A 72,089-nucleotide genomic window follows, 5' to 3' on the forward strand; every position below is an offset into this window, starting at 1 on the left:
CCGGTCTAACTATAGCTAGTAGTTTAGGTGCGGGATTGTCAATCCCGTATAGATCTATACACAAGTATCACGCTCTCCCTCCAAGAGATTATGGTATATAATACAGGACTTGAAATGCGTACAAAAATGTACGTTGAAGTTTAAATGTCTCACATTTACCTAGTATAAATAGATTTACAATGAAATGACTTTACTCCTTTTTGAAAGTGTTTCGTTTTTCAAATTGTATAAAAATGTAGGATTGACTTGCTAACTATATCCATTATAGTTCTTCAGATAGTATGTTCCATTTCGTAGACATAACTTAGTGATATAATTGCCCTTGTATACATAAGATGTTTGTATCGATATTCGAAGTTTAGAAATTGCATTTATGTTTAGAAAACGATACTTTTAACGTGTAATGTACTTGTATTTCCCCCCCTAAAACATGTAAAAGGATTTAAAAGTAGGGGTATGAACTCACTCGTTAAGTTTGAAGAGAGGGGCTAGAGTTGAGCAGAGTTTCGACCTCGGATAGTTGCGTCGTCGGGTTCTTCGGGAACTTCTGCTACGTAAATCTTCCGTCGGGGCTCAAGTGCGGAAACCGAGGTGAGAAAAGGGTCTCTGGAGCTGGGAGAATGTCTGAGAATTGGTGAAGGTGTGCCAAAACCCGAGCCTTATGCCCTCTATTTATAGGGCTGAAAACCCCCGTACGCGGCGCGTACTGCCGGAGTACGCGGGGCGTACTTCGGTTACGCGGGGCGTAATAAGGCGTCATGGCTTACGACTCCTGGCTAGCTAGGCGTAGTTTGGGCGGGCCGATGGGACTCGACCCTGGGTCTAGTACGCGGGGCGTACTCCCAGATTACGCGGGGCGTAATCCCTGCTTCCAACTTCTAAATTCCGTAACTTTCGCGTACGAGCTCCGTTTTTCGCGGTCTTTATATCCACGCGTAGGTGAGATTATGCTCTACAACTTTCATTTAGACTCCGTCGGCTAGTTTTGACTTTATTTTTAATGATATAATTTTAATAGGCCGGGCCTCCTAAAGTTCGTTACAATTTCATAGATTCTTTATTCGACGTCGGTTTTCGTTTGTCTTTTTATTGTTTTATTATCACCGAGGAGATCTTCAACTTCCGTTTAGGTGGCGATAGTTAAATAATACTCGATCTTCAATCCGAGTTTTTAGCCTTTTACTACTGTTGCGAAACTTTGAAAATTCGTAACTTCTTCATACGAGGTCCAAATTAGGCGATCTTTTTATGCACGCTCATCTTTCAACGAGATCTACGACTTTTGTTTAGATACTTTAAGGCTAAAATGTATTTTATTGAGATTTCACTTTTTACATCAAATTATGTTTTAACGTCGTGTCGTAATTATACGAGTGGTTATAATTTCTTCAATATAACTCGGTTTTGAGTGTTCTTTATGTTTTTGGAAACCCGGGCATGATATCTAATATTCGATGCATCCCAACTTAGATACCTGAACACTTTATTTTCGAGGTTAATTTCGTTGTTTTTAGCTTTCGAGTGTTTACAATGCTTTTGGGAAGAATAGGGTTGTCACATCATCCCCCTGTTAAGGGAATTTCGTCCCGAAATTTAATCTAAGATCAATATTACAAATTAGGAAAAAGATGCGGGTACTTTTGTTTCATTTGATCCTCTCGTTCCCAGGTATATTCAGGTCCTCGCTTGGCGTTCCAGCGGACCTTTACGATAGGTATGCGGCTTTGTTTAGTCCTTTTGACTTCCCGATCCATGATCTCTACTGGTTCCTCTACAAATTGGAGGTTTTCGTTTATCGCGATTTCGTCTAGAGGGACGACAAGGGTCTCGTCGGATAAGCATTTCTTCAGGTTCGATACATGAAAGGTAGGGTGTACATTGTGGAGTTCCTGAGGTAGTCTAACTTTGTAAGCCACTGGACCGATCCTCGCAAGGATCTCGAATGGTCCGATGTATCTGGGGTTCAGTTTCCCACGTTTTCCGAAGCGTATCAATCCTTTCCAGGGCGAGACTTTTAGTAGGACACGGTCCCCAACTTGGAATTCCAAGGGTTTTCGTCTCTTATCTGCATAACTCTTTTGTCTATCCCTTGATGCCTTTAGACGTTCTCGGATTTGAACAATCTTCTCCGTAGTTTCCCGTATGATTTCTGGCCCAGTAAGTGTGTTGTCAGTTGCTTGTCCTTTTGCTAGTTGGGTGTCTCCCACTTCGGCCCAGCATAAAGGTGACCTGCACTTGCGGCCATAGAGGGCTTCGAACGGGGCAGCTTTGATACTGGTGTGGTAGCTATTGTTGTACGAGAACTCGACCAAGGGTAGATGTGTGTCCCATGCTTTGCCGAAATCGATTACGCAGGCTCTCAGCATGTCTTCTAGGGTTTGTATGGTTCTCTCGCTCTGGCCGTCGGTTTGAGGGTGATAGGCGGTACTCATGTCTAGTCTTGTCCCCAAAGCTCTTTGGAGCGACTGCCAGAATCTCGAGGTAAATCTACTATCTCAGTCCGAGATAATGGATACGGGCACACCGTGCAGTCGTACAATTTCCCTGAGGTACATCCTTGTTAACTTCTCCAATTTATCCGTCTCTTTGATCGGTAGGAAATGCGCTGATTTAGTTAACCTGTCGACAATTACCCAAATGGTGTCGAGTCCGTTTGTCGTTTTGGGTAACTTGGTTATGAAATCCATAGTTATCCGCTCCCACTTCCATTCGGGTATTTCTGGTTGTTGTAATAAACCTGAAGGCTTTTGGTATTCTATTTTGACCTTAGCGCACGTCAGACATTTACTCACGTAGGTAGCAATTTCGGCTTTCATGTTCGGCCACCAGTACAACTTCTTGAGGTCGAGATACATCTTGTCGGAGCCGGGGTGTATGGAGTATCGTGTTTTATGGGCTTCGTCCATGACGATTTCTCTGAATCCACCAAACTTTGGTGTCCATATTCGATCCATGAAATAATGAACTTCGTCGTTCTTGGTTTCAAGATTCTTATCCATCCCCCTTAGGGTTTCTCCTGCCACATTTTCAGCTTTCAAGGCTTCCATTTGGGCTTCCTTGATTTGTGTGGACAGGTGGGAATGGATCGTCATAGTTAGGGACCTCACTCGGCGACCTGAGTATTCCTTCCTACTGAGTGCATCCGCCACTACATTAGCTTTTCCGGGGTGATATCGAATTTCGCATTCGTAATCACTTAGTAGCTCTACCCACCGTCTTTGTCTCATGTTGAGTTCTTTCTGGTTGAGAATATGTTGAAGGCTTTTATGGTCAGTGAAGATCGTGCATTTTGTGCCGTAGAGGTAGTGTCTCCATATTTTTAGAGCGAAAACGACTGCTCCTAGCTCAAGATCATGCGTTGTGTAGTTCACTTCATGCGTCTTTAGTTGTCTTGAGGCATAGGCGATGACCTTCCCTCGTTGCATCAGGACACAACCGAGTCCTTGGTTTGATGCATCACAATAGACCACGAAGTCCTCCGTCCCTTCTGGCAGGGTTAGGATGGGCGCACTACACAATGCTCGTTTTAGCGTTTGAAATGCGGCATCTTGTTTTTCTCCCCAGTCGAAGGTCACATTTTTCTGAGTTAGTGTGGTGAGTGGCTTGGCAATCTTGGAAAAATTTTGTATGAATCTTCGGTAATACCCGGCGAGTCCTAAAAATTGTCGGATCTCGGTAGGGGTTCTTGGGATCGTCCAATTCTCTATTGCCTTGATCTTCGAGGGATCCACGTGTATTCCTTCCTTGCTTACTACGTGTCCTAGAAAATCCACCTCTCGAATCCAAAATTCGCACTTGGAAAATTTTGCATAAAGTTTCTCTGCCCTTAATGTTTCCAGAACTTGGCGGAGATGTTGGCTGTGTTCTTCCTGGTTTCTAGAATAGATGAGTATATCATCTATGAACACGATCACGAATTTGTCCAGGAAGGGGCGACATACTCGGTTCATCAAATCCATGAACACTGCTGGAGCGTTTGTCAATCCGAAGGGCATCACTACAAACTCGTAGTGACCATATCGTGTTCGGAAAGCCGTTTTGGGGATGTCTCCTTCTAGTACTCGTAGCTGGTGATAACCGGATCTTAGGTCGATTTTCGAGAAGTAGCTCGCTCCTTGTAGTTGGTCAAAAAGATCGTCTATACGTGGAAGGGGATATCGGTTCTTGATTGTCAGTTTGTTCAGTTCTCGATAGTCGATGCACATGCGAAAAGATCCGTCCTTCTTTTTCACGAACAGGACTGGTGCACCCCATGGTGAGAAACTTGGCCTAATGAATCCCTTGCTCAACAGCTCGTTCAATTGACTGGACAGTTCCTGCATCTCGGCTGGAGCTAAACGGTACGGTGACTTTGCTACTTGGGTGGCTCCGGGAATCAAGTCGATTCTGAATTCGACTTGACGTTCTGGTGGGATTCCTGGGAGATCTTCTGGGAAAATGTCTGGGAAGTTGCAGACTTCTGGAATATCTTTAATGTTCTTTGGTTCTTTCTTCTGGTCTACTACGTGGGCTAGAAAGGCATAGTATTTCTTGCGAAGATATTTTCGTGCTGTAATACAGGAGATGATTTGTAATTTTTCACTAGGTTTGTCTCCATATATGATGAGATTTTCACCGTTGGGAAGATTGAGACGAACGGCCTTTTCATGGCAAAGAATGTCGGCATGGTGAAGACTCAGCCAGTCCATACCGATGATTATATCAAAACTTCTTATCGAAATGGGCATAAGGTCGATTGGAAATAAATGTTCGTTTAAATTTAATGTGCACTCGACGTACATATCACTTGTGCTTTCTGTTTTTCCATTAGCCATTTCTACCGTGAATATTTTATTAAGTGGTTGGGGTCTCTGGTTAAGTAGATGTTTGAATTTATGGCTCACAAAACTTCTCTCCGCACCGCAATCAAATAGTATGCATGCATAAATGTTGTTGAGGAGAAACGTACCCGTAACTACTGTTGGATCAGTTATTGCTTCATTTTGACCTATCGCCAGCACTCTCCCAATACCACCAACATTCCTTGTCTTGGGGCAGTCCCTCTTGAAATGTCCGGTTTCTCCACATCCATAACAGGCTTGACTTACCCCAGTACTAGGAACTTGAGTGAATGGCCGCGCTGGTGCCTTACAGAAACGGGCTGTGTGCCCTTTCCTGTCACAGTTCTTACAGTACATTTCGCGGCAATTTCCGTGGTGATGGTAGTTGCATTTGCTGCACTTTGGCAAGTTCCCTGCATATTGTCTTGTTGGCGTCGAAGTTGTAGGAGTTGTGCTGGGAGTAGTAGCAGCATGAACCGCCACCATTTGTCTCTTTGAAGGTTCTTGAGAGGTTAGTCCCTTCCTCTTGTTCCAGTATTTCTTCTTGCTGTTGTTATTGTTGTCATTGTTCCCTTTGGTTGGTTCAGTTGCGATAGTCGTGACTCCTTGGCAGACGCCATGATCCACAAGAGTTTGCGCCAGTTCTTTGGCACTGTCGAAGGTCATGGGCTTTGAAGCTAGCACACTTCCTCGCAGTTGGGGTGATAATCCCCAGATGTATCTCTCCACTTTTTGGCTTTCTAGAATTAACATCCCAGGACAAAGCGTTATCAAATCGCTGAACCTATTGGTGTAGCCTGCGATGTCCGATCCTTTCATCGAAAGGTTCCACAATTCTTGTTCCAGCTTCTGAATTTCGCCCCTTGGGCAGTATTCCCGTAGGAGCATTCGCTTCAAATTCTCCCAACCCATGGAGTTCGCCACCACCAGAGTTAGTGTCTTGACGTGGCCGTTCCACCATGTCAAGGCACGTTCAGAGAATGTACAGGCAGCAAATTTTACTTTGCTTTCTTCCGGGCATGCGCAAATTTCAAATACGGCTTCCGTCTTCTCTATCCATTGGGACAGAGCCAACACTCCTCCAGTTCCATAAAAGGGAATAGGTTTTCCATTAGTGAAGTCTTTGTAAGTGCAGACTCCAGTACGGCCTTGGCTTGGGCCGTTGGTAAAGCTATTTATTCCACCTCCCGACCCATTGTTGCTCATTTGAGCCATCGCCGCGGTTACAGCGGCCGTTACAGCAGTTTGGAACATAGCTGCATCCATAGTTGGAGGAGGTGGTGGAGGTGGTGCTGGAGTTGAGTTTCTGCGTGTTGTTCTCCGAGGAGGCATGTTCTGGTAGAGAAAATAAGAATGAATACTATAAGTTTCTAATGTCTTGACAATCGTGTAATTGAGGGTTAGTCGTATCTTGTAATTTGTTTTGACTTTAGTTTTTGGTTTCAAATTAGATATAACAATTTAATTAATTTCGAGAGGTATATAAAGAGGCACTGCATATATATATATATACATCACACCTAAGGTGGGTTTCTTTAGGCTTCTAGGAAAATTTGACCTATTTAAGAGGTCTCCGTTTTACAGATACAAAAGGAAATAAGAGAAAAACTTTTATCCGCGGTCCTAGTCTATATCAAAATTTGTTGGAGCTTGAACAAACTCTACTTGTGGCGTTTGGAGCTGGATTCGGCATCTGACCGTTTGACTCCCATCAGTCGCCTCTCAAATTCCGCTTGTTGTTCTTTCATCTCTCTTATATCATCTAGAGCTGTTATCATTTGCTTCTGTAGTGTCCCCGTGTAGATTTGGAGATTCTCATGTAGTCCGTCCAAACGGCTGATGTCAGAGGCGTTACCTTGGGTAGCAGCATTGATCTCTCGAATTCGGGTTGCTTGTTGGTCTGCCTGGTAGCTCTGGTTAGCTATAGCGTTCACGACAACGGGAAGTGCTCGATCAGCTGAGCCTCCTCCACTGACGTTGTAAAAATCCCGACACATTCCAAATGGAGGACGCACGCCTTGCTGACGGCTCCAGTAGTAGAGGTGGCTTCCCCATATGGGAATGGGTCCCGGTTGCTGTGGCCTGATCACTGGAGGATGTGGGATGGGAGGGTCAATTACTTCTGGTTCGGAATCTGTTCCGCTAGAAATTTCCACGATCTCCTCGTCGACTTCGTATTCCTCTCCGACCTCGATTTCGAATTCTTCTTCGACCTCTTCTTCGATTTCTTCTTCGATTTCCTCTGGGTCTTCCTCCGGGTCTTCTTCTATCCAGCCGCCGTTACATTGATTTAGGTAGTAGGGGTCTCCCGGTAAAGGAAATCCAGTCATTTGTCTGTACTGGGATAGAGGTATGAGATTTTTATAAGAAAAGAATTTCTAATTAACGAATCCCTAAGCCTATTTATATCTTTACTGAGCGCAATGTTTTATCGTTTAATAATAGACTTATATTATTTCAATTTAGCGAATTTAGATTTTATAAGTTTTTGGCGTGTTGACTACTACGACCATTCCTCGACGTATATTGGTCAAATCCAGGATAAATATAGTTGATCAGGCTATATTTATTCTTGATTTGATTACATACCCCAAGGCTCGGTCGTGGTATTGCAACTTGCCATACTACTTTTTAGAAAAACTCGCAATGTTACGAGGTTGATACGTGCGGGTAAAATGTATATATTTAAAAGAAAATATATTTCTATGATAATGCTTTTATCAGAGGGTTTTTGGTTCCCGTTGTATTTATAGTTTTTATATCTTATGTGGTTTGATATACTTAGTTCACTATAAACAATGCTCTGATACCAATCTGTCACACCCCCAAACCGGAATGGCGGAAACATTCGGGGGTGGATGACTTCACGTAGTATCACAACGATTGAATATTGTAAAGAAAGTAACACAACCATCATATATATATATAATAATGAAAACGTGTATTGTTGCGTTATACATGTTATCAAAAGAATATTACAATATGATGAATAAATGTTTAATGATAAAATCATCCTTTGTGTTCCTTCTTCCAAAAGCTGGTAGTTTACCTGTATCACTGATTCCCTGAGAAATACAAGTGGTTTTGAAAAATGTCAACATTTAAGTTGGTGAGTTCATGAGTGTTCCGAGTTGAAAAGTATATTCCTTTTTGGTGGTAATTTGGTAAGCGAAATCTTTAGAAAATCCAATATTTTCTTGTAACATGTAAAAGGTTCCAAAGTTGGAATGTGTTAGTAACTTTTATAAACAATTGATAACAATAATTTAGTATGAAAATATAATGTAGAAATACTGCGATGCACATATGAACCTTGTAAATCAATCTTGTTTTATACTTTTTATGTGAGTTTTATAACCATACTATCGACACTGACGGCCTGTAACAACATTCTTCAAGTGTTGCAGTGTTATGACATTTGTCACCCCAGACCTGCCGGTCTAACTATAGCTAGTAGTTTAGGTGCGGGATTGTCAATCCCGTATAGATCTATACACAAGTATCACGCTCTCCCTCCAAGAGATTATGGTATATAATACAGGACTTGAAATGCGTACAAAAATGTACGTTGAAGTTTAAATGTCTCACATTTACCTAGTATAAATAGATTTACAATGAAATGACTTTACTCCTTTTTGAAAGTGTTTCGTTTTTCAAATTGTATAAAAATGTAGGATTGACTTGCTAACTATATCCATTATAGTTCTTCAGATAGTATGTTCCATTTCGTAGACATAACTTAGTGATATAATTGCCCTTGTATACATAAGATGTTTGTATCGATATTCGAAGTTTAGAAATTGCATTTATGTTTAGAAAACGATACTTTTAACGTGTAATGTACTTGTATTTCCCCCCCTAAAACATGTAAAAGGATTTAAAAGTAGGGGTATGAACTCACTCGTTAAGTTTGAAGAGAGGGGCTAGAGTTGAGCAGAGTTTCGACCTCGGATAGTTGCGTCGTCGGGTTCTTCGGGAACTTCTGCTACGTAAATCTTCCGTCGGGGCTCAAGTGCGGAAACCGAGGTGAGAAAAGGGTCTCTGGAGCTGGGAGAATGTCTGAGAATTGGTGAAGGTGTGCCAAAACCCGAGCCTTATGCCCTCTATTTATAGGGCTGAAAACCCCCGTACGCGGCGCGTACTGCCGGAGTACGCGGGGCGTACTTCGGTTACGCGGGGCGTAATAAGGCGTCATGGCTTACGACTCCTGGCTAGCTAGGCGTAGTTTGGGCGGGCCGATGGGACTCGACCCTGGGTCTAGTACGCGGGGCGTACTCCCAGATTACGCGGGGCGTAATCCCTGCTTCCAACTTCTAAATTCCGTAACTTTCGCGTACGAGCTCCGTTTTTCGCGGTGTTTATATCCACGCGTAGGTGAGATTATGCTCTACAACTTTCATTTAGACTCCGTCGGCTAGTTTTGATTTTATTTTTAATGATATAATTTTAATAGGCCGGGCCTCCTAAAGTTCGTTACAATTTCATAGATTCTTTATTCGACGTCGGTTTTCGTTTGTCTTTTTATTGTTTTATTATCACCGAGGAGATCTTCAACTTCCGTTTAGGTGGCGATAGTTAAATAATACTCGATCTTCAATCCGAGTTTTTAGCCTTTTACTACTGTTGCGAAACTTTGAAAATTCGTAACTTCTTCATACGAGGTCCAAATTAGGCGATCTTTTTATGCACGCTCATCTTTCAACGAGATCTACGACTTTTGTTTAGATACTTTAAGGCTAAAATGTATTTTATTGAGATTTCACTTTTTACATCAAATTATGTTTTAACGTCGTGTCGTAATTATACGAGTGGTTATAATTTCTTCAATATAACTCGGTTTTGAGTGTTCTTTATGTTTTTGGAAACCCGGGCATGATATCTAATATTCGATGCATCCCAACTTAGATACCTGAACACTTTATTTTCGAGGTTAATTTCGTTGTTTTTAGCTTTCGAGTGTTTACAATGCTTTTGGGAAGAATAGGGTTGTCACACCTTTCCAAATGGCCTAAAAGTCCCCCATTTCTAATAGGCCAAAAGTCCATGTCCAAATATCATTAATGGTCCTTATGGCCCAATAAAGCCCAACCATAACAATCATGGCCCAAAACAGATAAATTGGCCCACTAACTCAAAACATGACCATGCCCAATGATAGATTAGGGCCTAAAGGGCTTAAAATCCCAAAACAAGTCTAAGCCCATCTGAATGCTTACGCCCTATGTACCACTCTTGTACGCTTAGCGTATTGAATCCCCGAGCTGTACGTTCTACACTACTCCCAACATATAAACAAATTAAGCACCTTTTCCATTAAGTTCTTAATACTTGATGTTCCCACATCCAATATTTAGATCTTAGTCCATTAAGACGTCCTAAGGCATAAAGTTGGCAACTTTATGCCTTTGCATGTCCCATATGCTCCCAACAACCCATAAAGACCTTTCCAAGAGCCTTAAGCCATGCATGTGGTCAAAACACCCATCACGACTCCATTTTTATGCTATGAATGGAACAAAGTACTTAAGATCTATCCTCCTTAAGCTCTGGAGTTGCTCAAACTCTCAAGAGGTAGTTCAAGAACACAAAAAAGGGACTAAAGAGAAAACCCTAGATCTAGGAATGAAAATGATGACCAAAGTGAAAGCTTTTTACCATCTCAAGCTCCCTAAACTGCTCAAAATGTGAGACCCAAAATCTCTTCCTCATTTAAGCTTGATTTCTCCTCTTGCTTGTAGCTAACACACCAAAAGGATGGTGTTTAAACACCCACAAGCTCAAGAACACACTCTCTAATTGTGAAGAGGAATGTCGTAATCATAATCGAAATTTTAAGATCACACTATGTACCTTTGACTAAATTTTATGAACATTCCACAACCTAAGCCTTTAGATTTGAAATGAAGCATAATATTCTCTCCCTTAATTATAGCAAAACAACTATTCCATCCTTACAACTTTGCAAAGAATGACTCTTGTTTTATATAATTAATATTGCCAACTTAAAAAACTTTCCATAATAATCATACAATCATAACTTTTATGCTCCCACTATCATGATGATTACTATAAAAACATAACACTTATGCTCCCACTAGCTTCGACATGTATTCAAAACATCTTAACTTCCAGAAAAACAATACCTATTGAATTTCTTAAGTCCATGTTTCTAATACTTAATGCTTTGATAATCTTTTATCAAGGCCTCTTAAACTTATACACCTTTTCCTTAGATAGCTCATATGTGTGTCTAAACAATTAAGACTAATTGTCAAACCTCACAATTCAAATCATGGAAAGGGATACCGTAACCATAATCGAATTCGAGAATGCAATTTTACAATCACTATCTTCTTAAAATCTTTCTTAGTGAAAGCATTTCCTCACAATCATTTTCATGAAGGAGGAAATCTTATGACACTTAGATTTGAATGGTGTATTTGTTCCTATCCATGTGAATTTGTTAAAACCAAAGTTTACGACAAATTCAAACTCATATGGACCGAACTTTCTTAATCTTGATTTCTTGCCTTATGGTAGCACAGCTGCCCACCACGTCTTCCAAGTAGTTAAGCGGCTCACATTTTCCTATCAATGTACCTTTCATTGATCAAGGTGCCTTGCCTTTTATGCATTCAAAATGAGAACTCATAGAACTCACATGCATAATTAACTCAATTGGAAACAGCACAGAAACAAAATAATGTCAACACGATAGGTTGTAAACCTCAACTCGTGTGCTAGTGATGATCGATAAGGTTTATTTGATTTGTTATTGAAACTTTTCAAGACCATTAAGACTCCCACTGACTCCTTGACATATAAGATTTTCTTGTCAATAACTATTTCTTGACAAAATAAATATTCAAGAGTTAGTGTAGCTATTATCAAAACACTTCATAAATTGGTCCTAGTTGGCCTTTTTCTTATCCAAGACATCACAACTTTCCACATTTGATGAATGTTATAAACCTTCTTAATACTTTTCACTCATTGTCACAATCTTAACTTTAAGACTTGTTATTGGAACGAAGTATGATTGACCTTTTGATTTAACCATTTCTTCAATTCTTGATTCCTCTTCTTAAACATACAATTGTGCTAATACTCACTTAGAGGATCAATTAAGACATGGTTCTTAATCATTAAGACCTATCATAAAGCATAAAAGCTACTCTCCCTTCTTCTTAGAATGGAGAAAGTTTTATCTTTCCGCCTACTTGATTCTTCTTATTCGTTTTGCTATTGATTTAAACCTTTTTAATCAATTCCGAATTACATTTAATCTTATAAGTATAATCATATTTACTAAACCTTTAGCAAATCATGACGAATATCTTTGTTACTTTTATGGTGACCTTGATCAACACATAACTTTGTGTGCTCGATCTCCTAGTCCTTTCACTTGACACTTTGTCAATAAATTAGTCTAATTTCCAAACATGAAATTTCTCATTCATCATGCAAAAAAGTTGCGTGATTCCAAATTTCTGTCCAATTGAAATTTGGGCGATGAGAAACTCTCCCTATTTGGTAAATTTTCGACATTTCCATAATTAACATAAATAAGAATCATATCCATTTGTTGTAGAAATATTCAAACACCAATTTTCATAACGATTTCATTGCAAGGAAGTAAACAAATAAATAAGTCAAACCAAAATTTATTTTATTTATAAAAGCAGCGGAAAACATTTCTCCTTACAATGCAAAATCCATTGAAAGCTATGTATTTCAAAAGGAAAACTTCTAACAACTCTATTATCTAAGCTCAAAATCTAATCTTCAAGTCCATGCGATCAAGATCCATTTCTTGTGATTAGATTCATCTTGCTCTTTCACCAAGCTTCCTTTCTTTTCATCGATTCTACAAAAACATTCAAATGCAATCTTATCACATCATGTATTTTGAATCAATGAATAAGAACTTAATGAAGTTAGATAGTGGATTTTACCTGAAGCGCAGTCATACTCTTTGAATCTCCCATCTTTGGAATTTTCAGGCTCTTGGGGTAGACTTCTATCTAACGCCCTTTCTCTTGGCAGCAAACGCGAGTCGCTTCTCTTAGAACGTCCTCGGAAGCATGGTCGGTTGACTCTCCCAACAAATTCGCTCCATTGCTTCGCCAAATCATTTCTGATTCAGCAGCAATGAGCATGTAAGTTAGGTCAATGAGGTTGTCGTCATGATCCATCTTATAATACCTTCTTTTGAACTCATTATATGATTCAGGAAGTGACTGCAAAACCCAATTTAAAACCAACTCATTCGGGAATGACACACCCAACATTATCAACCTATCGATGTGTGATTTCATTCCTAGAACGTGGGCACACACGGATTTACCATCTTCATGTTTCATTTCCAATAGGGCCTTAGTGATGTTGAACCTTTCAATTCTTCGATCTTGTTGGTTAGGGAGAACAATTGGAGGAAGTGAAGCATGATATCTTGTTCCTCGATCGAATCGTGGAATACCATCTTCATGTGGAATGCTTGTTCCACGGGTTTTGGGAAGACCATAGTTGTCGAACTTTGACATCTACAAAACGGGAGAAACAAATTCAAGTTAGTTGATCGATTGAGTCCTTAGTAAATCACCCAAATGAGATACTAAGGCTAGGACCCAACACAATACGCTACAACCTAGAAAAGGGATGCCGTAATCTAGTTGTAGAATATTTGAAGGTAAGTGAATGATGATTCACTAATTTCCACCATGAAAAACGAAAAAGAAATTTAAGTTTTAAAATCTATGAAAACTCCTAGACCCTTTGAGATTCATTAAACATTTCAATGGCATGTTTAAATCTCGATATGCCCCTCTTGTTTGTGACTGGGATGCCGAGGATCACAAAGCGGGTGTGAATAACCATGCAAACTTACATGGTGCCCTCACATGTTACAATCACCTATTTGATGTGCCGGTAAACCACACACGCTCCACCGAACTATGACAAACATTGAGTCACCCTTTGCTACCTTTGCTTAGAACCATTTAGTGTGCCGGTAAACCACACACGCTCCACTAACGTCTTCGCAAGGGCACAAAGTGTAATTTCATGGAATTGCATCAATTCACTTTTCCTAAGTAACTAAGATTGGGAATTTGAAAAACATTTAGTTACTTTGTATTTCATTATACTTATAATGGAAGGTTTCGTCCTATCTTACCCGTTCGGCTAACGACCCTCCACTAGTCAAAAGTGCGGTGGGTAAGAGTGGATACCCATTCAATCATCATATTATAGGCAATATCCTTAAACACCCTTATAGACCAGCTTCGTGAATGAGGCCTACTAACGGTAAGACTGACTTTTACTCATACATATATATAATGTTAGACTTTTAATGTTATATATAGTATAGGGTGTATTTTACACTTTTAAAATACTATGTGGTTAACTTTAACAATTACACTTTTAATTCAATTGAATAGTTAACCTAAACTTTTATGGATTTGTTAAATCTCTTTTAATTATACACCTTAATTAATTAATAAAACCATAAGGGGGTGATTTGAACTTTTCAAAACATTACTAGGGTTTTAGAATTTAACATTCCTAATTAAACTTTTAATCAACTTTTTTTAAATTCCAAAACATGAGGGCAAGTTTTGAAACATTTCAAAACATTAGGGTTTAGAATTTAAATATACATCAAAATTAAACTATTTAATTAAAATTTAAATTCCAAAACTTGACGGCAAGTTTTGAACCTTTTTCAAAACATTAGGGTTTCAACTATTTAAATTTCAAAACAACAAAACTTTTGGGTTCAAATTTAAACTATAAAACCTAAGGGGAAAAATATGAAACTTTTCATAACAACAAGGATCAAATAACAAATAATTCAAATTAACATGTAATCACATAATTATCCATATTTGATTTATTTAATGATTTCTTGCAAAACAATTTATCAATTTACTCAAAATAATTAATCAATTATCACATAAGGAAATAATTATCTTATTAATTGATAAATATCTTCAATTAGATCAAAATTATAGTCAAATATATCATATAATCGGATTAATATTGATCTAACATGATAAGGTAACTATCCATAAGCAAAAACAGCAAGAAAACCCGAGATACCCTCCATCTGACGAGTTGACTCGTCGAGTCAGCATGGACTCGGCGAGTCCAGCCTCCAGAAACCCAAAAAACGAATTTTCCAGTTATACAATGCATCAATACAATTGAAACCAAGCTAGGCTCTGATACCACTGATGGGTTTTGGTCCTAAGAACATCCTATGCGCTCATACAAACCCTAAAGCTTGGATCTAGGTTTCTCTATTGTACATGCAAGTTATCCAAGACTATAAACCCTAACTCTAGCATTCAAGTGATCATATTAACATAAGAATAGGTTTATAATGTTACCTTGATTGTTATGTAGCAATAACAATCCCAAATCTCCTTGTATTGACTTTGGAAGGCTTAGAGTCACAAGTGTCACTCCTCTAATGGTTCACAAACACCATAAGCAAGAGGATGAAGAGGAGAGAGGTTGGAGGCTGCCCAAAAACATGTGAAACCCTAGAAAGATCATTAGCCACTTTTTTGAGCCTTAAGGGGTCTTTATATAGTTGGGCTATTAGGGTTATCTAACAAGGAAACCCTAAATTGGATGCTTAAGCCCTAAGCAACCCATGAAGCCCTTTTCTCAAGGCCTTGGACGATTTCATATGGGCTTCCCCCATAGAATCCGTCCACCTTATAATATAAGGCGATCCATGGCCCAAATTATAATTATCTTATAATTACAATTCCAGTCCCTTAAGTTTAATTAATCTCTTTTAGTCACAAAACTAATTACAAATTAATTATTTACCAATATTAATTAAACAATATGATTTCTCCTTTAATATATTATTCTCACAATACATTAATAAATCATATTTAATCCTTTCTCTCCATAATTCATCCTATCAAGTTGCTTTGGTGAAGGCAACCCAAAAGGACCATGCACCATCGGGTCAAGTACATACCAAAATAGTTATGGACTTAGACACTAATCCAACAGTTTGAGGGTGAAGGAGGCTGGTTAGGGTGAAGCTCTAATGAGATAAGGATGCTTATATAGGTATTAAGTCTGGAGATTAGAGTTTAAACATTAATCACGTATGCCCAACGTATGTTTTGACCCTCCGTGATCATCCATGCATGGTACGCTAAGCGTACCCATGAAGTATGCACATCGTACTTAAGGGACTATTATGCAATATTTATAATTTCAAGGGATTCAAAGGTAATACCTGATTTGGAGTGTTACAACTCTCCCCCACTTAAGCTAGACTTCATCCTCGAAGTATGCAGACGCAAACAAACCGGGGTAATGCTCCCACATCTCATCCTTCGGCTCTTATGTCCATTCAGAGCCTCTTCGGTGCTGCCATTGCACCTTCACCTCCTTATTACGAAGAGCCGTAGTCTTCCTATCCAAAACCACAATGGGTATCTCAATGTAGTTCATGCTCTCATCAACCTGAATGTGTTGGGCTTATTGTGTTGCGTCTTAGGACTTTTTATATATATCCGGATTGGGCCTGTCCATCCGTGATTATCTCTTTAGGGTTAGTCTATATATATGCATGCATGTATGCATTATATTTACACATCTTATTATTTATGATTGAGCTTGTAACCCTAAAACACCTCTACAGTCGAAGTTCTTAATCGAGCTCTTCTGAGGTGTTGAAGCTTTAATCATACTTGAATAAAACGAAATCAGTTACTAGCTTCTTGGTAACCTTGTGAATTTTCCTGACCCAAGTGTGAGTCATGTGCTTCCGGTAGTATAGGCCTCTACTACCATTCACACCTACTCATACTCGTCCCAAGTATTGTCCCGCAGTTTTTCCAAGTCACCATACAAGAAAATCACATAACAACTTAACACATCAAATATCAAAATGAAGGTTTTTATTATTCCTTGAAACTATTACATAGGTGTTCAAGTTCACCCTAGACTATGCCTCTAATGGGCTACATCGTGAGGTACTATCTACACGATTACTCCATAACTCGATCCTTGGATGTCAAGCCTTCACTCCTGAATCCTCACATTGTCATTTGCTTCATCAAGGATCATTTGAAATGCTCTTTCCTTTGGCTTTGGCGGCACATTTGGATTTGTAGCCCCTTCTCTCTTTGGGCAGTCTTGCTTGAAGTGTCCTTCTTCACCACACTTAAAGCAGACTTCTCTCTTGGTTGTGCATTCGCTGGCGTAATGACCAGTCTTCCCACATTTAAAGCATGTCATATCTTTAGAGCATTTCCCGATGTGCTTCTTTCTGCACTTGTCACACCATTGCGTTCCTTCTTCAGACTTCGAGAATTTTCTCTTCTCGCTAGACCTTGAAGATCCTTCAAACTTTCTCTTCTCGACAACCTCCATCTTGCTGGCGGCTCTTCCCTTGATCATATCCTCAACAGACTTGGCAGCCCAGATAGCTACCTCCAGAGTAGGTGCTTGACACATTAGCACCGCGTACTCCCATGGAAGTCCTTTTGCGTACTTGTCGATTTTCGTCAGCTCATCCGGAACAAGACGCAAGGCGAAATCCATCTTCTCTATGAAGTTGTTGGTGTATTCATCAATAGACATGCTTCCTTTCTTCAAGGTAAGGAATTGGTTTTCTAGCTCAAGCAAATTTTGGGCTGAGCAGTACTTACGTTTGAACTGCACCAAAAACTTTGCCCATGTCAGTTGCAGGGGCTCATTGGGGCTTAGAGTCTTCCCCAGAGTGTTCCACCAATGAACCGCGCCTCCTCTGAACTGGCGTACTGCAAACGTTGTTTGTAGTTTGCCTCTGCAACCACACGTCATGAAAGCTAACTCCATCTCCGAGATCCAATCCATGACCCCGATCAGATCTTCCTTTCCAGTGAAAGTCGATGGCTTGCAGGTCTGAAAATCCTTGTACTTGCATCCATTCCTCTCGGCTTCGTCATCTTGATTGTTCCTTTTAATCACCGGTGGATCAGCTTGACCAACGGTCCTGCTATCGTTCCCTTCCACAGACTGCCCGTCATTCAGCTCGGGCTGCTCAATAGGCATCGTAAGTTCCTCTCGATCTTGTTGAAGTAAACGCCTTGTTTCCTCCATTTGACGATCCAACATCACCTGGATCATCGCTTGCACTCCGGCCATCGTTATTGGCTCAACAACGGCTACCACAACCGGTATCTGCTCAATCACTGTGGGTTGGTTTCTGTTCCCATTTGCGTTCACGTTTCCGCTACGGGTCCTTGCCATCTTGATCTATACACCGAATAAGGTGAATCTAGATTTTTATTTAGGATTGACGTTTAAATCATCCTTATCACTCCGAAACGTTTATATGCTAGTTCTAATATCGTAGTTAAATGCTTAGAATCCTAAACACATAAGGTTTCCAGATCCGGTCGGCAACAGACCATAGATCCGAACAAATAATAGCATGTCTGGCACAAAGCATTTAGCACATAAAAGCATTTTAGGCACAATCCCTAAAATAATCTAGTGCTCAAACCTCACAATCATCGCTTAGCATTCTAAGTTTAAGTCTAGAAATAAATCCATATTCCTAGTTCGCTTAAACTAATGCTCTGATACCAACTGTGACATCCCCATTTTCACGGCCAGAAAAGACCAATTTTGTTTATGCTTTATAAAAATCAGAGTTCTCATTTTTAATAAAAATGTTGCGGAATTTGTTCCCAGAAAAACACGATAAATACGTTATTAAAACATTTTCGAAGAAACGTATTTTATTCATTTCACAACGTTTGGGATGTCATCGTTCATACAGAAACATAAGCATAAACAGAACTTACATTTATTTACACTAGTGATCTACATCTCTTTAAATCTCTCAGTATAATGTGACTTCATATCAACACCTGTGATGTAAATAAACTGAGTGGGTCAGGTTGGGAAACCTGGTGAGTACATAAGGATTTCAATCCCACAATGTTATACCACATATATAGTTTAAAACTCACAAAATATACAATTTCACCATATATATAAACAACTCTTATCCCACCTTGTCGATCCTCACAACGAGGTTATCCATACTCTCGTACCTAAGATTAGTCGTTTGACCTACTCCATACCCCCGGATCAGAAATGAACGAATTTACCAAATCCATACTCTCGAACTAGGGACGAATGACTAATCCATACTCTCGGATTAATGATGAATGATTATGCCTAATCCATACTCTTGGACTAGGGACAATGACTAATCCATACTCTCGGATTAATGATGAATGATTATGCCTAATCCATACTCTCGGATTAGGAACAATGACTATGTCTAATCCATACTCCCGGATAAATGACATATACTAAATTCTATTCTCTGAGTATAACTCACTTGTACTCGTAAGAATATACTACCCAATATTCCTCATATTTAATTTAGGTTTACTCTTTATCCTAAATTATCAAATATAATAAGGTATGTTCTTTAACACGTATTTCAGGCAACATCAATTAACTCGTACATAAACATATAATTGATACTTCAATCAATACTTGTATTAAAATCATGTTCATGAAAGGGACTATGCACTCACTTGATAGGTGGTGACTCAGCACTCGGGCAACGCTTCGATACTCTCAAAACAACTTTCCTTCGATAAAACCTAGTACCAATACCACTAGGGTTTAGTCTAACGATAACCGTGACAAATTAATAGTCTGACTATTATTATTATTATTATTATTATTATTATTATTATATAAGCGTTAAATAACACTCAATATAACTCATAATAATAACCCAAATAATTATTTTAAGGACCTGGTAACATTCCTATAATTATTTGAAAGCTATATTAAAAACTGCGTAAGCGTAGCACACTTACAGTGAATTTTATCGAAAACGGAACTTAATTGGAGCAGCGTTTCGAAACCGAAAGGCTCTTTTTCTTGGGACTTCGGAAGCCTCGGGTCTTCCCTAGGGTGCTAGGGGTTTTATCTAGGGCTTAGGGTGGAGGGGGGGGGGGGGGGGTTGGGGTTGTAGAGAGAGAAAAAGAAATTAGAGAGAGAGTGAAGAAATGGTGTGAAAATGGAGGCAGCCCTTGGTTCCCTTTTATAGGCCGAGAGGCCTCGTTACTCTGGGCGTTCAGAAGCCCTACGCGGGGCGTAGGGTCGGATAAGGCTACAGGTGGCGCGACTTCGGTGGAGCTACGTGGAGGCTTGTAGACCGAGGAAAGCTTCTTCGTACGCGGCGCGTTCTAAGATCAGACATTGGGCGTAGCGAGGGGCGGCGTGTCGCAATCCGAAGCGAGGACCGTGGGCCGCAAGCGACGATCAGGATTAAGCGACGTCATCAGTCCATGCCTCAGCTTCGCAAATTCACTTTCCAACTTTAAAAATTCATAACTTTCACATACGAGCTCCATTTTCGACGTTCTTTATATCCACGCGAAGGTGGGAACGTACTCTACGACTTTTGTTTAGACTCCGTTGGCTAATTTTGACTCAATTTTAAATTTTATATTATTAACAGACCGAGACAGGATTGGTCCGTTAAATCCTCATAACTTCTTCATCCGACATCCGTTTTTGCCCATCTTTTTCTCGTTACGCTACTCTTAACGAGATCTAAGATTCTCGTTTAGGTCGTGTCAGCTAAAAACTACTCGATCTAATATTCGAATTTCGGGCTGCACACTGCTAATCCGAAACTTCGAAAAATCATAACTTCTTCATACGAAGTCAGATTTGGGCGTTCTTTTTATCGATGTTCTTAGTTTAACATATTCTACGACATTTGTTTTGATCGCTAAGGCTAAATTTCGCTCTATCGTAAATTCACTATTTACGTTTCCCAGTATCGTGTCGGTTCCGTCGCGAAACTTCAACGGGTCATAACTTCTTCGTTATAACTCGGATTTCGGCGTTCTTTATATGTATGGAAACCTTGATACATATTCTACAACTTGGTTAAGATTATTTATTCTAAATAATCTTTTGTCGAAAAGTCGTTTTCGACACTTATTGTCTCTAAATTAACTAGCCCGGATCTACGGGCATTACACCTACACTTCCTCCCGTAGAGCATCTCGAAGGGAGGTCGGTCTATACTGGCATGATAGCTGTTCTTATATGAAAATTCCACTAACGGAAGATACATATCCCAACTGCCACCAAAATTCAAAACACATGCACGAAGTATGTCCTCGAGAGTCTGAATCATCCTCTCACTCTGTCTGTCTGTCTGAGGGTGGAAAGCGGTGCTGAAGTGGAGATGAGTACCCATATCATCGTGGAACCACTTATAGAATCGAGAAGTGAAATGGACATCTCGATCTGACACCACCAAGACAGGCACTCCATGAAGTGTCACTACCTCTCGCACATAAATCTCGACCGATATGCTTTGTTGGATCGGGATAAAAATAACACTCTTGGTTAAATGATCCACGATGACGTGCCATTATCTCTCGCATATAAATCTTGCAACCTGTAAGTGTTTGTGAACGATGTGTTCACCGGTGTACTCCATTCTCCTCGTGGTTGCCTTATGAACATATATGGCTGAGGAATCCCCTTAGCAGTAAAGTCCATCTAGATGATGATCCTTAGGCTAGGTCCCTTGTATAGGTGTTTAGGGATGTAAAGTGGGGATAACAGGAATGGATAATCAGGGTTATTGTTGGTTGATGAAATTAATAAATTTATTACTTGTAGGTTGAAAACCCTATATGCTCACTAAGCTCCCAAGCCTGACCCACTCAGCTTTCTGTATTATAAGTAGTGGAACAAGAGCATAGTTGGACGATGATGAGAGATTTTGGATTATAGGCCAGTAGTTGTAAATAGCTGTCATAAGGTCTATATTGTACAGTTTATGTTTTTGGTCTGTATCGATGTGGACATCCCGAGTTTTGTAATGAAATTAAAATACATTTGTTTAAGAAATGCTTTGATAAATATTTTTATCATATTTTGTTTTGGGGACAAATTCCGCAATACTTTTTGAAAGATTACTCTGGTTTTATTTTAAAAGCATAAACGAAATCGGTCTTTTCTGGCGGTAAAAATGGGGATGTCACACATGGCACTTGGCAAGACCATGTGGAGAGCCCATGGCATGAGGATGTAAGACCATAGGGGTAGCCCATGACATTCCATTGAAGACCATGAAGGGAGTCCATGTAAAACTTTGTATGTATATGTATGAGCATGACATTACATGATTATATGGTTGTGACTGGGAAACTCGCTAAGCTTGTGCTTACAGTTTTATTGAATGTTTCAGGTACTTCTATTGATAAGGGAAAGGGTTGGGCTTGATGATGTGGCGTGCATTCTCAAGTGTTTTCACATTTAACTTTTGTACTCTGAATTCAAAAAGTAATATGGATATGTATTGGGATTTTTTTACCTCCTTGGTTAATGTTTATGAAATTGAAAGTTCAAAAATTTTCTGAAAAATTGGGCTGTTACAAATGTCATTTGTCATGGCAATAGAAGCAAGTGGCCTCTTTGGGATTAGAAGTAGGGGAGCGTCAGAACTGGCCTTTCCTTTAGGTCCATTGCTTGATGACCCATCTTGGGACGTTCCCTTTCAATTCTATTTTGGAGGACATTTCCTCTTTTTTCCATTTCCCTAACCAATGGCCAAGACTGGAGTAGCAGCAGGAGTAAAGGCAATGTTTTCTCCCTTCATTCCCGCTTTAGCCGTTCGCAGGAGGTTTTGGAGTTGAGCCTATGTGGTCTCTTGGTTGTTCAAATGATAAGTCAATTTCATAATCAATTGATAAAATTGGTAATCCATTTAATCTTTCTTCTGACATAGTAGACCATAAATAATTTTTTAACAATTTTAATTTAGAAAAACTTTTTTCGACAGAGACAACAGTTACATAAATAGTTAACATAATCCTATAAGCAACATATGCATTTGTGATTCTATAAAACCTTCTTGTTGTATTTTCCTTTTTCCTTTTTTAAAGCCCCTGATTCATATTTTCTCTTTGACATGATTATTAAGTATTTGATTAATAATAACAATGAACAATCACCAAGACAACTATTATATAAGATATGAATTAGGATTATACTTGCAACTTGCTGCTTTGACATTTGAGAATAGAACTATTGAAGATAAATAGATAACTGAGAGCTCCAATCTAGATTCTGGAAACCTGAAAAAATATTGTTTCGATAAATAAATAAACCTGAAAATAGAGAAAACGGATTTGAGAATAGAATTATTCTGTAATCTGTTGTATTTGTAATCAGTGAACAATGGACTCAAAAATTAGATAACTAAAAAATAAAAACTAAAAAGTATTAACCCTAAATCGGCTTTAAGTATTAAGCCTATTCAGATGACAAATAATGGATAGATAAAAAATTGCACATATTGTTTGAATAATGGAGTTATCAGTTATGGTCCTTATGGAATGTGGAGAAACCGAGAATAAAGAAGGAAGAAGAACAGAAGGTAGTGTATTTCAGTGGTTCAAAGTGTTCAAGAATTGAGAAAGAATCGTGCAGAAGAAACCTAAATCGTTAATCAGATCCCGGGAATGGAGAAGAAGAAGAATCGTCGGTTGTATTCTTGTAGAAGAACATATTTTTGAGGCTTACGTGCGTGCACCAATATGGATAACAAAATTAAAATTTTACATTATCTATTTGGGTTAAATGGGATCGTTAGAAGTGGGGGGCCCTAAGCTCTATATTTGTTCGATTACATATAAAGTTGGCCCTGCTTTAAAGAGAAAAAGTATGAGGTGGGTGTTCTTCAAAAGAAGTTCAGGTTTGTATGTACATGTGTGTTTTCTTGTGTGTGTATGTGTGTGTGGGAGAGAGAGAGAGAGAGTGTGTGTGTGTGTGAAAGAGAGAGAGAGAGAATATGTGGACCATTTCTTTATTTATTATGCTAAAATAGTTTAAAAAAGAAAGAAAAATGAATATATATATATATATATATATATATATATATATATATATATATATATATATATATATATTAAATGTATAATAGTCTTTTTAATTTGGAAATGGACAAAAAAGATATGCAAACTTGTTGAAAATGACAATCAATCCAAAAGTTGAATGGTTTAGACATTTTTTCTAAAAAACTACATACCATAAGACTTTTTTTGTGCATTTTTGTCTAGTACTTATGTTTCTTGTAGATTATCAGTTTTTGATTTCCTAAAAATTTGATTTAAATGCACATTATTAGAGAAATCTCACCCGATTTCATAAGCATTTTTACTATCTTGCTACCATACTTATAATAGTCTTTTTAATTTGGAAATGGACAAAAAAAGGCATGCAAACTTGATGAAAATGACAACCAATCCAAAAGTTGAATGGTTTAAGTTGAATGGTTTAGACATTTAAAAAAAAAATACATACCATAAGACTTTTTTGTGATTTTTGTCTAGTACTTATGTGTCTTGTAGATTATCGGTTATTGATTTCCTAAAAATTTGATTTAAATGCACATTATTAGAGAAATCTCACCCAATTTCATAAGCATTTTTACTATCTTACTACCATATTTATAATAGTCTTTTTAATTTGGAAATTAACAAAAAAGGCATGCAAACTTGATGAAAATGATAACCAATCCAAAAGTTGAATGGTTTAGACATTTTTTCTAAAAAAATACATACCATAGGACTTTTTTGTGCATTTTTGTCTAATACTTATGTTTCTTGTAGATTATCGGTTATTGATTTCCTAAAAATTTGATTTAAATGCACATTATTAGAGAAATCTCACCCGATTTCATAAGCATTTTTACTATCTTGCTATCATACTTATAAGGTATACATGTTGGTTAATTAAAACAAGACAAAGTCAGCAGAGTGTGTTTAAATGTTATCTAAAGCAATAATAATCAATTTTAAAATAAAAGTAATTAGAGTTTAAGAATCATGTAACGAATTATTGAAAAAAAAAAAGCTTTTTTACTAATAAAAAGTTAAATTAACTTTACATCTAGGCTTTAATATATTTTTCTGTTTTTGATCATCATTTCGAGAAACACAATAATTAATTTAAAACCCCATATCCAAATGCCCCAGAAGATATGATAAAATCAAGTTTGTTAGAGAATAATAACTCAAACTTATCAATTTTTTTTGCTTATAGCTGTAGTTAAAATAACAATTACTACAACCAAAGAGTCTAATAGTCATAATAGTCACACACAACAACCACTCTCAGGGCATCCTAAGCACAATGTCTACCCAGTGATTTTAGTGTCGCATTTTCATTTAGTGCAATAGGAATTAACATAATACAAAAGGGACTCAAACTATGACATAATGCAAATTAGATAGCACAAAATGGACATTTGTATATAATACGAGTTTGATCATGAACACGACTAAACCCTTATGCTTGTCCAACTGTGTGACAGAGACAACTCATTCTATCTGGCAACCCAAGTTGTACGTAGCAACCACACTGTCTAGCTTGCCTGATCAGTTTTGCTATACAACTAGAGGCACTGAAACCTTATTATTTTTTCAAAAACCAATCTTATGAGTATATATACTTATATTTTGCCTGTTTTAGTTCTCTCGTAAGAAAATTATACTTACTATCAAATAACGTTGTTTTTTTTTTTTTTTTTTTTCATGAAGTAGGCACCCACATTTCTTAACCTAAAGAGATACAAACTTGAATGACGAAATGGTGGTATTTTCAAATTAAGAGACCCAATTGTAAATTTTGTATTAAATGTCAAGGATCTCTCTAATGACCTCACGAGTAACAAACAACAAATCTGAACCGTTCAATTTGCTCACAACTACTCCGTAAGTAGGCCCCACCTACGTGTACGCTTTCTACTTTTTACAGCGCTCTTTCTGCACTAGCCACGCTGCTCCTTTCCCAAAGATTTTCCGCTCTCGTTCTCCTTGGATTTTCGTGCCCCCTCTCTCTCTCCGTGTATGTGTGTGTTTCATGCACAGAAGATATGAGAGCGAAAAAGTAGACAAGACACTCCAAACCTCGAGATTCACTGATCAGAATAAAGATAAAAATGTTGCACAAATTTCTTTGCAATTTTCTCTTTCCTCTCACCCAGTGATTATCGATTCCCGTTCTCCGTCATCCGTGCACTGATTCGCCGGATTCTGATGCTACTTCAGCATTCATAAGCGTAGGTTTCCGGTTCTAATTATACTACAATTTGAGTTTGAGCGGTTAATTATTAAGGTGATTTAGTAGCAATTGCTTTATTTTCGAGTAGGAATTTGTTTTTACAATACTAATTGTGGTATCTAACAGCTTCTCAATAGGAATCACCACTGATTCTTATATGTTTTGTTCGTTCGTCATCATCGTCGCATCTGCGTATCTTAAACGCCGGTTTTCAGGTTTGATCTGACTGGACTGTGTGTGTTTTAGTGGAAGACTGTGGAGTTGTTGAATGATAGCGTAGCAATTGCTTTTGTTTCCTGCAGGAACTAGTTTGTCAATACTACATGTGCCATCTGTTAGTTTTTCAATTGCAATAGCTATTGATTTCTATTCGCTGTCGTACATGCACTGCTTTTGTTAACGCTTCTTGTTAAGTTCAATTTGATTCATCTTTTGGTTCCTGGAAGATTGTTGGAGTTGTGGACGTGAATTAGTAGCAATCGCTTCCTTTCTTCCAGGAATTAGTTTTGTTATACGTCGTTTTCCAAAAGGAATTAACATCCGTTCTTATCCATCTTCGTTCATTCGATGCTTCACTAGACTGTGATGTTTGTCCAGCAGCATTGTTACACCTACCTATCTTAAACTGCCGATTTTCATGTTTAATTAAACCCAAACTTTGTGTTTTCTTGGAAATAGTTGGACTTATAGAAGAGACTTGGTAGCAATTGACTTGTCTTTCTTTTTGCACCAATTGTGTAGTCTGTAAGTTTTCTGATTATGCGTATCAGCGGTTTGATAACAGTCCAACTTAGCATGATCTGATTTTCTGATTTGTTTCTCTGTTCTTATTGATTAGGTGAAGTTTGTTTTTGGTGGTTTTGTTTTTGTTGACTAATGCATTTCCTTGTAAGTATATTCCCTAAAGGAAAATATGGATAATAGTTTTGTGTGTGTAGTTGTTAAGTGTTACTTTCGAGTAAAAGAAGAAAGATCCAGATTTCATATGCCAGAGGATAAAAGGGAAAGAAAAATACATTCTGTCTTTGATGAAACATAATATCTTTTTGTTGGAAGTTACATACTTTGTGCAAAAGTTTTACTTGTTTTATTCTTTTTTCTTTTTTAAGTAAATACAGCAACAACTACTTCACTTTTTCTTCTTACTCTAAAAGACAAGAATATCTTTTTTGCATCTTAGAATCAGTCTAACATGCAATGTAAAAATTTTCCTTTTTTTCCCAAATTGACCAAGGCCAAAAAAATGATAACGCACTTTTTAAAGGAGTACTGGAGTAGGAAAGAAGAAATAATCTCTTCCCCTTATATAATTAATATTAGAAAAAGAAGATGGATATAAGGCTTGTTTCATTTGTCTTTTAATCTTTTACATTAGGAAAGTACTACAAACTCTGGGACTATGATGCAAATTGTTTCTTCTGTTTATTCTTGCCACTTATGCATCGCATAAATTATGATGTGTAAATCCTACTCCCCTTGTTCACAAGGGTAGGCATAAGTTTATAGATGTACAAAGTTATGCTGCCAATTGCAAATTTATCTAAAGAAAGACATGATTACCTGTCATGGTATTCATGGTGAAGTGAATCTTCCGAATAGTGATATAAGTTTGCCTTTCATTAAATTTTGATTTTTTGCTAGAGTTATATCTCAATCACGGAATGATGTCTCCTTTTCTGCAACAAAACTGCTAATTGACCATTATTTTGCTGGAAACAATGATGCTCAATGGTCGAATTATGAGCTACAACTACAGACAGAGTGATTAATAAAAAAAATTATTACCTTTATGTTATATTTACGTAAATTATAATTGCTATACGTATAACCAACTGCTATACACATGACAATGTCTTTGTATGGGATAATGCCTAAAAATCTAGATCTCATCAGCTGATGCTAATTCAATTATAAATTGCAGGTAGACAAATTCTCAAAGTTTCGCTTGGACTTGTGAAAAGGAATCATGAAGAGGAAGTATGCTAATTTACACCAAAACACACATAAATTTGATTCACTACGTAAGATACAGATGTTTTTATAAATATCTACATATTTACGTTTGTCTTGAACTGAACTGTGTTTTCTATTTAAAAGTTGGTAATGTCTCTTCTTATATGCAACCAGCTTTTGAAGCTTACTGGTGTGGTTCATGGAAGCCTGTGGAGTGCTTAAGAATCAGAAATGGAGTTGTTAGCATGTTAATCATAAACGAAGGAGAGACAACTGAAGAAACCCTTCCCATGTCAGACCTTCGAATAAGGTCAAGAAAAGCAAATTTGGCTGATTGCACTTGCTTTTTAAGACCTGGAATAGATGTTTGTGTGCTCTCTACTATTCCATCAACAGAGGAGGAGTCAAGCAATGAGAACCCAAAACCTGTAACTTGCTTTCTAGTCAAATCAAAACCATACTATTCTCTTTAAGAACACACACACACACATCTATGAATTTTTACTTATACTTTGACAGGTCTGGATTGATGCTAGAGTAAGCTCAGTAGAAAGGAAGCCTCATGAGGATGATAAATGCGTCTGTGAATTCCATGTGAGCATCTACATGAAGCAAGGTCCTGTTGGGTTGATCAAGAAAGCGGTTCATAAAGAGACTAAAATGCTACATATTGATCAGATGTCCATTCTTCAAAAGCTTGAAGGGAAGCCTTGTGAAAGCAACCATTATCGCTGGCATCTTTCTGAAGACTGCAATTCACGTCGAATATTTAAACTATTTACAGGAAAATTCTCCTCAGATATCTCATGGTTAATTGTTGCATCTGTCTTCAAGCAGCTTGTTTTTGATGTGAGATCAGTCGACAACCAGATAGTGTATCAAATTTGGGATGGTGATAGTGAGAAAAGTTTCCCAAATTCTGAAAATCCTTCAACTGCTGTTAACTTCAAACTAGAAAATGGAAATTCAATTCCTTTCCTTGTCCCCTTCATAAAACCCCAAGAGGAAAAGAAAGCTATTTGTGGTGTGGATGAATTTGCTTCATCATCCTACTTTGACCTCATGGGCTTACGCAGGTCAAAGCGTAGAAATGTCCAGCCTGATCGCTATTTAGGTGATGATGACGTGTTAGAAGCAGAAGTTGATTTGTCTCGTGTTGGATTATACAGACCAAACAGTTCAAAATACGAGCAAGTCCCAGTGGCATTCTCCATCCAAGATGATCATTCGTTCACAGATGAAAACAAATTGGAATATTTCAGGAAAGTATATAAACAAGAGGGTTATCTTGGAAGGCAGAATGATACTAGCAAGTCAAAGGAGGTGAGAACAGAAGTTCCTTACAAACAAGATTCAGGGGAACACAAACAAAACCACAAACACTCTAATTCTATGGCTTCTCAATCTCATTCATCAAGGCCTTACGTATATGCTGATTCTTATAAGCCTGGAGCTTCTGATGATGAAGGAGGTGATATTAATATTAGTGACATATGGGCTAAATACTTTAGCATGCAAGGTTCTTCTAAAATTCATAGAAAGAAATACAAAGCTCCCCAAATGGACTATGATAGTTTAGGAGGTGGATTGTGGAAGGGGAATATAGTTAATAAACGAGGTCGTAAAAAGCGAGGCTCTTCTGGAAAGGAGAGTATCTATGATTCAAGGACTTCTTTTAGGAAATCTGTTTGTGCAAGTGTTTATAGAGAACTAATGAGCAGATGCATGAGGAATATAGATAAATCCATCAACATAGAACAACCAGCTGTGATTGACCAGTGGAAACAGTTTCAGTTGGGCAAATCCTTGGAACTAAGGGAGAATAATCAAGTACCTTTGAAAGAAGAAGAAGAAGAGGAAGAAGAAGAGATGACAGAAGAAAAGGAACTTGAAATGTTGTGGAAGGAGATGGAATTAGCACTCGCCACAACATATCTTATGGAAGAAACAGAGGTGTGTTAGTTGTTATGTGTATATACCTTTTTTCTATGTGATATACTAATATTCCAGTTAAACTTTCAGGGTTTAAATGAAATGCAAAAATCTAAGAGCCAGGAGCCTAAATGTCGACATGATTACAGACTCAATGAACAGTTTGGGATTATCTGTAGATTATGTGGTCATGTTAGATCTGAAATAAAAGACGTCTCACCCTCCTTTGTAAGTTAAACTTGTGAATCCCTGGTTGTAAGTTGTTAACATATAAACATTTTCAATATTAATTGTGTTTGTTGTATGAATTTACAGTTACCAGGTGTAGTCTGGACACCTAGCAAAGAAACCCGAACAGAAGAAGATGATTCAGAGCAAAACACACAAGATGCAGACACACGTCTTGAAATTGCATGTCGTCCTGCTTCATCCAACATGTCTGTATCAGATGAGAACGAAAATGTGTGGGCCCTGATTCCCAACCTTAGAGACAAACTACGGTTTCATCAAAAAAGAGCTTTCGAATTTCTGTGGAGAAATCTAGCTGGAGATATCATACCTTCAGAAATGGAAGCAGCCAGCAAGAGAAGAGGCGGCTGTGTCATTTCCCACACTCCAGGAGCAGGGAAGACATTGCTTATAATATCGTTTCTTGTTAGCTACTTGAAGCTGTTTCCTGGGTCCCGGCCTTTGGTTCTGGCTCCAAAAACAACTTTATACACGTGGTACAAAGAAATCATTAAATGGGAGATTCCGATTCCGGTGTACCAAATCCACGGTGGTCAGACATACAGAGAACAAGTTTTAAAAAACAAACTGAAACTGGCTCCCGGCCTTCCCCGAAACCAAGACGTGATGCATGTGTTAGACTGTTTAGAGAAAATTCAAAAATGGCTCACAACCCCAAGCGTCCTCTTAATGGGCTACACTTCCTTTCTAACACTCACCCGTGAAGATTCAAGCTATGCTCATCGCCAGTATATGGCCAAAGTCCTTCGCCAATGTCCCGGGATTCTAATTCTCGATGAAGGCCATAACCCAAGAAGCACAAAGTCAAGACTAAGGAAAGCCTTGATGAAAGTCGACACCCCGTTACGTGTCCTTCTATCCGGTACTCTTTTCCAGAACAACTTTGGTGAATACTTCAACACTTTGACATTAGCCAGACCACGTTTCGTCAACGAGGTCTTGAAAAAACTAGATCCCAAATTCAAGAGTAGAAAGAAAGGCGTTCTTTCGAAATTTTCACTTGAAAACAGAGCGAGAAAATTGTTTGTTATTAAAATAGCAGAACAAATCAACTCAAACGTTCAAAAGGACAGACAACAAGGGTTGAACATTCTAAGAAGCTTGACGAGCAAGTTCATCGACAACTATGAAGGTGGCAGTGCTGAAAATCTTCCAGGTCTGCAATGTTACACTTTAATGATGAAGTCCACCACCATTCAACAAGAAATCTTGCAAAAGCTTCAAGACAGGAGACCAGTGTACAAAGGCTTTCCTTTAGAACTTGAACTTTTAATCACACTCGGGTCCATACATCCCTGGTTGATACAAACCACAGCATGTGCAAGTCAGTATTTTGAACCAGCAGAATTAGAAGCCCTCAACGGACTCAAATTTGACCTCAAACTCGGCTCCAAAGTCAGATTTGTGATGAATTTAGTCCCTCGTTGTCTACTCAGAAAAGAAAAGGTCTTGATATTTTGCCACAACATTGCTCCAATGAATCTGTTTATAGAAACATTCGAGCGGTTTTACGGGTGGAAGCAAGGCGTAGAGGTTCTAGTCCTTAAAGGAGAGCTGGAGCTATTCGAAAGAGGAAGAGTGATGGATAAATTCGAAGAGGCTGGAGGTCCATCGAAGGTCATGTTGGCTTCCATCAATGCATGTGCTGAAGGAATTAGTCTCACAGCAGCTTCACGGGTGATCTTATTGGATTCGGAATGGAATCCTTCTAAAAGCAAACAGGCAATCGCTCGTGCTTTCCGCCCTGGTCAAGACAAAGTGGTTTATGTCTACCAGTTGCTTGCAACGGGGACCCTAGAAGAAGAGAAACACAGCAGGACCACATGGAAAGAATGGGTGTCGAGTATGATTTTCAGTGAGGAACTGGTGGAAGATCCTTCTCATTGGTCAGCACCCAAGATTGAAGACGAGTTGCTTAGAGAAATTGTGGAAGAAGATCGAGCTTCACTGTTTCATGCCATTATGAAGAACGAAAAAGCTTCCAATATGGTGGTTAGAGGTAGAGAGTAATTAGTAATTACTAATTTAAAATATCTCCTTTATGTTTCCTAAATAAACTGTGGTTTGGACTTTGGCATATATATAAATGTCTATTTAATAAAGATTTGGTTTTTGTTAATTTACAAAAATTTACAAGAACTTATGGGAATAATCTGGATCAGTAGATGGTGTCGATTGTAAGTCTCCTTCTTGGAGGTGTTTTCTCTACGACTTGCTTTTGTAGTTCCATGAAAGTTGAGCCTGTATGCGCGAAAAGTCTCCTCAGGTTAATCACCGACAATTCATTAAAACTACCAACTGCCAGGTCAGCTTGCACCAGATCGTACGCTGGATGTGCACCAATAAGCCCAACCGCCATCATCGTGCAGTTGTGAGCTGCAGTTATACCCCGTGGATCATCTTCAAACACCACACATTTCGATGGCTTTCTATCCAACTACAAAAACAATTTTAAAAAAAAAAATCACCATTTTGAAATAATCAAAAATGTTTTTATATTTAGTGCTTTTATCAAAGAAAACTAATTACTTTTACTGCAGCAGAAAGTAATCTGTGAGCCATGGAATCCATGCCATCTTCTTCCGTTACTATTGCCTATAGTATAAAGTATAAACACCGAAATATTTGGTCAGTCAACCAAGATTTTAAAAAGACATGCTCACATAGTGTGTAAAATATATGTACCTGGAAATATGTCATGAGCCCCATATTTTCCAATATTTCAACCATGACTCGCCTATCAAGACTAGAAACAACAGCACAAGGGATTCGGGCGGTTGATACTGCATCCAACCACTCTTTCAGGCCTTCCAAGGGTTCTGAAAGCTGATCAAGAACCACAAAACATGATTTTGAGCCATTCATTCATTGATATGAAAGACACTTAATGACTAAAGAAAGAGAGCCGACCTTGAGGAGATTGTTGCTATACAACTGTGAAAGCTTCGACTTTAATCTTTCTAACTCACATGCTTCATTCCCCCACAACAACACCTAAGATTAAGAGTTACGACAGTGTTAGGAGCAAGTACACCAAATGGCAAAATAAAATCCAGGAAATATAACAAAATCAAAATCGATTTATGTTTTATATACAAGAAGGGATTTAACCTTATCTAAAACATGATCAGGTGCACCATGAAGCAAAAGCCTATGAACATCATCAGGGATCTCCTTTCCTACATTTATAGCATAAAAGTGAGCATAAGTTACCCTAAAAAACAAACCAAAAAGGTGCAGGATTAAGGTCTCTAAATAACACAATTATCATCACACGCAATTAAAAAATCATTTCTACATACCTTCTTCATGTGCAAGTTGTTTCCAAGCACTCAATTTCAATGCTTGAGTACCAGCCTGGTCACCATAAACAAATGCATTTCAGAAGTTGGCTAAAACTACTTGACTAAAGCAATAAACAATAAGTTGTCATTTGTATAGATATAAAGCATTCAACTCGGTTTTTATTTTTTGATCGGAAGTTGAGACTTGAAACTGGGAATCAAGTTCAAAAACACAACAAATAGTTGCATATATGTTTAGTAGGTGTCGTTCAATCAAACATGTACCATGTCATCGTTAAGAGACTCCAGAAAATCTTGCAAACATAAATCATAGATTAGCAAACTTACCACCACATTGTCCCATGAGAAAATAAGTCCATAAGCTTCATCAGGCTTCATAGCATATCGAATTCGTTTCAGAAAACCTTCTTGTAGTCGATCATTTAAAAAATCCTGCAACCAAAAAACCCATCATCTTCTTAAACACTTGCTATCTGAATTAAGTCTAATGAACATCAAATTTTCATTTCATAAGAAATAGGTTTCATTTTGAATTACTAGTGAAGGCTAAGAGACAGTGTAGTGCTTACAACATCAACTTTTAATGGTCCATCTGGTCTGAATGTCTCAAAACCTTCTCCATATTCAGCTCCGATTGCCTGTAATCGTATAAACCCCATGATTACAACTCAAGAATTTCCAAAAATCAAAACCCAGAAACCCCAATTGGATAATTTTACGAGTAGCCCCTAATTCGACAAGATTATACCAAAAAGAAGCGGTGAAAATCAAAAAATACCGATAGGGTTGCATATTGGATACAAAAAAGTTACCTCTTCCATAAAAATCTTGGTTGGTGTGAACTGGAATCCATCAGGCGGACCGTTTTCTTCGGAGCCATAAGAACTTGTAATCACGTTCTTTCGATTACGTTGTTGCTCAACGAAGCTCGAACGTTGTAAGCTCTGTAAAACACAGAAGCTATGAGCATATATGTATATACGAACAAACATAATAATCGAAAAGATTAGAAGAATCACCGGTAATCTGAGCTTAATGGGGAGGTGGTGTGGAAGAAACGAAGAGTGGGTGGTTGGAATCAGCCGGAAACCAAAAGCCGATTCCATGGTGTCGATTTTGTGAGAGGTCGTGTGTAAGAAGACGATGAAGTAGTACTCTATTTGCCCTCTGTTTTTATGGTGCCATTTGGGGGCTGGATTGAACCCGACCTTTTAAAAATACAATTTATTAGGTTTGGATTTGGGTTGGTCAAAAATATCACATTTGGATCAAATGATGAGTCGGAATCTTGGTTTTATTCGTATATGCTGGCCTCACAATGCTTTTGCTTAGTGAATATATATGTAATCATGTTTTATTATCCCCTCATCAAATAAATAAAATAAAATAAATGTTATCACATGGCAATAGCTAAAGTGTTTTATATACTTAACATGGTAACACATACAATCCTAATGTTTTGGATCTAAATTTTTTTTAGTTATACATGCAACAAAATTATCCAAAGCATGAAGCCTACAACCAACATACAATTTGATATTTGAATCATAAAAAAACTAGTTAGATAACTACCTCTTAGTTGTTGCTTGTAAAATTTAGCCTTTAAGAACTTAGCACTTCAACTGTGATGCTTCAAATGGTTCACAAAACACCATAAACAATTAGAGAACTTAAGAGATGTTATGAGGCACTTAAAATCGGTTGTAGTATCTCTAAGATCACTAGGGTATATAATTTTAGGCCAAGGGCATATATATAGTGTAGAATCCAAGAGTTATATGTAACTCTAATTCTTACACTTAGGCTTATGATCTATAATCCATATGGACTAAATCTTCATGGACTCTTACATAAACTTAGTCCATTATGGATCAATAGCCCAAACCATATGTATCACTGATTTACATAATCAATCCTTGTTAATTTAATTAGTCTCTTTTGATCACTAAATTAATTCCAAATTAATTCTTGATCAATACTAATTGAATAATATGATTTCGCAATTAGTATATTATACTTATAATATATTAATAAATCACAAATAACATCTTTCTCAAAATATCAATCCTATCAGATTGTTTTGGTAAATGTAACCCAAAATGGACCACACTACTCTCGGGTCAAATACATATCAATTATAATTATGAGCTTAGACACCTAATCCAACAGTCTCTCACTTAGATAAGTCTAATAAATGTAACTGCAATTACGACTTAAAACCGATTAGCAAGCATAGCTCTTAAAAGTTGTTGTCGAACTCTGACATAGTCAATGACGCGTACATTAGATAAGGGATCATATATTCCTCCATTCTAGATATCGTAGACATGAGACATGGATTATAATCATTTTTTCTGTTCATGTGTTGTTTCCTGATTTTCGATTTATGACGACTGACTAACTGAACAAATCAAATCAGTCCAGGCTTGGCCAAGCGCTTAGGGTTGTCACCACTAAATCATCGAGGAGCCCAATGATATCGCTTTTATCCCTTTAAGGGTAAAAGGAACGGATAAACTTCGGCTCATATGCTTGCTCTATTTACTCATCAAATCACACACAATAATATGTTTTATAACACCAAGTTATTGGTGCGTTTACATATTATCAATGTGCAACTGACTCGTAAACTGCAACTATATATCTCCGTTTCAAGAATATAATATATTATCGTCTCACTAATTACCCGTGATAAAATCCATGAAGTGATTAGATGAGCATGTGTTTAATCCAATACCCGAATCTTATTACATGAGTACTCATGAATACCGTAGCAAACTTGTGCTATGTCTAACACTTAGACAATCTACATATAGATTCATGACAGTCTTGCCTCAATACCTACTTCCAAAGTATGATCGAATGTGGATGGTTTGAATAATCTTATTATTTGGGAAGTCAAAACATGCGAAGTGAAACACAAGAGTAATCGAATTCAATATGATCTCAAAACTTTTGAATATAAATAAAACACCTTTTATTTAATCACCATATTGATTACACATTACTCATTGTATAATGTTTCGATTAATCAACTTAATACTTGAATTAAAACAATAGTTTGCCAACGATATTACAAAACTTTCCACTTGAGATTGATAACAAAACAATTCCAAGGAAGTGGAGTCTCAGATTCAAAGTACATTCCTTTGAACATCCTTCTTGCATAAAAGTTTCTAACCTACACATAGATTGTTAATATCCATCTCCCATTATGGAAACATTTTCATATATGTCATATGACAATTCATTATAAAAAGAATTATGTATATTCATAATAATGTCAATATGGTCCATCAATTACTATACTTCCAACTACCCACAAGCGACCAATCCTTAGCGAACATCAGATTGTCCTTAACAGTTGTTTAATAACTTTAGTTATATCCGGTTCTGGTCATTTTTCCTTCTTAATGCTCTAGGCATTTTGAAACTTAAAACACATGAATGTTATAGCATATGTAATCGATCCTATACCCGGTAGCATATGAGATACGATTCATAATGTCTTACATAAAGACATGATACTTGACCAGTCTCTTGCTATAATATTTCCATATATAGAATTTCCAATGTTGAAATATTTCAACATGGTATTCATATATATATATATATATATATATATATATATATATATATATATATATATATATATATATATATATATATCCATGATCCATGACTAAGTTTGTGTAGTGCGCGGTTCCTGGTACGTATTTTAAAGATGAATTTTTTTCATTTTATTTTGGGACTCGGATGGAAGGACCTACTTGCTGAGTCGAATGCCCTGACTCGATGAGTAGGCCTGTCTGGAGGAAACCCTAATTCTAAGGGTTTGCACCCTATTTAAACACCTTAACTGGCCTTCGTTACAGCCTCCACCACCTCCAAACAACATTCACGAAACCCTAGCCCATTTTAAGTGTTCTTAAGCCACAATTGTGTGTTTTTGGTGATTTTGAAGTTAGAGAAGGAAGAGAAAGCTTGAAGGTTCTTATGGAAGCATGTAGATCCAGAGATTGTGCCACTTTTCTGTAACGCCCGCAGATCCGGGCTAGTCAATTTAGAGGCAATAGGGGTCGAAAATGACTTTTCGACAAAAGATTATTTAGAATAAATAATCTTAACCAAGTTGTAGAATATGTCACAAGGTTTCCGTACATATAAAGAACACCGAAATCTGAGTTATAATGAAGAAGTTATGACCCATCAAAGTTTTGCGATGGAACTGGCACGGCACCGGGAAGCGTAAATAGTGAATTTACGATTGAGGACTTTTTAGCCTTAGTGATCTAAATGAAATTCGTAGAATATGTTAAACTAAGAGCGTCGATAAAAGAACGCCCAAATCTGACTTCGTATGAGGGAGTTATGATTTTTCTAAGATTCGGCTTAGCAGTGTACAGCCCGAAACTCGAATTTTAGTTCGAGCGGTTTTTGGCTTACGCGACCTAAATGAGAGTTGAAGATCTCATTAATAGGAACTCAACGGTAAAAATACAGACGAAAACGGAGTCCGTATGAAGGAGTTATGAATTCTTCGCGGTCATTTAACAGTCTAAACGCCTCCTACTGTTAAATTTGAGATCGGTCGAGAATTAGCCGACGAAGTATAAACGATAGTTGTAGATATTGATTTTACCTGCGCGTGGATATAAAGAACGTCGAAAACGGAGCTTGTATGCGAAAGTTATGATTTTTCTAAGTTTGAAGGCTGATACGCGATAGGGGGTGACGTGGCACCACCAGAATTGGACACGTGGCACCACCAGAAGGTTGCCACATGCACCAAATCGGAGAGTCATGACTCAGACTCGGCGAGTCCATCAGATTTCTCCACTATAAATAGAGGTGTCGAGTTCCATTCATTCTCACACCTTCAAACCCTTCTTTCTCTCTCTAAACTCTCTCTCTAAGCCTCCCTAACCCCCAAAGCCTAGGGTAACTCCCTAGCACGAGGCGGAAGCCCCGGAGCGCCCGACGGCTCCGAGAAAAGAGTCTTTCGGCTCGGGAAACGCTGCTCCAACGAAGCCCAGTTTCGCGAAAAACCAGCTATAAGTGAGCTACGCCTACGCTAGTTTTAATATAGCTTCTAATTAATCATAGTAACATTATTAGGACCTTAAAATAATTATTTGGGCTATTAGTATGAGTTATATTGAGTGTTATTTAATGCTTATATAATAATAATAATAATAGTCAGACTATTAATTCATCGTGGATATCGGTAGACTAAACCCTAGTGGTGTTGATACTAGGTTTTATCGAAGGAATGTTGTTTTGAGAGTATCGAAGCGCTGTCCGAGTGTTGAGTCACCGCCTATTAGGTGAGTGCATGGTCCCTTTCATCTTACACATAGATACGAAGTATTTTATTATAAATTACGTGCTATGTGTGCATATTGTCTAAATACTTGTTGTCTATGCTGATGAAAGATTTTTATACATGTTTTAAATGATGTAAATTGTATAAAGTATTTTATATCTACAAAATATGTTGGGTAAAACATGGGTAGATGAATAATGAGCGATAAAAGTTGATATAGAGGAACATTAGTAGCATGGACCTAGTACCCTATGGGTATACATTGGAAGCAGTGGACCTAGTACCCTATAGATGAGCACTGGCAACTGCGCCACAACCCGTAGATGTTTTAAATCTACGGTAAACGTTCTAGCAGTTACGCTCTAAGGACAGTATCGGCAGTTGCGCCTAATAGGGAGCCTTATGACCATGATAGTAGCGTTTAAAGGTCAATACCGACAAAAGCGCCTCATAGAAAATGTCCCAATTCTGGCAGCTGCGCCTAAGTGACAAGATTAGCAGCTACGCTTGACCAATGTGTCATTGGCAACAATGGACTTCATGTTGTTTCCTTGGGATGATCCTTAGGAATGAATGAATGAGAAATATTTGATTCTTAGGGTAGATCCTTAAGAATGAAGAAGATAATGGGGATGGGTAATTGGGTTGATTGTTTGACTGTTTAAATATAATAATTATATTATTGTGGGTTGAAAACCCTATGTACTCACCAGGTTTCCCAACCTGACCCACTCAGTTTATTTATATCACATATGTTGATATGAAGTCACATTACACTGAGAGATTTAAAGAGATGTAGATCACTAGTGTAAATAAATGTAAGTTTTGTTTATGCTTATGTTTCTGTATTAACGATGACATCCCAAACGTTTTGAAACGAATAAATATGTTTCTTCGAAAATGTTTTAATAACGTATTTATCATGTTTTTTTGGGAACAAATTCCGCAACATTTTTATTAAAAGAAGAACTCTGATTTTTATAAAGCATAAACAAAATCGGTCTTTTCTAGCCGTGAAAATGGGGATGTCACATTTTCCAGCTCATTTGAGGTATAAAGTCTATACATTGCTTATTCTTCCCTTAGATCCTTCCATGGGGTAAGTTAGGGTTTTATGGAGCATTTTATGGAACAATTCATGGGTGCAAGCTTGTTTGTGAGCTATAACTTTGGATCCAGAGCCTTAAAGGGACCCTATGGCATAAAGGTGACAACTTTGTGGCCATGGGAGTACCATGCATCATATAAACCTCTTTTATGACAACTTGAGCCAAATACCCCATGCATGAACGTCAAATTTGTAACTTTACGTGTAATATGGACCCTAGGAGGTCAGATCTATGTTTTGAATGCATTAAGTCAGACTGAAGACGACCGAATAGTTTTAGACATGGAGGGACTCGTGAGTCACTCATGTGACTCAGCGAGTCGGGTTGCAGTTTTCCCCAAACCTCTTCTGATAATGGGCAATGTGTTGAGTTGGAAGAACACTCATCCAGTTGGGTTCATTGTGGACCTGAAGATCATGGAACTCGACGAGTTCAACAATAGAACTTAGTGAGTTCAAGACTAAGTCCCAACTACATGAAGAACTTGACGAGTTCATAGGGAACTCGGCAAGTCCAAGAATAGACGTTCCATCTTGCATGATGAAGGACTCGACGAGTTCAAGGATGAACTCGGCGAGTCAGTTGTAGAAAGTCCCGACTTTGTATGAAGGAGAAATCGGTGAGTTCTTTAAAGACTCAGTGAGCAGGGTCGACTCTTAGTGTTTTAAGGATTATGGAACTCAACGAGTTGGTGGGTCAACTCGGCGAGTTGAGTCAACCAGATGTTGACTTTGACACAGAGTTTACTTTGACCAAGGTGTTGACCTTAACTTTGACTTTGACCAGAGTTGACCCTCGAAAGGGGGTTAAGAGTATGAAATGGTAATTAAGGAAGATTATTATGTGTAGGAATTGAGAGTAGTTGATCCCGATAACAAGGACAGTTCAGACACTTCACGACACTGAGGTGAGTTACCTTCCAGTAGAAGTGGGTCGAAGGTACCAAGGCCGACCCACTAGTAAGAGTTATAGTAAAGATAATTGTCTTTGTGATAATTATCTGGTATGTTGTTATCTGTTAGGATTATGTGCTAGCCTGATATGATGTTATGTGATAGTAGGTAGTAGAGGAATAGTCCTTAAGTTACGGTCGTAAGGACCATAGGGTAGGTCGGGCACCCCATATATGTCTGATAATATGTTTATGCTAATAATATTATGTGGTAGTAGTTGTGGTGAAATAGTCCCCTTAGCTGGTTGGGATAAACTGGAGGGCAGGTCGGCACCCTAGAATTGCTAGACAGGGTAGGTCAGAACCTCAGAATTTTCAGACAAGGTTGGTTGGCGCCCCAGAATGGTCGGACAGGGTAGGTCGGGCACCCAAGAATTGTCCGACAATATATATGTTATGTGGTATGTGGTATGGTGGGGGGAACTCACTAAGCTTTGTGCTTACAATTTTCAGTTTTGTTTCAGGTACCTCTTCAGCGAGGGGAAGGAGCTGGCGATGTAGCTGCGCATCACACACGCAAATGTTTTTCCGCATTATGATGTTCTTGGGATTGTACTCTGATGGTATTACTATTTGTATGATATGGTTTTGAGATGCATGGTTATGTTTTTACGAAAGTATGTTAATTGGTGATGTTTTATTACAAATGTTTTTATAAACCACTTTATTAAAATGAAATTTTTGATCTCAAAATTTGGGATGTTATAGTTTGATTAATACTTCAATCTAAACTTTTAGATTTGAAATAAAGTATAAGTATTCTCTCCCTTCATATAGCGAAACAACTTTTCAAATTTTGCAATTTTGCAAAATAGAACTTCGTTTCCTATAAATAACATTGCTGACTCGCAATACTTAGTATAATAATTATGCTCCCACTAGCATAATAATTACATACTTATTAGCATAACACTTATACTCCCACTATCTTTGACATGTGCTCAGAAATCAGCTGGACTTCTAGAAATCAACACTTATTGGCATTCTTACCAAAGTTCAGATTTCTGATACGATATGCTTTGATAAGTCTTAATCTAAGCTCATACACCTTTTATAAGAAAGATCATGTATGTCTAAACTATTCCAGAACTTACAGAAATAAGTTCCGAATGTTCAAACTATTTGCCATTTCTCACAATTCGAACTATGAAGAGGTATGCCGTAATCATAATCGAATATGAGAACACAATTAACACAATTGCTATCTCCTTAAAATCTACTTAGTGAAAGTGTTTATGCCCAATTATTTTAATGAAATGGAGAGAAACCTTATGTCACTTAGATTCTATGGTGTATGTATTCCTATCCATGTGAATTTATCATTGTCATAAGACAATGTCTAAGACAAATTCAAATTCATATGGACTGAACTTGTTCAATCTTAATTTCTTGTCACTTAGCAGCACAAGGGCCTACCATGTCTTCCAAGTTGTTGAGCAGATCACCCTTACTGATCAATGAACTTTCACTGATCAAGGTAATTTGCCTTATGCAAACAATTGAGAACTCATAGAACTCACATGCATAGTCAACTTTAAAAGGAACGTGATTTGAAACAAGAATATGTCAACACGATAAGTTATGAACCTCAAGTCGTGTGCTAGTAATAAACAATAGGTGTATTCTTGATTAGTTCTTGAAACTTTTCAAGATCTTTAAGACTCACACTGACCTCTTGACATATAAGATTCTCTATTAAGAAACACTCCTTGACAAACAAATATTTAAGAGGTAGTGTGGATTCTTATCAAGAGTGATACTTCATACAATGGGTCCTAGTTGGTCTCTATTTTTATCCAAAACATCACAACTACCAATTTCAAATATGCTACAAACCTACTTAAGATATGTCACTCAAGTCATAATCTTGGAGAATGACTATAAGACTTGATTTTGGAACGAAGTATGACTCACCTTAATTGATTTAAGAGTAAATTATTGAAATCGTCCTTATGGTTTGGTCAAAATTGCACGTTAGGTCCCTAACTTTCTTTTGCACTCAGTTCGTCCCTGTGGTTTGATTTTCTTGCATTTTTTGTCCCTTACATACATAAAGTTAGCGATCAAACGTGTAATTTTGACCAAACCATAGGGACGAAAAACACAATAAAATCAAACCATAGGGACGATCCGAGTGCAAAAAAAAAGTTAGGGACCAAACGTGCAATTTTGTCCAAACCATAGGGGCGATTTCAATAATTTACTCTTGATTTAACCATTTCAACAATTCCTGATTACTCTTCGTAGCCATAAAAATGCACTAAGGCGTCCTTAGAGGATCAATTGTGATACGGTTTTCATAATCATTAAGATGCTCATAAAACACGATACTAAAGTACTCTCCTTTCCTTTCAGATTGGAGAAACTTTTATCTTTCTGCCTAATTGATTCTTCTTATTCGTTCTGCTATACATTAAAACTTTTTCAATGATTCAGAATTACACTTAATCTTGTAAGTATAACCATATTTACTAACTTTAGTAAATCATGACGAATAGTCTTATCGTTCTTTGTGGTGGACCTGGACCAGTACACAAAAATTTGTACAAGATTCCCTAGTCCTTCGCTTGACTCACATATACATATGAACAAGGAATTAGTCTTAATTTCCCAAAGATGAAAGTTCTCATTCATCATGCAATAAAAGTTGCATGATTCCAAATTTCTATCCAATTGAAACTTGGATGATGAGAATCTTTCCTTATTTGGTAAATTTTGACACTACCACAAACGAAAGAATCAAATCCATTTTCAACATTGCTAACAATAGAAACATACAAACATCAATTTTCACAAATGCGATTGCGAGGAAATATAAAATATAATAAATTTCAAATGGCACACGGGAAATCTTAGACTTAGTCTTTCTCTTTACTATTTGCTCAAACGGCTTGACCATGGACAATCCCTTTCCGTTGGGAAGAGAATACTTTTTTGGACTTCCAATGTTTCCATAGTCAATGTACATGGAAGTTTGGGAAGTAGATCTTCCAATCAAATTTGCTTTACCAGTGCGCCAAATCATTTATGATTCAGCAACAATTAGCAAATAGGTAAGATCGATAAGGGTCACGTCGCGGTCTGTCATATAGTAATATTTAATGAACTTAATATATGACTTAGGAAGTGATTGAAGAACCAAGTAAACAACCAACTTCCTTGACACAATGACTCCTAACATTCTCAGCCTATCAATGTGTGACTTCATCTCCAAGACATGTGCACACACAAACTTCCATCTTCGTGTTTGATTGCCAATAGGGCTTAGGTGACCTTGAACTTTTCAAGTCGAAGAACATGTGGGTTAGAGATAACTATTGGAGGAGGTGGAGGAAGTGAAGTATGATTTCCATTTCCACGATCCAATCGTGGAACATCATCTTCATGAGGAAAACTTTTTCCAAAAGATTCAGGAATACCATAGTTGTCTGAACTAGACATCTACAAGGGAGAAATATAAGTTTAGTTGATTTAAGTCCTCAATATAACACCCAAATGAAATATTAAAGCTAGGACCCAACACAATAATTTATAATTCGGAAGAGGGATGCCATAATCCAATTGTAAACTATTTGTCGGTAGGTAAATGATGATTTACCAATTCCACCACGAAAACATTTTTTTAAAACGAATTAGGTTTTAAATGAAACTCCTAGATCTTTTGAGATTCATTGAAAATTTCAATGACATGTTTAATCTCGATTATGCCCTTCAAGTTTGTGACTGGGGTACCGAGGATCACAAACAAGGTGTGAATAACCATGCAAACCGGCGTGGTACTCTTGAAGTCATTTAGCACCTAATCAATGTGCCGGTTAACCACACTGGAACAACCAAAATTTTCCAACCAATTTAAACTTTTCAAAAACAACCCAAATCCATTAATTATTACAAAAAGGTTTTCAGTTTGTTTATTATCATAGTATCCCAGAAACATCAGTGTAAAAATGAGGAGCAATACGATCATGCCTTCGCCTTTCCACGATCTCCTGAAGTACCTGAAACAAAACAGTGAAACTGTAAGACTAAAAGCTTAGTGAGTTACCCCCAAAATACCAACCACATATAACCATACTCATATCATATCTCAATACAGACCAGCAATGCATATTGAGTCTACAGTGTGACTGGTCCGCCCGCACCGGGCCTTCAATCCACCTGGTCCACTCTCTAAGTCTACCGTATGACTGGTCCGCCCGCACCGAGCCTTCAGTCGGTATGGTCCACTCTTCGATCCTCAGCACGTCTGGACTGCCCTAGTGGGGCCTTCATCCTATCCGGACCGCTCGTTGGGCCTACGGTCTATCCGGTCCGCCCTAGGTATGTTGGCCTACAACACAAAGCATGAACCGCCTCAACCCACCCCCAATCAAACAACCATGTACACATAAAACAGTTAATCACATAACAATCCTCAACCAAACAAACAATTCAATCAGATCATACAGCATAACAACATCCTAACCAGGATACCGACCTAACCGGTCACTAACATAACATTACCCTATATACCAGGATATCGACCTTAACCAGGTCACTAACATAATACCATCCTAATTACCAGAATGCGGATCTAGCAACTCAATAACATATCAAACAATTACCCGGATTCCCATCTGATAAAGGGTTGACCTTGGCGCCTTAGACCCTGTTGATATAGAGAGGATAACTCACCTGCAACTGCCAAACCGAATCACGAAAGAAAAATCTCGATACACTGCCTCCAACTCTAACACCTATAGCCATCAATGATCCATTGACATCAAAATCCAAATTACCATAATACCTGAAGGTCAAATTGGTCAAAGTCAAAGTCCCGGATTAAGTCAACCTTCCTGATTGACTTTACTCGCCAAGTCAACCCACTGACTCACCGAGTTCTTAAACTCAGAAAACTCTCATATCACGACTCGACTCGCCGAGTCACCCCATGACTCGTCGAGTCCAACAATCTCCGAGTCGTATCTTGTACAACTCACTGAGTCACCACTCAACCCACTGCTTTGAGTCTTAACCAGAACAGGTTGGGGGGTTCTGCGTTGTAACTCGCCGAGTCCAAGAATAGACTCGCCGAGTCCGCGACAATCTTCATCAGACTCGGCGAGTTGTTCTTCTAACTCATCGAGTCCAAGCTCATCATCATATGACTCATCGAGTCCACCCATGCGACTCGCCGAGTCTCTTCAGCCCTTCATCCATACAGACCCTTTTTGAGCATGCAAGGGATCCAAACTATAGATCCATCCTTCCAGGGCATGTCTCTTACATAAAGTTGCCAACTTTACGTGAAAACAAGGAGCTATAGGCCCAAATCATCATAGGGCTAAGGTTTAAGGCAAATATACTTCACCAACAAACCAAGGGTTAATACTTTATGAGTTTCTGGACCAAGACAAGTCTAGATCTGAAGTAGCAACCTCAGATCTAGACCCCTAACCCGAAATGGACCCTTAACATGCCAAAATGGCCCCAAATCTCATTCAAGAATAGATCTAGATGCAAAAGAGTTAAGGTAACAACTTGTTACCTCCAAAATGTGTCCATTCTAAAGTAGATGTTGGATCTACACCAAACCCTTGATGCTAGCCTCTTGTTCTTCAAGCTACCTCCTCAATATTCCTCCTCCAAAGCTCAAATCTCTTTAACAATGGAAGCTCTTACGATTTTAGGGTTCACTAACTCTCAAGGTCAATAAGGAGGCGGAGGGGAGGACATTAAGTCCTTTAAATAGGGTGCAAACCCTAAGATTAGGGTTTTCTCTTCCCAGCACCAACTCGGCGAGTCCAGCCGCCGACTCGGCGAGTCGGGTCACTTATCTCGTACCCGACACCCGCTTCGACTCGACGAGTCAGGAGTCATTCTCGCCGAGTCTTTTCCTTTATTATCACATAACACCCTTCAACTTCTTGCTTTTGAACTTGAGATTTTACAATTCTCCCCCACTTAATTTAGGCTTCGTCCACGAAGCCTGCTGCAACACACAATTTTGGATGATACTCCCTCACTTTAACCTCTGATCTCAAATCGGCCCAGGTTCCTCCAAACACTACTATCGAATTCCTATAAAATCCATCTCTTCCCCTGCAGGGTCCTGCCAACTACTTTAAGCCGGCCACCGGCTTCTTTTCTTTGATGACAACACTCATCCACTAGGTTCCACCTGATGATACTACCATATTCCCGTCTTACGCATTCATTCGCCGCTTGCGAAACTGGATACCATAACAATCCACCAGGTCCTAACCCAGTATTTACCTGCTATCCTTTACCCAACTGGCGCTACTTCTATCAAATTACACTGATGGGAACTTATCCCGTTTCCTCGCTGAATCCAATCCCTTACCGTGCTGACAATATAAAGCATCCTTCAGCTTCCGAACAGCTCCCGTGAACCCCCAATTATCGCACTTATACACATCTAACCTGACCCAATCAGCCTCATGCTGGAAAACCAGGCACGCTTATGATGGGTCCAACCATCCCTCAGATGGAACACCACCACATACCTAACCCATGACTACAACCATACTTGGAACCCAAGGATCTATCCTTGCATCACTTCCGAACTCCTGTGATTCGACATCAGCGATAATCATTCCACAACCTCAACGGATACCCAACCCGGATGTGCTTCCATACAACTGGTATAATCTCAGTGCTCACTATCCATAACTGAAATACTTTCGATCATCCATTCACACTATTGCTTTCACTTTAGTTACCCAACACTCCTTCCCTGAGCTCCTTACATTTCCCTTCCATTATTCATGGAAGTCTACTCGACGACCTTTGCCACGGTGCTAAAACTCCACTCCACACTACCCATTTTAGAGCAACTTCTTCTCCATAACTCCCATATACTCTGAATCTGGTCACATAACTAATAAAGCCCATACATGACCTTTAGCTAACTCCATTAACATGATCAATACTTGGGGCCTATTGATTGCTATTGCATGGCGACATACTCACTCATTCTCTGCATACAGGTCTACTAACACATATAGAGTCTTCAGCATGACTGGACCGCATTACCAGGCCTTTAGCCTATCTTGACCACTCTCAACTAAAGACACTGTTGAATCCAAACAGCTAACCAAACCTGGATGCTTGCTGATTCACCTGAGAATTTTGCAATTCTCCCCACTTAGCACACCAACTACTAACTACCGATGGTGAAACCAGTATGGCTCGATCGAACCTACTTGATACAATCCCCCTTCTCCATGAACTCATTCCCTCTGGAGTGAGCAACCTCTACAGAACAACTCTCATGTCCTTGCACATCTTGAACTCCAAGGAAGTTTGAATCTCAACTGAACACTTCTCACATCGCAGTTGCTATTCCTAGCAAAGAGGTCATATATCTTATCTTCCGATCATCAATCCTCCAGGACGCTAACCGACTACAACTCCTAACTACTAAGATCCTCAATCATACTACGAATCATGCGAAAAAAGACGGATAGGTTTACAATACCACTCAAATAACAGATAACAAGATGGAATAATTCCCGCATCTGCATCTGGATCTACCCTGACCTCCTCTGTTGTAAGCTGGAAAGCGAGTCCCTGAGCCCTTGGAGGCTCCGCTCCACCCTGACCCCCGCCCGTAATCCTCAAATTGACCGGTGCTGGAGCCTACACCGTTCTTGCAACAAGCTGTGGACAGTTGACCCTCACGTGCCCAACATGATGGCAATGATAACAAATCCTCATATCCTAAATCGGGGCCGACTGGCGGAAATCCCTCGCATAATGCCCCTCTCTCCCGCACTTGTGACACACACCACCAGACCTACAAACTCCGGCATGACCCTTCCCACACTTCTCACAAGTGTGGCTGCTCTGACCTCCAATCCTAGAGTCAACGATTTTGGACCGTTTTAGCGCTGGTTGCGACTGCACCGGGGCCTGCCTCTGCTCTCACAACTGCAACTCAATCTCCAACTCACGCCGTCTGGCGGCCTCCTACAACTCTAACAAGGTATCACATCTCTACATGGACACAAACTTTCGGATATCCCTCTTGAGCATACTCAGATACCGGGACATCTGAGCCTGCTTCGAAGCAAACTCAGGGCAAAACATCGCCCTCTCCGTGAACATCCTGGTGATCTCTGTCACCGAATCTGAATCCTGCTTTAGCTCCAAGAACTCCTGAGCCAACCTCTCTCTCTCTCTCAACCAGCGAAACATAATAGGTCCTGAAAATCTCCCGAAACTGATCCCAGGTAACCGCAGCCCGCTGCGTATCCGAATAAGATCCCGTAGTCAACCTCCACCAATCCTTCGCTCCGAGCCTCAAAAGGTTCAGAGCACACCACACCCTCTTATCCGCAGGGCATGAACACTTGAAGAAACAACCCTCCACATTTGACAACCATCTCATAGCAATGATCGGATCCTGGACTCCATCAAAGGTAAGGGGCTTCGTATTATCAAAGTCTCAATACTGAAAACCTCGACCGGTTCCTCACCCTGCCGCTGCTACAACCGTTGTAACTATCGCGGCAGCTGTCTCCGCAAAAGTTGCATAACGCTTATCACTCAATCATGGCGGTCTTGATCGACCCAAAAATCTCCAACAACTGAGCCCGAAACGTAGCAGCAACCTCATCATGCAGGATCTCACGAAACCTGGCATCCAACTCATCCGTACTCATCTGACCAATGACCTTGGGTGGCGCTGATCCACCCTGACCACCCTCTCCCGATCCAGATCCTGATCCGGACCCATCCCCGGTACGACTCGTAACCACCATACTGAAAATACACCACTAGAATATTAGGCATTCCTCATAATAATCCCCGGGAACTAACTCCCAACCAAACCCTAGGGGTTGTGACTTCCTTTATACGTGTATGGGTCCTGTGCTTTCAGTAGTACGAGCCCATACTACCTTACATACCTACCCATATTTGTATCAAGCATCACCACAACACCCTAACAAGAACATATACATAACGAACACTCAATATTCACTTCTAGAGGAGCATAACTATCTCATAACCGACCTACTAGTCCCACACAATCCACCCATCCATCAAACTTCCACCAACCCTGCAACTCTATTGTACGCTAATCATACATAACGCTGGACCTTATAGACTTTCGAATATTCAACTCCAAAATAAGAGAACCCTAGGCTAGCAGGCATCATGTGTGACATCCCCAATTTCACGGCCAGAAAAGACCAATTTGTTTATGTTCTGTTTTAAAATCAGTGTTATCTTTTAAAGAAAACAGTTGCGGAATTTGTCCCAAAAACAAAATAAGATAACCATTTATCAAAATATTTCTCAAAAAGAATGTATTTTTTTATTAAATAATAAAACCTCGGGATGTCATGTTCCGATAAAGACACATAAGCATAAACAGAACTTACATTTATTTACACTAATGATTTACATCTCCTTTAATCTCTCAGTGAAATATGTCTTTGTATTGATACCTGTGATACAAAGAAAACTGAGTGGGTCAGGCTTGGGAGCCTGGTGAGCATATAGGGTTTTCTACCCACAATAATATAATTATTATATTCAACCATCAAACAATCAACCCAATTACCCATCCCCATTATCTTCTTTATTTCTCAAGGTTTTACCCTAAGAATTCAACTATCATGCATTCATTCATTCCAAAGGATTGACCTAAGGAATTGACACAGAATCCATTGCTACATGAGGCGCATCTACCAACATCCTCCTTTAAGCGCCTCTGCCAGGATTATGTCATACACTATGAGGCGCGACTGCCAGGTTTATGACATTCTCTTTTGGGCGCATCTGCCGAAATTATCATATAAGCGCATCTACCATGATTATCCTATAAGCGTATCTGCTAGTATTATGATAATCTCTATTTGGTGCATCTACCAATATTATTCTCAAGCGCATCTGCTAGTATTATGACATTTTCTACTTGGTGCATCTGCCAATATCATTCTTAATCATCTTACATACCTCATCATTTTATCAAATACCAACCATCTCATCTACCCATGTTCTACCCAACATATTAGTAGGTATAAAATACATATACAGTTTAACTCATTTAAAAACCATATAAAACATCTATTTCACACTTATCTCAAATAAACAACAATATATAAACACATAGCATGTATTTCATAACAAATACTTCAGATTTATGTGTTAGAAGAAAGTAACCACACACTCACACATATAAACAAAAATATATATACACATAGCACGTATTTTATAAAATACTTCATATCTATGTGTAAGACGAAAGTGACTATACACTCACACATATAAACAACAATATATATACACATAACACGCATTTTATAAAATACTTCGTATCTATGTGTAAGACGAAAGTGACTATACACTCACACATATAAACAACAATATATATACACATAGCACATATTTTATAAAATACTTCATATCTATGTGTAAGACGAAATTGACTATACATTCACACATATAAAAAACAATATATATACACATAGCACGTATTTTATAAAATACTTCATATCTATGTGTAAGATGAAAGTGACTATACACTCACACATATAAACAACAATATATATACACATAGCACATATTTTATAAAATACTTCATATCTATGTATAAGACGAAAGTGACTATACACTCACACATATAAACAACAATATATATACACATAGCACGTATTTTATAAAATACTTCATATCTATGTGTAAGACGAAAGTGACTATACACTCACACATATAAACAACAATATATACACACAACACGTATTTTCTAAAATACTTCATATCTATGTGTAAGATGAAAGTGACTATACACTCATACATATAAACAACAATATATATATACACATAGCACGTATTTTATAAAATACTTCATATCTATGTGTAAGACGAAAGTGACTATACCCTCACACATATAAACAACAATATATATATATATATATATATATATATATATACACACACATAGCACGTATTTTATAAAATACTTCATATCTATGTGTAAGACGAAAGTGACTATACACTCACTTGATCAGAAGATGATCAGACAACACTACGACTTGTAGAAGTAGTATTATTGGGTAGATCTCGAAGATCTACACAAAAACCGGGATTTTTGCGGGTAGAGCTTCGGCTCGGGAATCTCACTTCTCGAGATCTTCGGGACTTCGAAACTTGCTTCGGGGCTTGGGAATGATACAGGGCTTCGAGATATAATTGACACATAACTCGAGGCAAAAACTAGAGAGAAAGGAAGAAAAATGGCAAAAGAATCGGCTAATCTCGGTTTCTATTTATAGGCTGCTGGGTCTGGGATTACGCTGGGCGTAATTTTGGAGTACGCTAGGGGTAATCAGTACGTTGGGCGTACATAGAGTACATTGGGCGTAATCTTCGGATAAGCTTTGGTATGCGTGCCACGATCTTCAAAAATTCATAACTTTTGCATATGAACTCCGTTTTTGACGTTCTTTATATCCACGCATAGGTGAGATTATGATCTACAACTTTCATTTGGACTCCGTTGGCTAATTTTGCCTTTATTTTTATTATATTATTTTTAGTAGGCCGGGACAGGAAAACTCCGTTATAAATTCACAACTTCTTCATTCGACGTCCGTTTTCGTCTGTCTTTTTACCGTTGGACTACTATCAACAAGATCTTCTATTCTCGTTTAGATTTTTTCGGCTAAAAACCGTTCGATCTCAAATTGAGTATTCGGGCTGCATACCGCTAAGTCGAAACTTAGAAAAATCATAACTTCCTCATACGAAGTCAGATTCGGACGTTCTTTTTATGTACACTCATGGTTTAACAAATTCTACGACTTTTGTTTAGATCGCTAAGGCTAAATATCAATCTAACGTAAATTCACTTTTTACATCATTCAGCGTCGTGTGAGTTCTATCGCGAAACTTCGACATGTCATAAGTTCTTCATTATAACCCGGATTTCGGCGTTCTTTATATGCACGGAAACATTGTGACATATACTACAACTTAATTAGGATTATTCATTCTAAATAATCTTCTATCAAAAAGTCATTTTTGACGCTTATCGTCTCTAAATTGACTAGCCCTAATCTACGGGCGTTACATCATGTAATCAGACAATTCTATCATGCAATCCCTGAAGATCCCTAGCCTAGTACTAGCATGTTGTTCTAACGCATCACATAATCAAATAACTTGTATGGTATTTTGGGGTCAACTTACTGGCTATTGCTGATCGTACACTCTGCCTCCTCCTTTTCTTATTTGAAAACCATTTTAGAAATCACTTTGAAAACTCCCCCTTGATTTGAGACTGGATTCACACGAATGTTCCTCCAATTCACTCAAACCAATGCTCTTATACCAACTTGTAACAACCAAAATTTTCCAACCAATTTAAACTTTTCAAAAACAACCTGAATCCATTAATTATTACAAAAGGGTTTTCAGTTTGTTTATTATCAGAGTATCCCATAAACATTAGTGTAAAAATGAGGAGCGGTATGATCACGCCTTCGCCTTGACACGATCTCCTGAAGTACCTAAAACAAAACACTGAAACTATAAGCCTGAAAGCTTAGTGAGTCTACAATGTGACTGGTCCGCCCGCACCGGGCCTTCAATCCACCTGGTCCATTCTCTGAGTCTACAGTATGACTGGTCCGCCCGCACCGGGCCTTTAGTCGATCTGGTCCACTCTCCAAGCCTCGGCACGTCTGGACTGCCCTCTTGGGGGCTTCGACCTATCCGAACCGCTCGTTAGGCCTACGATCTATCCGGTCCGCCCTGGGTATGTTGGCCTACAACACAAAGCAGGACCCGCCTCAAACCTCTCTAAGATCACTAGTGTATAAAATTTTAGGCCATGGGTTATATATATATATATATATATATATATATATATATATATATATATATATATATATATATATATATATATATATATATATAAGTCGTTCGGCGGTAGCTCGGCAGTCGACTGGCGATAAGCGATTAATTGGACTAGGCGGGGATTAATCGAGAACCCTTAATTATTAATAAAATTATTTAAAAAATTAATATTCCCTAAAAAAACTTAGTTTCTAAAAATTTAAAAGTTTAAAATTTTAATAATTTGGAAGTTTTTACTTAATATTTTAAAATTTTAAAGCTTAAAAACTTGAAAATTTAAAATTTTGGTGTAACATTTGAAAATTAAATTTTTTTGAATGTTTTAAAAAATTCCCGCCTATAACCGCCAAGGGCCGCCAAGGACGATTTTGACCGATTTCGATGAATTTCCGCCAAGCACCCTAATCGTAATTGGTTTAAGGCCGCCAAATGATTAATCGCCAATTAATCGGCCGCCAAGGCCGATTTCTGCAACACTGATATATATATATATATATATATATATATATATATATATATATATATATATATATATATATATATATATATATATATATATATATATATATATAATCCAAGAGTCATATGTAACCCTAATTTTTACAATTAGGCTTATGATCCATAATCCATGTAGACTAAATCTTCATGGACTCTTACATAAACTTAACCCATCATGGATCAATAGCCCAAACCATATGTATCACTGATTTACAGAATCAGTTCCTGTTAATTTAATTAGTCTCTTTTTATCACTAAATTAATTCCAAATTTATTCATGATCAATACTAATTAAATAATATGATTTCACAATTAATATATTATACTTATAATATATTAATAAATCACAAATAACCTCTTTTTCAAATATTCATCCTATCACATTGTTCTAGTGAATGCCACCCAAAATGGACTATGCTACTCTCCGGTCAAGTACATACCAATTATAGTTATGAGCTTAGACACCTAATCCAACAAAACACCCTCCCATCTAATTTTCCCGTTCAAATCATCTATGTAAAATTCTCGCTTTGCCCTTATGCATTCGATCTCACTCAAAAGTTTTAGAACTCGGTGTATTCTTTAATTCCCATTGCAATCAATCTCATAAAATCGAGAAATCATATATTCTTTAACCGATCATCAAATGTAATCCCATTAAACCACGAAGAGACCACTCCATATCTTTTGATCTAAACCCTAAGCCTCACAAACTTTCTATGGATTTAGGCTTTACAGTATCAAATCGACCACCACCAAGCTCCACCGCCTCCACCTTTTTCATCTGGTTTATTTCTCTTTCTCATTATCGTTTTCTTTGCATCCTTCTTCTTTGACAAACAATTAGTGTACAAGTAAGCTTCAATTTTGGTTTTTTGTTTTCTTAAAAATGATTGCAAACATGGTTAAGAAGAATCAGGGAACTGTATTTCCCTTTACATAAGTTGAACTAACAAGTGTGTACTTCGATTTTAGGTAAATCCCCTCTCCCTCATTGTCTATAATTATGTCTATAGCATTTAATTTGTGAAACTATTATGTATTTGGTACATAAAGCAGTGAAGAATGGTTCATACCCATTGCGTTCAGGAGTTCAAGGGTTCTTCATTACTTTAAGCGCCAAGCTTCGCAAGAACATGTTCAAGTTATGGAATTTGTATGTTCTGTCTTCTTGGTTGCCTAAGGTTTATTGCACCTGATTAATACTCCAATATTACCATAGAAATTGTTTAAATTAGACTTCTGAAATAATGATTTCCTTTGAATATAAACTGGATATTGTATGCAATTTAATGCCTATCAAATAACTCTTACTTGTAGCACTTTCTAATAGTTCATATATGATTTTTCGTAGCAATTTTGAAGTTGAAAACTGGTCCTTTTAACATGAAGTGTCCTCTTCCAAATCAAATCCCAAGGAAGAATAGAAAGTCAATAAGCCAGAGACTGCAAAAGGTGAAGGCATATATGACTGTCTAGGCCTCGATTCCTTGGTTCGAAGAATAATCAATTCATGGCTTCCACAACAATAATCTGATTATCTTCTCAAGAATCATACCTTACCCCTCATAATCGATCAGGTATGTATATACTCCTCCCAAATTTGATTATATTTCAAATTGGTTACAAGTAAAGAACACATAAGTTTTGAATTAATCTATATTGCTTTTAAACAGTTGATTGTTGCACACATGAGTTACCATTGAAGTGAAATATACCAATATGCAACTTCAAAATCAACATCTGATTTTGGGTAAATTTTTTTTGGTAATTTCTAATTCTTTTGATACTGTTTTATTACATAACCAAGCTACCAATGTAAAAAAAGAAAATCGGTCGAATGTTAACAAGAGATGAGAGCTTCAATTGCATGGTTGCATATTGGTCTAATCTTCATGGTCTCTTATACAAGGCACTCCCTCTAGATATATTCCTCTGGAGTCATTCGTGTCTATCATTACATGTATATGATGACAAGAAATCTCTTAAAGTTCAATGTAAAGAACCTCAAACGGGACAAATGGTTGAGATTGTTGGTGATTTTTTAATTGTAACAGATGGTTGCTTGTCTTTAATTTTCCAAACATTCCCTCCTTCCCTCAAATTAAGGTTTGTAATCCAAGATGAATTTGAAGTATCTTAACATATTTCTACCGAGTTTTTTCTATTTGTTTATTAATGTAAAGATAACAATACTTTATTAATAGCAACCTATTTTTTTTAATATGTAGGTTATTAGCATCTTTCTTTCTTTCTTTCTTTTTGTATTTAACAATGGTATAATTGGTAATTTGAAAATCATGTAAAATTTTCAACAAGGATGATCTTTTTCTCCCATTGATTTTTTTTCAAGTTGTAAAATAAGGAAGAAATTACAAGTAATAGTAACCTACTTTTGATTAATATGCAAGTTAATATCAACTTACTTTGTTTATGTATTTTTGAATTTAGGAAGGTTATAATTTGTAAAGTGACCATTCGTGTAATATCTTCTTCTACTTGACGCTCATAAATTTGTTATTAACAATGGGTATTAAAAATATAAATGAAAGTACGATATTATTATAATAAAGAAATTGAAAGTATGTTGTTGTTTCTTATTATAGGATTTGTCTTTCATTTCCTTCCATTACAACAAGTCCTTTCTTTTATTTTCTTTTATAGCAATTGCAAATTATAAATAATATTTTTCTTTATCAACCGTGGTTTCCACGGGTGTAAACCTAGTTAACTAATATACTAGCATGTAATAAATTGTGTTTAAAGTTCTCATTCAAAGTTTACTAATTTATGTATCTATATATTATCGGTAAGAGATTAACCATCTCAATTCTCAGGATTCACTAAAACACCCTAAAGAAGTTGATGATCTTCAGTTCTTAGGTGGTTAGTCGATACCCCGTTCTCCAAGGGGATGTTTAGCACATGAGACAACGTTTTTATGTTATTATGTAGACCCATGTTTTCTCTCATACTAATAAAGTTGGTTGAAGTGCAGGGTCGAACCTAGAGGGTGAGCAAGCTGGGCGACTGCCACGGTCCTTGACAAATCTCGGGGCCCCTATGAGATACGATTAGTTTGTATATATATTGTAACGATCCAAAAATAAAAGGTAAAAATTTCATTTTTAATATAGCTAAAACATTGATACCATTTACTCTAACAATTCAAATCATCTTTAAGTAAAACATTTATCAGAGTTCATCCCAAAAGCATTCATTGCGAAAATCATAGGTGTGTGCACTGCGACCAATTCGAGCCCTTCCTTTCCAAAACGATGATACCTGAAACCATAAACAAAACCTGTAAGCACGAAGCTTAGTGAGTCCCCAGAGCATACCCTACACACAATCCACATAACACATATCATATCAGCTATAAAAGCCATCTCTACTGATAACACATATCAATTAGCTATAAAAGCTACCTCTGCCACGTATCACATATCAATTAGCTATCGAACTATCTTTACCATTAGCCACAAAGTCTATCTCTACCCTTATCCCCAAAGGCTAGCTCTACCGTTAGCCCAAAGGCTATCTCTACCGTTAGCCCCAAAGGCTATCTCTACCGTTACCCCAAAGGCTATCTCTACCGTTAGCTGTAAAAGATATCTCTACCATGTATCACTGCATAAATATGTCACACAACTCTACACAATAAGTATACCAACTATCATAAAAATGGGCCGGCCTTGGTGTCTTAGACACATTGGTATGGTGAGAAGACTCACGTTGCACTGTCGAAGCTTCCCGCACGAATTCCTTTGTTGCTGCCTCGCCAACTTCCCGAGCTGCCTCTACCAAACAATATACCCAAACCATAATCCTCAATCAATGCATGGGATAAAGTGACCATTCTACCCCTGGCCTAGTATGATCGAAACTTAGCCCCAATCCTCAAAATAAAACCCAACACTAGGTAGGCTTTCCAAGCCCAATATTGGTGCACCAATTGCCCAACTTGCTCAATTGGGCCCAATCCCTTTAATGGGTCTTACCCTAAGCCCAAACATATTCATGGCCCAAAACATCTGACTCTTGATGACCCACTGAAGCCCAAAGCCCCAAAGTCCATTGCTTGGCCCAACCCGACGCCCAAAACACTACAAGCCCAAAAATGATGAGTACGCGGGGCGTACTCTTATGTACGCTAAGCGTACTGACTGGAGGTGGTGTACACGATATGTACTTGCATGTATGCCCAACGTACTCCTCTGTTAAGCTACTTTTCCATTAATTGCTAAATACTAAGGATTTCCAACATCAAACTACGGATCTAGGTCTATTAAGACGTCTTAAGGCATAAAGTTGGCAACTTTATGCCTTTGCATGCTCCATATGCTCTCAACAACCCATTAAGACCTTTCCAAGGGTCTTGATCCATGCATGAGGTTAGAATACTCATCAAGATTGCATTTTTTATGAAGTAGATAGAACAAAGGACCTCAGATCTACTCTCCCTAAGCTCTGAAGTTGCTCAACTCCCAAGAGATAGTCCAAAAGCTCATAAAAACACCAAACAAGCCCTAATCTAGATCTCAGGCTATAAGATAACAATGTAGAAACTTTATACCTTTTGAGACTTGCAAATGAGCTGGAGAACCTGGATCCAAAAGGTATTCCCTAATCAATGAAACTCCAAGATGATCACTCCTCTTCAAGAACACCAAAATGCACTCCAAGATGGGCTTACAAGCCTATACTCTCACTATTAGGGTTAGGGTTTCGAAGAGGGGTTTAAGAATGAGAAGGAGGCTGACCCTAGAGGGTGTAATGTTCTTTATATAGTGTCACACCCTAAAATTTAGGGTTTAGTGACTCTGGGCGTACGTTTTCAGTCACCCGCGACCATTTTCTCCATCTACGCTGGGCGTACTCTCGAGCTGGCCACCTTGCATGCATGGGATCATCTTGTCACTAGTTTCCATTAGGAGCTAAAATTGAAAATAAGTACCAAGTGACATAACTCCTTTATTCCAAGTCTATTTTCGACTAACTTTATATCCACACAAAGGTGGCGGGAAGCCCTACGCTACCCTCGAAACCTCCAAGCATAAAACCTTTCACATAAATCCTAGGACTCATAAAAGACCGAACCGTCCCTACCCCTTATTTTTCGAGGCCCCAACCGATTAAGTTAAAATAGGGCATTACAACTCTCTCCCACTTAAAGTAGACTTCATCCTCGAACTCATTTATCACTATCCCCGACATACCAGACTACCTGAGCATCACAGCCACAAACCCGAGAATACTCCAATCTTCCCAGGTCAATCAAAACCAACCCTCGTAGGTTCTAGAATCCGAAGATGAATGATTTCCTTGCAACCAGATCACGTCTGCTTCATACGAATCCTGAAGTTCGAGATGGTATGTCTCCCTGATAGTCTGCCCATGACGAATCATCATCGAACTGATCTCCCAAGAAACCAGTCTAGATAGAATACTTCCGACTCGCAATACCTTGAGGCTTCCTAAAGAACAAGATCATCGATGAACTGCAACTACCGAATAACAAGCAACCACACACAGACCCTAAATCACTAAAGTCACTCTTACTCCTCTTGTTGCGACTTGGCTGCTTCCATGGAGGACACCCGGGGACCTCCCTAGTCCCAACCTATCTGGTAACTGTCTGTAACACCGCACACATACCCGATTGTTGAGCCAAAAACACAATCAGCAGTCCCTTGTGACCTCCGATGGATACCTCGTCTGACCATAACTGCCCTATCTTCTTAAATCCATTTGATCCATCCGATCGAGATAGGCTGACAAACCTGTCGTCAGTGAATACGACGCAAAAAGGTGAATACTACCAGCATAACTGTAGTCTTACATCATACCTGGCCTCCTTCGACTTTCTATTTCCTGATTCCGACATGCCATGACTCTATTACGGATAGAGCCAACCGAGACACATCAAAATGCCTTAAGTTACCATCAAACCAACTCGTTCACCACCCTAAAATTCTACCCTCGACACCCTTGGCATATAGATTCCCCACATCCCATCTCACTTAAACAAAATCCTGCACGAATTCCGATTCGGGTTCTTATTCAAATCTGAATTGTTACTCCGCCCCTATCTAGAGATCCTCGAATCGGCACTTGCATAATTCACCAAGACTCCCAGTCATCCTTTACTCGATCAATTAATAAATACCCTTAGCCGATTCCCTGAGACTTCCAGTCTCGCACCTGGTCCAGCCACCAGGTTCTTATGAGATCCAGTATCACGGCTACCCAACCACAACCTTACAGAAACATACACCACTTGCCCACAAGATCCTGTATCACAAGGTCCAACCCTAGCTCAACAGTCTCTACCGGTTCCGTCCTAAATTCCCATAACCACCCGGGCTCACCCCCCGGATAACTGATCGGTCAATCACCTCTGGTCCTGATCCTCACTACACTGTGGCTCCCCAACAACCCTGCGAACTAGCCTGCCCTACTCCAAATCACTCGAAAGAATCTATGAACGCTACGACACCCCCACAATCTTACAACACTCTCTACTGCTAGTGAATGCTACGGCTCCCCCACAGTCTTACAACACTATACCATAACTGACCATTAGTGAATGTTATGGCTCCCACGTAGTCTTACATCACATTCACCTTTTCTTTTGACCTAGACACCTGGGCGGTTCTCCCCCTTTTAGATTTAACTAATTCTGCTCGACACACAAGAATTGAAGGATTCCTAGTCCTTATTACATTCCAATGTTCACCTTGCTAACGACCGGTGCTTACCAAAGCTTGACACCATGAATAACCCTGCTTAAACAACACACTTCCTAAAATCCACCTAATACTTCTTGTATCCTAACTACATATATGAATTCAAACGCTTAAAAGCGACATCACCCACAGATCTCGGAGTCCAACGAACAGATGTCGGAGTCCAACGAACGGATAGTCTAACCAAAACCTCAGCGATAACTCTCTCTTTCCCCAGAAATCCCGATAGATCCTGAAAAACATACATACTAAGGCAACTGAAAACTAGCCATACTCCCTCGTTCAAGCCCTTGAACAAATCCCAAGAATGGCTGGAGCAGGTACACTCACTACTCCTCCCTGATCGTCCGACTGTCGACCTCCTTGTCGTCCATCTAAACTCAACGAAATATAATGGGCCTACTCCCTATGGCAATCCCTGAAGACGTGGCCAAACCTGCTACACCCATGGCAACCCAGATCACTGAACGGATTCCGACAACAACTTAGAGCAATCACGGTACACGCAGAATCCGCTCCGCAAGATACATCCGTCTGAATATCCCTCAAAGATTCCTCGACATGCTGAATGGCATTTGACAACCCTTGCTAACCCAGACAATAGCAGAAAACCAACCCGAGATCCAACTCATCACAACTCCCAAGCGATACAAATACCCGGTATCCACCGAAAATGGCCTAAGATAGCATATCCACGAACATCAGAGAGGTTCCTGACCACCTCCTCTTGTGGTACCCCAACCACCCTAATAACATAATGTAGAACCTCATTCCGATCCCAATGATAGTCCAAACCCTTAGAATGAAACTTCATCGAGCAGTTTCTGCAAGTGTTGCACTGGATCCAACCCTACCGGCCTCTCAAAAGTTGATCCAAACTCTTGGGTCCCCGCTCGAGACCCTCCAATAATTTCTCCTGACTTAAACCTCTCTCATGAGGTACTCCTAATCAATCTTCCATCCTCGACTCTGAGATCCATAACATTCAGAGTCTCGCACCCTGATGCACTTACTAGCTCAATCGTCACGACTATACTGCAATAGCTGGTGCAATATCTGCTCTAAACTGGGCTAGAAAGTATCCTTGAAACTTGGTCTCCAAACCCGAATGTGAAATGGATCGCACAATCAACCCTTGCCGCTTGATACAAGAGATCCAAGCCGAAATCGAAATCCTGGCAGTCCTTCCACTAACTAACTCACCACCGGAGCTGGGACCAAACCCTGGTCCTACTCATGCACGCCCATCCTCATCTTGCGAAGCAGCTATTCCCACGCTCAAGGAATAACCAAGAGTTTTCCTTCCCATAAGCTTCTCTGATTCTCCAAGACTCTCACTGATTCGAGTATGGATCTTGTGCTTTCAGTAGATGGGCCCAATACTACCTTACACACCTATCCATACTTTCCTCAGCAATCCTCCTGAATCCTCTGAGTCACTTACTCCACTAATATACTAAATGTTTGCTAAACAGCGAAATGATCTCTACCGTAGCACCTCTTAGGCTCCCCCTAGGTTCCCAACTTCACCGAACTGCCCCACTAAGCTCATTGGAGCATATCCTAGTCTTTCCGAGGTTCCCACACTCACCCAGTCCTCAGCTGCTGAAAGATTCCCCGTAATGTCAACTAGCTACCTTATGAATATAGCCACATGCAACAAAGATCAGATAATCCTTCGAGTAATAGACTCATCTCTAGAATGTCTAGACTCCAACGAGAGTTGTGAAATAGGGTCAAGTCTATTACTCTGAGATTATCCAGACTGTGCTACATGTGACTTAGCATATTCACTTAATAGCTAGGTCATATTACTAAGAGTCCCACAAAGCACAAAGCAATCAACATTCAGACAATAGAAAATCTAACCAGCATATACTAGACAAATCAGTCTATCCACACATACATCCCGCAAGCAGGTAACACCTATTTCTAACCTCATCCTAGGCTTACCCTAGGCTAATCTCCGACCCACAAACTGTCATAGAACATTCAGCCCATATACCACAACCCCTGTTGACCACATCCACCCTCACTACTGGCTGCCGTATGCATGCAAATTATACACATAACAAGATCTAATAGACTGTCGAATAATAGACTCTATCCTAAGACCACAGGAAATAAGGTTAAATCAGCTATTCAAAGGCTATAAGATCCTAACCGTATACAATTTTCAAAACATACACATTGCAGTTACAAATACCAATTATCATTCTTATTCCAGCATGACATCCAATATCCTCATGACTACAAACACCACATATCAGGCTAACTATTTCTGACTGCTCAGCACTAGCATGAAAATCTATCAGCTCATACAGCATATACATGCATCTCCCCATCCCCAACTAGCATGCGATTCACAGGTTCATAATCAAATCATAACAAATAACAAATGTGGGTATTCTGGGAAAACTTATTCAAGATTAGCTGATTACATGCACCACACCCTTTCTTGTATTAGAAATTATTTACTTAAAGCATTCTTCTTTTTAAAAGCATTATAGATCCTCAGTCTGAGTTTAGACACACCCGAAAGTATGTCCGAATCCCTCAAACCAAGGCTCTAATACCAACTTGTAACGACCCAAAAATCAAAGGTAAAAAGTTCATTTTTAATATAGCTAAAACATTTTTACCATTTACTCTAACAATTCAAATCATCTTTAAGTAAAACATTTATCAGAGTTCATCCCAAAATCATTCATTGCGGAAATCATAGGTGTGTGCACTGCGACCAATCCGAGCCCTTACTTTACAAAACAATGATACCTGAAGCCATAAACAAAACCTGTAAGCACGAATCTTAGTGAGTCCCCTAGAGCATACCTCACACACAATCCACACAACACGTATCATATCAGCTATAAAAGCCATCTCTACTTCATACCACATATCAATTATCCATAAAAGCTACCTCTACCACATAATACATAACAATTAGCTACAAAGGCTACCTCTACCACATATCACATATTCATTAGCTATAAAAGCTACCTCTACCACGTATCACATATCAATTAGCTATCGAGCTATCTTTACCATTAGCCACAATGGCTATCTCTACCCTTAGCCCCAAATTCTAGCCCTATCGTTAGCCCAAAAGCTATCTCTACCGTTAGCCCCAAAGGCTATCTCTACCCTTAGCCACAAAGGTTATCTCTACCCTTAGCTGTAAAAGTTATCTCTACCACGTATCACTGCATAAATATGCTAGAAAACTCTACATAACAAGTATACCAACTATCATAAAATTGGGCCGGCCTTGGTGCCTTAGACCCATTGGTATGATGAGAAGACTTACCTTGCACTGTCGAAGCTTCCCGCACGAATTCCTTTGTTGCTGCCTCGCTAACTTCCCGAGTTGCCTCTAACAAACAGTATACCCAATTAGCAATTGGGTCCCAAACCATAATCCTTAATCCATGCATGGGGTAAAGTGACAATTCTACCCCTGGCCTAGTATGATCCAAACTTAGGCCCAATCCTCAAAATAAAACCCAACACTAGGTAGGCTTTCCAAGCCCACTAGTGGTCCAACAATGGCCCAACTTGCTTACTTGGGCCTAATGGGTCTTAACCTAAGCCCAAACATATTCCTGGCCCAAAACATCTGACTCCTAATGGCCCACTGAAGCCCAAAGTCCCAAAGTCCATTGCTTGGCCCAACTCGAGACCCAAAACACTACAAGCCCAAAACTGATGAGTACGCGAGGCGTACTCTTATGTACGCTAAGTGTAGTGACTGGAAGTGGTGTATGTGGCACGTACTTGCATGCACGCCCAACGTACTCCTCTGTTAAGCTACTTCTCCATTAAGTGCTTAATACTCGGGATTTCCAACAGCAAACTTCAGATCTAGGTCCATTAAGACGTCTTAAGGCATAAAGTTGGCAACTGTATTCCTTTGCATGCTCCATATGCTCTCATCAACCCATTAAGAGCTTTACAAGGGTCTTAATCCATGCATGAGGTTAGAATACTCATCAAGATTGCATTTTTTAGGAAGTAGATAAAACAAAGGACCTTAGATCTACTCTCCATAAGCTCTGAAGTTGCTCAACTCCCACGAGATAGTCCAAAAGCTCATAAAAACACCAAATAATCCCTAATCTAGATCTCAAGCTATAAGATAACAATGTAGAAACTTTATACCTTCTGAGACTTGCAAATGAGCAGGAGAACCTGGATCGAAAAGCTCTTCCCTGATCAATGAAACTCTAAGATGATCACTCCTCTTCAAGAACACCAAAATGCACTCTAAGATGGTCTTACAAACTTACAATCTCACTATTAGGGTTAGGGTTTCGAAGAGGGGTTTAAGGATGAGAAGCAGGCTGACCCTAGAGGGTGTAATGTTCTTTATACAGTGTTACACCCTAAAATTTAGGGTTAGTGACTCTGGGTGTACGTCTTCAATCACCCGCGACCATTTTCTCCATCTACACTGGGCGTACTCTCGAGCTGGCCACCTTGCATGCATGGGATCATCTTGTCACTAATTTCCATTAGGGGCTAAAATCGACAATAAGTACCAAGTGACATAACTCCTTTATTCCAAGTCTGTTTCCGATGAACTTTATATCCACGCAAAGGTGGTGGGAAGCCCTACGTTCCCCTCAACACCTCCAAGCATAAAACCTTTTGGATAAATCCCGGGTCCTATAAAAGACCGAATCGCTCCTACCCCTTTGGTTTATGAGTCCCCAACCGAGTAATTTCAAACAGGGCGTTACATACATATATATATATATATATATAGTTTTTTGATAATATAAAAATGTAATCTACAACAAAAAAAAAATCAAAGTTGCTAGGAGATTATATGGCTGATATTCAAGAAAGAATTAATTGTAGCCCCATGTTCGATCCTTGCAACTTAATTTTTTAGGATACTTTTTTTTAATTTTTAGTCTAATAAGTTTCAAAAAGACTTTTCAGTTTCCAAAGCAAACTTTTTACGATCCAATAAATCAATGTGACTTCTCGTTTTCAAAGTTAAGAGTTTTCATGCCTTTATTTTCTATATAATTTATTTGCCTTAAAAAAAGAGACTACTCATCGTATTCTCCCAAATGCAAATTTTTAATTTTATGGATTTTTTCCGATTAAAAAAATGTTAAGCTTCAAACCCATTTTGAGCAAGTACTCATATTCTCCATCGTTTAAGAATATATATATATATATATATATATATATATATATATATATATATATATATATATATATATATATATATATATATATATATATATATATATATATATATATATATATATATATATATAAAATTCTTGAAAATTTTAAACTTTTTAAATAAACTCAAAACCATCATTTGTTTACAAATTGTTTTCAAAATAAGTTCCACGTCAAAAAAAATCCCAAAATCATAAAACAAAATGTAAAGTCCTGAAAATTTCAACAAATTTAAACTTTTCAAAATGATCATTTTACTAATAAAATGTTTACAAAAATAGTGTTCTTAAACATTATTTGAAAATTAGAGTTCCCTGCATCCAATCTGTTGTAAAACCAAGGATGTGTACGGTCACGCCTTCGCCTTGCCACTCTGATCATTTGAAGAACTTGAAACCATAAACAAAATTATAAGCACAAAGCTTAGGGAGTTTCCCCCAAAGTACCACCACACAACATATAAGATGTACCAACAAACAACATGCATATAGAGCGTTCAGCCTGACTGGACCGCCTCACCGAGCCTTCAGCCTATCTGGACCGCTCATAGAACCTTCATCATGACTGGACCGCTTAACCGGGCCTTCAGCCTATTAGGACCGTTCTCGAGGCCTTCGGCCTTACTGGTTCGCCTCGCAAGCCTTCAGTCTATCCGGACCGCCCTGGGTCTAATTGTCTATTGGCCTTCAGTCTAAACTGGTCCGCCTCAACCCAAACCACTCCTCCCGAGTCTCCGTGCCTACGGCTTACAGCCGGCCCGCACCGGGTATTTTGGCCTACTGCAGAAAGCAGGACCACCTCAACCCATTCAAACACAACATGTAGACATATAAACAACCAGGATAAAGTAGGCACATAATATAGGCAAGCAACAATCATACATGTAACACCCAAAAACCTGGTACGTCTTGAAACCCTCAAAATTTTACTTATGAGCATAATTGGTCCCTCGAGTACGTTGGGCGTACCTATGAGTACGCTTAGCGTACTCTACATAATTGGTCCCTTCCACTTGATCTACTCCAGCTTGGGGCCTGTGCTATTCTTGGCGTAGTGTATGCGAGCTCTACCTCAACCACCAAACTCCTCTAGAAGACATATGTCTTATAACCTAATAAACTGATAAAGTGGCTACAACCGACTAGGTCAATGGTTGTCTCAATCTGAATAACAAATTAACTGTTACACATGAAAGCAGTGAGTTATGTTCATAAACTAACACTTAAGTAACTCAAGCTAGTTATTAAATCACTCGACATGACTAATAAGATTCACCTTGTTATAAGCGTTAGTTTCTATACTATTTATTATCATTAAATCTACGAATAAAAAGTACGACTAATGAAACCATTATAACTCTCATGTTCGTTTTTCTCTATCCCCTTTTCACTTTGGTTGTTTATGTAATTGTGTTGGAATTATGTATTAATACCTAATTTTATACATATAAAAAACTTCTTGAACTTTATTTTTAATAAGTCGCTGTTTGCGGGATGAAATGATTTTAGTTTCCTTTGAGGTGCCATACACACTTCCCTCAAATGCTCTTACAATATGGATTGTAAATCATATTTTCGTTATATTTTGTAATATATTTTCGAAGAAGGTTACTACACTAATTATGTTTTTGGTGTTTTATGGTGACACCCGAATTGTGTACATGTTATTGTAGATTGTTTTATATGGTAAATTTGGGTTAGCATCTGTATATGTAGTTATAGATTCTCAACATACAAGAGTTTACACATGTATCTTCTAGTAAGAGATTTTAGGATGTATCTCAAACTTAATCACTTCTTTGGCAGTGACGGAGCCAGTATCAAAGTAAATGGGTATCTTGGATTTTTTTTTTTTTTTTTTTTTTTTTTTTTTTGGTGTAATATACAATAAGAAAAAAAACCGCAATTTCATTAGATATATAAATTTCAACTTTCATAACAAAGTTACCTTTTAAAGTTCACCTCTTCGCTCTTTCATTTTACGAAAGTGAGTAATTACATTTTCAGTCGTAACATTCTCTAGTGCTTCATTTTCTACACTACAAATTAAAGCACCATTCATAAAACCGTCATCTATTCTATTACGCAAATTAGTCTTCAAGAACTTCATTGCATAAAACACCGTTCAGTAGTTGCAGTTGCGACGAGCAAAACCAAAGTTAGTTTTAATAATCTATAAACCAAAGGAAAAGAAAGGTGCTTCCTGGTTTCCACCAACAAACGAGAAAGGTCCGCAATTCCCTTCAAGTTGAAAAATCTCTCATCATGGAACAACAAAGAGTAATAATATATATCAAGTTGTCTATTAAGTTGTGCCCTTTCTGAATCGTCAAAATTGTTTTTGTATATCTCACTTAGCTTTTAACAACTTTGTTTTATCAAAACTAGAAAATGAGCCACAAGGTATCAAAGCCGACATGTTCTCCATCAACTTCGTGCCAACTTCACTAAATCTATCCCCAAATTCTTGAATTTGCATATTCAAAATCGTGTTAAAAATAACACCTTCAAAATGATGTTGATTAATCTTATTAGTCCTACGCTTGCGTGGGGTAACATAATATTCTGACATGTCAACAATTCCAATACTATGCTTTTTACGAAAAGAACATGCCTTCTTCCAACTTTTTGGAAACCCATCTTTTCTAAAAACTAGCAATGCTTTCTTTATCCCTTTTACTAACGAAGTCGCTTCCAAAATATTTTGATCTGTTTTTTAAAGATGTTTTGACAAGGTATCTATGAGAAATAGAATTTCCAACATCAAGGGTAAAAGAAACACAAAATCAAGTGTCTTGAAATACGACAAAATACCATTTTCTTGATTACGGTTAGATAAAGTAGACCCCTCCTCTTTGACATATTTAAGTACCACAACAATTTCTACAAACAAATTCACCAAACTTACAATTGTTTTAAAATGTGAACCCATCTAGTATCTCCATCTCGAATAAGTGAAATCTATTGATTCAACCATTTTCCTGTTTTAGTTTCACCAATACAATTTCAGTTGCCACTCTTTTTTTTTTTTTTTTTTTTTTTTTTTGCATCTTTCGTATCATATCTTTTATCTTACAAGACCCACAAACGACAATAACCACCAAAGTTAGTTGTTCAAAGAATTCTGCAACATCACCGTGTTTCTTTTCAACCGCAACAAACACTAATTGAAGATAGGATGCAAACAATATATATAATGTACGTAACTTTTTTCATTTAAAATCAAAGATTTCAAACCGTTGAATGCACCACTCATATTACTTGTTCCGGCATAACCTTATCCCACTACCTATATATTAAAAAAAAGCAAAAAAAAAAAAAAAACTATAATGAATAAAAATAAAACTAATATCGTATTAAAATCTAAATGAATAAATATTTTATGATGTCTACGAAATGGTAATGCATTTTTTAATAAAAATCAACAACTACAGACTATAGCACGTAATCAAATTTCATAATTACTTTTCTTAAGTTTTGTTTGCTTATGCAAGACTTTACAAATAAATTGGTTTTTTTCTCAACAGCAAATCACATTTTTCTTGGGCCTTATAGTGATAACTTTGAATATTACCCACTAGGTGTAACACCCATGTATTATATGAGTTTAATTAAAAAAAAATATATGAAATTTTAACAATTTGAAAAGTTTGAATTTATAAGAAAAATGAAAAAAAAATTGAATTATTAAAATTATTGAAACTTTAATGTATTGAATAAATTACATATATAAACCCTTTCTAATAAATACTTTACATATATATTACCTTACACAATAAACGTGGAATTTTAATTTAATAAAATGAAAAATACAATAAAATGACAAGTGGAAAATAGAAAATTTAAAAATTTTAGAAAATGCCAAGTGTCCAAATGAAGGAGAAGAGGACATGTGGCAAAAAAACCTTCATTTATTATAGTAGATTTGTTTCCGGAATGAGTTTTTTTTTTTATTCCAAATATCAAAGCCTTCGGTTATAAATGCATCTCTTCCACTTTGTTCCCCTACCATGGCTCCAAACAAATAGCAACAAAAACAATATACCTTCTTATTTTTTATGTTATACTTTAACTATGGAAAATCAGTAAACCATTGCACAACAAAACTACTTCACTTATTACTAAATAATGTATATTTAAAACTATCCCCCTGTTGATAATACCCTTTAATCAAATATGGTCTCCTTATTTCATCAATTTGATTAGGATTATGAGATGTTATCTTTTGGCCTATCCCTTGGGTCCGTAGGAAGATCATTCGAATCAAAAGATCGTGTCACTTTTGTTTTTTAGTAGGTTCTTGTGGTTTTGGCATAGGTTGATTAGTTTGTGGAAGTTGATTAGTTTCATTAGCGCTATTTTTTTGTTATATATCAACTATAACTTGATCAAGTTTCAACAACAAATAATCATTAAGTATTAACCCTAAGTCCCTAATTTAACAAAGTTAATTGTTAATTTCTATTTTTTTGGAAGTTCCTTCACCGTTGTTGTCTCTAATATTTTTTAAAAAACTTTTAATAGAAACCTACAATCAAAATATATGAACTATAAACTTGATTTCAATTTTCAAGTTTCAACAACAGTCAACAAATAACAACCTACAATCAAATTATCAACTATCAAGATATATCAACTATAAACTTGATTTCAAGTTTCAACAACAAATGAACGAATAACAATCTACAATCAAAATATATCAACTATAACTTGATCAAGTTTCAACAACAAATAATCATTAAGTATTAACCCTAAGTCCCTAATTTAACAAAGTTAATTGTTAATTTCTATTTTTTCAAACATAATCACAAAAAATTGGAATTTGAATTAACCTAAATACATAATAGGAATGAGTATTTTGGTTATACTAACTTGTTTCATTGTAATTGAGGAGGAAGAGGTGGCTGTAATTCTCCCTCCGACATGCCACATGTGATGACAATTAAGACGAGAAGGGCTGCAAAGTCGACAATCAGACGAGAATTAAGAAACAGAAGACGAGTCATGGAGATGTGGAGTTGACTGTCGACAATTGAGTCGACAATTAGATTTATGTTCGATTTTTTTCATTAAACTCTCGGGCTTAATACTTATTTGTTTTAATAAACTGGTTGGTGTGGGCTTAAAAATTTAGACCATTTGGGTTAGTTTGTATTTTGGACCATTTAGAAATAACTTGAAATTTTGTAGGGTACCCTCATTTTTTTCCGATATAAAAGTGCAACATAAAACAATTTTTTTTGAACAAATTAACACTACAAAATTTTTTTAAGAGATATCTCGGGATACCCCGAGATCCATAATGGATCCGCCTGTGTTTTTTAGTGTGGACTGTGGATGCTACTTTTACAAACAATGAGTTATTTTAACAAATAGATGGAAGGGACGACTCAACCAATTTAAGGGCTCTAAGCAAATAAAAAATTAAGACCCTTTAAGTAAGCAAATAGTTTTGAACTTGAGACCTTTAATTTTATAAATCAATGTTTTTACCACCTAAACAAACTTCAAATTGTTTTAGAATTATATATATATATATATATATATATATATATATATATATATATATATATATATATATATATATATATATATATATATATATATATATATATATATATATATATGGGTTAGTGAACATTTGGCTGTTATATATGTAAAGTTATGTATAGAACCAATCAAAACTAAATTAGTTTTTAGTTAAAATTTGATTTAAAACATTCTTTAATTTGATTCGTATTATAATTTTCTTAAATTATGTAATATATCTTTAACGATAACATTGTTAATTTGGTTATTTTTCAATAAAAAAAGTCATATTTGTCGTCACCAGTTGCTAAGGAATTTTCATTGTGTCAATCTGGTTTATATACGTTTTTCTTTCATTTTAACATCAATCAAATGTGGATATTTATAATTTCATATACATTAAATGCCAATATTTTTGAACACCAAGATTAATTAGGATGAAAGTCTAGAAA

The 72,089-nt window shown here is 37.8% G+C and overlaps 2 protein-coding genes and 1 long non-coding RNA gene across 5 annotated transcripts; 2 read left to right on the forward strand and 1 right to left on the reverse strand.

Annotated features, from left to right (window-relative positions):
- The first annotated feature begins 25,681 nt into the window (after window positions 1-25,681).
- On the forward strand, window positions 25,682-32,220 carry LOC145008935 (SNF2 domain-containing protein CLASSY 1-like). Of its 3 annotated transcripts, none has more exons than XM_078967559.1 (7): window positions 25,682-26,021; window positions 26,094-26,182; window positions 27,889-27,988; window positions 28,095-28,348; window positions 28,440-29,873; window positions 29,943-30,080; window positions 30,168-32,220. In XM_078967559.1, exons 3-7 carry the CDS (start codon window positions 27,934-27,936, stop codon window positions 32,109-32,111), a joined length of 3,825 nt encoding a protein of 1,274 aa, XP_078823685.1. In that variant the 5' UTR covers window positions 25,682-26,021; window positions 26,094-26,182; window positions 27,889-27,933; the 3' UTR covers window positions 32,112-32,220. The 3 variants fall into 3 exon arrangements, with proteins under 3 accessions (XP_078823685.1, XP_078823686.1, XP_078823687.1); XM_078967560.1 differs by having other exon boundaries at window positions 25,682-25,965; XM_078967561.1 differs by lacking the exon at window positions 26,094-26,182 and having other exon boundaries at window positions 25,682-25,965.
- LOC145008936 (Haloacid dehalogenase-like hydrolase (HAD) superfamily protein) lies at window positions 32,181-34,617 on the reverse strand. Its single transcript, XM_078967562.1, has 10 exons — window positions 34,426-34,617; window positions 34,219-34,350; window positions 33,976-34,044; window positions 33,734-33,838; window positions 33,404-33,458; window positions 33,213-33,280; window positions 33,012-33,095; window positions 32,787-32,927; window positions 32,631-32,696; window positions 32,181-32,538 (listed from the first exon to the last, which is right to left on the reverse strand). Exons 1-10 carry the CDS (start codon window positions 34,510-34,512, stop codon window positions 32,260-32,262), a joined length of 1,086 nt encoding a protein of 361 aa, XP_078823688.1. The 5' UTR covers window positions 34,513-34,617; the 3' UTR covers window positions 32,181-32,259.
- Window positions 34,618-54,742: 20,125 nt separating this feature from the next.
- Window positions 54,743-58,434, forward strand: LOC145012714 (uncharacterized). The gene is made up of 3 exons (XR_013664641.1): window positions 54,743-55,317; window positions 55,516-55,741; window positions 57,160-58,434. It is a non-coding gene; the product is annotated as an uncharacterized LOC145012714 (long non-coding RNA).
- The last annotated feature ends 13,655 nt before the right edge of the window (window positions 58,435-72,089 follow it).

This window comes from Lactuca saligna, chromosome 8 (genome assembly GCF_052625555.1).
Source record: "Lactuca saligna cultivar CGN05327 chromosome 8, ASM5262555v1, whole genome shotgun sequence".
NCBI lineage: Eukaryota > Viridiplantae > Streptophyta > Magnoliopsida > Asterales > Asteraceae > Lactuca > Lactuca saligna.

Coding starts and splice junctions, on each gene's coding strand:
- LOC145008935 (XM_078967559.1), top strand. CDS start 27,934: ATGAAGAGGAAGTATGCTAATTTACACCAAAACACACATAAATTTGAT. Junction 27,989..28,094: donor ACATAAATTTGATTCACTAC/GTAAGATACAGA, acceptor ATATGCAACCAG/CTTTTGAAGCTTACTGGTGT. Junction 29,874..29,942: donor ATCTTATGGAAGAAACAGAG/GTGTGTTAGTTG, acceptor TTAAACTTTCAG/GGTTTAAATGAAATGCAAAA.
- LOC145008936 (XM_078967562.1), bottom strand. CDS start 34,512: ATGGAATCGGCTTTTGGTTTCCGGCTGATTCCAACCACCCACTCTTCG. Junction 33,839..33,975: donor GACCATTAAAAGTTGATGTT/GTAAGCACTACA, acceptor TTTTGGTTGCAG/GATTTTTTAAATGATCGACT. Junction 33,281..33,403: donor ACAACTTGCACATGAAGAAG/GTATGTAGAAAT, acceptor CTATAAATGTAG/GAAAGGAGATCCCTGATGAT.